This window comes from Geotrypetes seraphini, chromosome 1, assembly GCF_902459505.1.
Source record: "Geotrypetes seraphini chromosome 1, aGeoSer1.1, whole genome shotgun sequence".
Classification (NCBI taxonomy): domain Eukaryota; kingdom Metazoa; phylum Chordata; class Amphibia; order Gymnophiona; family Dermophiidae; genus Geotrypetes; species Geotrypetes seraphini.
Window position 1 is genome coordinate 76,226,828 of NC_047084.1, and position 72,089 is coordinate 76,298,916.

A 72,089-nucleotide genomic window follows, 5' to 3' on the forward strand; every position below is an offset into this window, starting at 1 on the left:
TCTAGGCATGTGCCTAGTTTGCCTATGCTTATCCTGAAAGTTTTTATGAGTGTAAGCCTTATAAGAATAATCCAATCACTTAGGTGGACAGTGCTTAAATGGTGGCATTTTATTCATTTACATATATAGACGTCCATTTGCATATGTAAATGATTTATAGAATACTATTTCTGTTTTGTGTTCACAACTGAAGCATCAGGAGTGGGACCACAGAAAACAAAAGCAAATAGGACTGGAGGAGTACAGAACCAGATCAATTTTCAGATTATGTTCGTGAGATAAAAGGCCTCTTTTACAAAGCCATGCTAGCAGCTGCCGCGTGGCAACAGCCCCAAAGCCCTTTAAATCTCTATGGGCTTTGGGGCCATTAGCACGCCCACTAGCGCGGCTTTGTAAAAGAGGCCGAAAGTGATAGGGCTGGATGGTGTATATCCAGGGGTACTGAGAGAACTTCTGGCGGCTTCACAGGCTGACCTTGTTTCTCTAGCGTCGGGAGTAGTATTGGAGAAAGTGGAAGAAGAAATAAGGAACTACAGGACAGTAAGTCTGACTTCTGTGGTAATTAAATTACTGGAAACGCTTATAAAACAGAAAATAGTTACATTTTCTAGAATTCAGTGAATAAGGATCAAAAAGGTGCCCAAACTGACCAGACAGCCACTGGAGGGATTAAAGCATGATCCCCGCTTACTCCCCAGTGGTCACCAACCCCCTCCCACCACCCAAACATGTAAAAAAAAAAGTACTTTCCAGTCTGTCTTCCAAATTCACAAGCTAATATAAATCTCTACAGCAGAGCAGCGGGGGACTCTTCAGGGTTACTGCCGTGAATGTCACATTAAAAGTCCCAGGTCAGATGTCAATATAACTGCTTACAATGGAGTGCAAGACATAGTACAGGAGTTAACTGTGTTGGGTCCGCTAGGAAACATTGATCATAACGTGATCAAATTTGAGCTGATGACACTAAACTGTTAAAGTTGTTAAAACTTGGATTGTTCAATGTTGTTAAAACTTGGATTGTGAAAAATTGCAGGCGGACCTTAGGAAATTGGAAGACTGGGTGTCCAAATGGCAGATGAAATTTAATGTGGACAAATGCAAAGTGATGAACATTGGGAAGAATAACCTGAATCACAGTTACCGAATGCTAGGGTCCACCTTGGGGATTAGCGCCTAAGAAAAGGATCTGGGTATCATCTTAGAAAATACGTTAAAACCTTCTGCCCAATATGCGGTGGCAGCCAAAAAAGCAAACAGAATGCTAGGAATTATTAAAAAAGGGATGCTTAACAAGACTAAGAATGTTATAATGCCTCTGTATGGCTCCATGGTGCGACCTCATTTGGAGTATTGCGTTCAATTCTGGTCTCCTTATCTCAAGAAAGATATAGTGGCGCAAGAAAAGGTTCAAAGAAGAGCGACCAAGATGGTAAAGGGGACGGAACTCCTCTCGTATGAGGAAAGACTAAAACGGTTACAGCTCTTCAGCTTGGAAAAGAGACGGCTGAGGGGAGATATGATTGAAGTCTACAAAATCTTGGGTGGAGTAGAATGGGTACAAGTGGATCAATTTTTCACTCCGTCAAACATTTCAAAGACTAGGGGACACTCAAAGTTACAGAGAAATACTTTTAAAACCAATAGGAGGAAATTTTTTTTCATTCAGAGAACAGTTAAGTTCTGGAGCGCATTGCCAGAGGATGTGGTAAGAGCGGATAGCATAGCTGGTTTTAAAGAAGGTTTGGACAAGTTCCTGGAGGAAAAATCCATAGTCTGTTATTGAGAAAGACAAGGGGGAAGCCACCTCTTGCCCTGGATCGGTAGCATGGAATATTGCTACTCCTTGGGTTTTGGCCAGGTACTAGTGACCTGGATTGGACACCGTCAGAATGAGCTACTGGGCTTGATGGTCTCACTCAGTAAGGCTTTTCTCATGTTCTTATATTGTATGGTGAGCCCTCCATAACCTACTGTACCTACATAAAGATGACACCTGCAGGCATAAGTACTATTGTTGTAGTATACAGGTAGGTACAGTAAGTTTTGGGTGGGTTTTGGAGGGCTCACCATACAATATAAGCAAGTTATAGTGAAATGTATACTTTGGACTGTTTATGTGACATTCAGTACAGAACCACTTAGAGTGCCCCTCTGCTGTGCTCAGCTGTCTTTGAACAGTTTGCTAAGAATGCTGGCTGCATGGATATCTAAAAAGCTTGCTTTTGTGAGTTTTTCATGTGGACGTCTTTATATTTGAGAATGACCAAAAAAGATAGACGTACTAAGGCCAAAATATCTAGATAAGTCATTAAAAAAAAAAGATAAGACATCTTGCAGTTTTGAAAATGAACATTTTCTCTAATGAATTTCAGGACATCTTTCTCAAAATGTCCAAACTCAGACTTAGATGTCCTATTGAAAATGCCCCTCCACGTGTCTTTATAAAATACTGGAGATAAACTGGCAGAAATCACAGCTTGACTGAAGAAGCGAACATGTATGCATATTTTATAAACTACAGTGATTCTATTTGCGCTCTGTTCTAACTCCACCATGGAACACAACTACATGTAGGTCATGTAAAAAGTATGTGCCACCTTGTCACTGCACAATTTCCCCCGCATAACCCTGGGATAATGTTATAAAAACCCTTTTGTGTGTGTAAAATTCCCTTTACATGTAAAAAAAATCCCTTTACAATATTACCTCATTAAAAAAAGCAGAACTTTTTATTCCTAAGAACTATATATAAAAAGAGACAAAAGTGAAAGTGCCTATGAATAAGGCCAAATTAAAAAATAAGTCTATAATTTATTAAATCCAAACAGTATTTCTGTGTAACACGATTACATCTATTTTCATCAGTCTGAACAGGACAACTTCATAACAAACCAAAAACAACTGGACCACAATGCAATAAAAAGGTTGAAAAATAAACCAAAAACATGGATAACTGCATTTCAACTCCAAAAGAACACATATTGGCCAAGAACAAATATCAATCTTTTTCAATATTATTTTATTAAGGGAGCAAGATCAAATATATTAACCATTTCCATAAAATCCATCTGAATCCAGCGTCAACTATTTCTTCTCATTTCATGACTCCCGTTTCAGTAATACAAAAGCACCCATTATTGCCAAAACAGCATACTGTGGAGAGAACACAAATGTAAATATTCTTTCTCATCTTAAAAACATCATTTGGAACTTGAGGCAAGTAAATAATACTTTGCTTAAATGAGATTGCAACACCTTCCAATAGGAAATAATTAGTAAATAAGAATTTTGTAAAGCAGTGAGTCAAAATAATATATAAGCCCTACTGCAAAAATAAGCCCTAGTCCCTGGATTCGCCGGCAGCAGCGCTTCCCCCCCCCTCCCCACACTGTGCAGCCGAACCCCCCGCTGACTCTCCCATCTTTCCATCTCTCCCTCCCATCTGAACCCCACCGACCCTCTGACCTACTACCTTCCTTCACAGAGCAGCATCGGCAGCACTCTAAACAGACTGCTTCGCAGCCTTCTCCTGCTGGGCCATTCCCTCTGCCGCATCACTGATGATGTCATCAGCAACGCAGCGCATGGAAGGCCTCGGCAGGAGAAGGCCACAAAGCAGCCTATTTAGAGTGCTGCTGACGCTGCTCTGTGGGCAGGGTTCAGATGGGAGATGGAACGATGGGATGGTCAGCGGGGGTTTGGCTGCGCAGCGGCGGTGGGGGGGAGGGCTGTTCAAGGGTTCTGCTGCAGATGCACAGAAGGGCGGGATAGAAGCTGGGCAAGGGTTCTGCTGCACAAGGGATGGGAGGGACAGAAAGATGCTGCAGAGGGAAGGCACAAGGGGATAGGTGAGAGGGGAAGGAAATATGCTGCACATGTGGGGGAGATAAAGGAAAGAGGAAGAATTGGGGTGAAGGAGAAGAAGGGAGAGCTGATCATTGTACATGAAAAAAATATGACCTACCCCGAAAATAAGCCCTAGTGCGTGTTTTAGACCAAAAATTAATATAAGACACTGTCCTATTTTCGGGGAAACATGGTAGTAACAATGGGGATAATATTCAATCCATGGTGGACAATGTTTTCAATAGTGTCATTGCCCAAATTATGCCTAGATATTCAGTGCCAGACCATGTCTGGGCACCGGCATTAAACAGCCAGATATGTGAGGCAGTCAGCACTTAACCGGGTAAGTGCCAATATTCAGCTCTTAACAGGTTATGTTAAACTGTCTGAAGACAGGACTGCTGTTTATGAAGCCCTCTTTGGTCAAGCTAACTGGTTATGTATCCAGGAAATCAGTTAGCTTAGCAGGGTTTAAAAAAAGTTTGGATAAGTTCCTAAAAGAGAAGTCCATAGGCCATTATTGAGAGGGCTTTGGGAAATCCACTGCTTATTCCTAGGATAAGCAGATTAAAATCTGTTTTACTACTTGGGATCTAGCTAGGTACTTGGGACCTGGGCTGGCCACTGTTGGAATCAGGATGTTGGGGATGATGGACCTTCATTCTATCCCAGTATGGCAATTCTTACGTTCTTACCAACTTCGCCCCTGGACCGCCCTCACAATAGTTGGTTTCCACTGTAGTGGTTAGAAGGGATATTCAGTGGTGCTATCAGAATGTCACAGTATGGCAATTCTTATGTTCTAATCCAATACTACACCTGCTGAATATTCCCCTTGGGGACTGCTCAGTGCCAATTAACTGAGCAAGAGGCTCTCTTACCTGATTAACTGGCTTTAAATATTGATCTGAATGGTCCACAGGCTGGAAGCCAAGCAACACAGCACCTTCCAAACATTGTATCATAGGCTCCAAATTCAGCTACCAGGTGTCAATCTCAGTGATGACTATGGCTCCCTCCTACCTACCCCAGGAGATGTGAACACTGCCTCTGCAGTATCCCTAGCCCCAGCTGACCTGGGTGTCAAAGGTCTATGGAAAAATAGATTAAGTACCAGCAGCCTCTATGTAATTTTTGCTACAAACTATAATGACTACCAATCTGAGGGGAAAAAAAAGGAATTACTTACCTTAAATTTTGGATAATCATTCATCACAATAGTAACCATCCCAACATAAGGTAAAAACCTGAACAGGAGAGAAAAAGGAAACACAAGATAAACTGAGCTGCACTTCCAAAATCAGATCAATTTTAAAATTTATTAAAGGAATCCTATAAATCATAGTGAGAGCTTCTAGTGAAAGGAAAGGAACGACTTAGGAGACTGGTGTTGTTCTCCCTTGAGAAGAGGAGACTGCGAGAAGATCTGATCGAGACTTTCAAAATACTGAAAGAATTCGACAAAATAGAGCAGGGGAAGCAGTTATTTACAATGTCCGATGTGACACGGACAAAAAGACATAAACTGAAGCTGAGGGGGGAACAGGTCCAGGACGAATATCAGGAAGTTCTGTTTCACGCAGTGAGTGGTGGACACCTGGAATGCTCTCCCAGAGGAAGTAATTGCCGAATCCATCGTTCTAGGATTTAAGGGTAAACTAGATGCACATCTCCTTAAGAGTGGCACAGAGTGATACGGGTAAGGGTAAGTTAAATGCACATCTCCCTTGAGAAGCATACGGTGATATGGGGACTAAAACTAGGCCAGGGTACACCTGGTGGGGCCTCCGCGTGTACAGATCACCGGACTTGATCCGGAGATGGCAATTCTTATGTTCTTATGAAGCTAAGTGAATCAAAGAACACAGACAGACAAGTAACAACTTTAGCGATGGTAGCTGAAAAAGTGGGAGTAGTTATATTTAAACTTTGTCCAGATACATAGCAGTGAAGACGGGTTCCAAAGAGAAGGAAAGACAAGGTGGGAGTGAATGGACAGAACCATGGCTAAGAGTTCAAAGAATACGGAAGGCAATAGTGTCAAGACAGAAAATAATGGCATCTCCTCACCCCCCTCCCCCGCCCCCCAAGAAGTGAAAATGACAGTGGATACCTGGCTCTATAACGGGAATGGCCATAATGCCTGAAGCAAAGAAAGCAGCAAGCAAGTGTAAGGAGTAGCCTAGTGGTCAGTGTAACGGACCTAACAATGGGACCCAGGTGTAACTCCCACTTTAATTCTTTTACTTCTGTACAAATATGTGAGCCCCCCTAGAACATGAAAGTATCTACTACACCTGAATTTATAAGACACTGTGGTGCAAAGAAATACCAAGTAACAGGCAACAACCCTAAGTCCTTAGTGGGACTCGAGCTCAACTGCCAAGGGAGAAAACAGCACTTCACACACACACAAAAGAAAGGAGCATACACACGGGGAACAGAAGCTTCTGGGAGACACTCAGTAGGACAGCTAAAAGTAGCTTTCCCTGGTATTGTCTCGAAGAACTCCTCTCGGCCCGTGCCTTTTATTGCGATTCAAAGCATGATTTTATGAACAGCTGTCAATCAACAAATCATCAATCACATGTGTCATAGATCACATTGCCTTTAATCATCATTGCAAAACATATTACTTTGCAGGAGAGACAGACCTAATCATCTGAACCATCTGGCCTGTCTTTGGTCATGGGAAAGAGCACAAAGGTTAAGCTTGGTGTATTATATAACTCGTGGTCATCTGGCTTTGCTACCCCTACTTTGTTTTTTTTTTATCCTCAAGGACACTGTGACCTACCTCAAGTTGAAATTTCTCTGTTTACACCCATATTGCTTAATACCTCCTGTGCTAACCCTCAACCTTGTGTGATTTCCTGCAGATGATCAAACTATAAGTTTTCACTTGGTGAACAGACATCTAGGCTCTTGCTTAATCTCTTCAAGGGAAGAGGGCACAGCATGCACATCTTTAAGCAGCAAAGGGATTTAATCATAATAAGTACCGGATGATTACTTAGGTTGCAGTTTTTGCTCTCTACAGAGGGTGCAGAGCTGACAGGGGTTGGGAGGGAAGGGGGCTGGGTGCAGTGCCTGGCAGAAAGGGGGCTGGGTGCAGTGCCTGACAGGGGAGGGAAGAGTGCTAGGTGCAGTGCCTGGCAAGGCACTTGAATATTAAGCCGCCCAACTTATATTCAGGTCAAACATTTTTCCTCCTTTTTGGGGGGAGAAATGGGGGTCTCAACTTATATTCAGATTGACTTATATTCAAGTACCGTATTTTTCTCTCTCTATAAGACGTACCTGACCATAAGATGCACCTACGTGTAGAGGAGGAAAATCCAAGAAAAAAATTTGGTTCGGAATTCCCTGCAAGCGAATTGCCGGTGGTCCAGCGCCTCTTCTCTTGTGGGCCTCTGTGATCTCCTGTCCTGCGTGTCTGTCATGGGCTCTGTCTCCTGCGGGTTCATGTGCAATGCTGTGCACGCAAAGTAGCAGCAGTTGAGAGATGAAGTCAGCCTAGGTGGAGCCATGGCCACTGAGTCTTCTCAGCCTCAACCAGGGCTGATTGTGCTGCTCAGAGCCTTGCTGCTTCCTCGGTGCAAACAGGCTGCGAGTCTGGAGCGCAGCCTACAAGGAAAACAAAGCGCCGCAGAAAACAAATGTTGCGCCACTTCATCTCCATAGCGACTGCGTACCTACAAACACCAACCCCCTCTGTCTGCCCGCCACCAATTGGAAGGCGGGACACCATCGCAGCCCCGCCTCTGAGAAGGAAGGGGTGGAGACGGGCGCTGGACCGCCAGCAATTAAAGAAAGGTGCGGGAGGGGATCAAAAAAGGTGTGGTGGGGTAGTCACTCCATAAGGAGCGCTGGACTGCCAGCAATTAAAGAAAGGTGCAGGGTTAAAAAAAAAAAAAATGGTGCGGGGGGTATTTGCTCCATAAGACGCATCCTTATTTCCACCCACTTTTGGGGGAAAAAAGTGCCTCTTATGGAGCAAAAAATACAGTATATATGGTATGTTTCCTGAAAGGGGCCTAATTCTTACATAGTGCCTTATGGGGTTTTCAACACCTTTAAGCATGATGGATATTGTAGTGGCGTACCGATTGGTACAGTGCATTTTTATCTATCCTGGAGGGCTCACAATTCCATATAACGGAATTAAGATGGGAAGTCCATAGCACTGACCACTAGGTTGCCCTTCTGCTCTGCAGGGATACAGTATCGGTGTGGTCATTTTTATACAAATTATATTAGATGTAATGTAATGTAATTTATTTCTTATATACCGCTAAACTCCGTTAGGATTCTAAGCGGTTTACAGAAAAATAGACAATAGGGTACATTAAAATTATAAGTAAAATAGGTACTTAGATGTTTTTCTGCTTGCTTTTTTGGGTGTTCATATTCTGGATGTTTCAGTTTGGAAAATGGCTGCTCATTTTGGACATTTTCCCTGTTCAAAAATGGCTGTGAGACAGATGTCTTTTTGGATGTTATGAGCAGGATCTCCCAATTCTGACTCAGACATTCTTTTGAAAATGACCCTCCATATATTCTTACAGAACTGCTACAAGTAACTCAATTTTCTAAAGACAAGCATGCTGTAGTCTTACAAGTGGGACTCCCTAGCTATAAACTACCTTCATCAACAACAAAAAGTGATAATGCAACAGACCTTGCAACAGGCAAGGATTACCGTATTTTCGCGGATATAACGCGCGCGTTATACGCGTTTTTACCTACCGCGCATACCCCCCGCGCGTTATATGCCTGAGCGCGGTATACAAAAATTTTTAAACATAGTTCCCACCCCGCCCGACGCCCGATTCACCCCCCCAGCAGGACCGCTCGCACCCCCATCCCGAACGACCGCTCGCACGCGCTCCCACCCGCACCCGCATCCACGATCGGAGCAAGAGGGAGCCCAAGCCCTCTTGCCCGGCCGACTCCCCGACGTCCGATACATCCCCCCCCGGCAGGACCACTCGCACCCCCACCCCGAAGGACCGCCGACTTCCCGACAATATCGGGCCAGAAGGGAGCCCAAACCCTCCTGGCCACGGCGACCCCCTAACCCCACCCCGCACTACATTACGGGCAGGAGGGATCCCAGGCCCTCCTGCCCTCGACGCAAACCCCCCTCCCCCCCAACGACCGCCCCCCCCAAGAACCTCCGACCGCCCCCCCAGCCGACCCGCGACCCCCCTGGCCGACCCCCACGACCCCCCCACCCCCCTTCCCCGTACCTTTGGTAGTTGGCCGGACAGACGGGAGCCAAACCCGCCTGTCCGGCAGGCAGCCAACGAAGGAATGAGGCCGGATTGGCCCATCCGTCCTAAAGCTCCGCCTACTGGTGGGGCCTAAGGCGCGTGGGCCAATCAGAATAGGCCCTGGAGCCTTAGGTCCCACCTGGGGGCGCGGCCTGAGGCACATGGGCCCAACCCGACCATGTGCCTCAGGCCGCGCCCCCAGGTGGGACCTAAGGCTCCAGGGCCTATTCTGATTGGCCCACGCGCCTTAGGCCCCACCAGTAGGCGGAGCTTTAGGACGGATGGGCCAATCCGGCCTCATTCCTTCGTTGGCTGCCTGCCGGACAGGCGGGTTTGGCTCCCGTCTGTCCGGCCAACTACCAAAGGTACGGGGAAGGGGGGTGGGGGGGTCGGCCAGGGGGGTCGCGGGTCGGCTGGGGGGGCGGTCGGGGGTTCTTGGGGGGGGGCGGGCGTTGGGGGGGGGGGGGGGGTTTGCGTCGAGGGCAGGAGGGCCTGGGATCCCTCCTGCCCGTAATGTAGTGCGGGGTGGGGTTAGGGGGTCGCCGTGGCCAGGAGGGTTTGGGCTCCCTTCTGGCCCAACTACACAAAGGTACGGGGAAGGCGGGTGGGGGTGTCGTGGGGGTCGGCCGGGGGGGTCGCGGGTCGGCTGGGGGACGGGCGGAGGTTCTTGGGGGGGGGTGGTCGTTGGGGGGAGGGGGTTTGCGTCGAGGGCAGGAGGGCCTGGGATCCCTCCTGCCCGTAATGTAGTGCAGGGTGGGGTTAGGGGGTCGCCGTGGCCAGGAGGGTTTGGGCTCCCTCCTGGCCCGATATTGTTGGGGAGTCGGCGGTCCTTCGGGGTGGGGGTGCGAGTGGTCCTGCCGGGGGGGGGGGGGAATGTATCGGACGTCGGGGGGGCATCAGGCTTTCAGGATGGGGACAGACCTTCAAGGGGGGACAGGACTTCAAGGGGGGACAGTGCACGGAAAGTCAGGGGGGTGAACGGAGAGTTGGGACAGCGCACGGAAAGTCAGGGCAGTGCACGGAAGTCAGGGGGGTGAACGGAGAGTCGGGACAGCGCACGGAAAGTCAGGGCAGTGCACGGAAGTCAGGGGGGGTGAAAGGAGCGTCGGGCATCATGCGCGGTATACCCGTGAGCGCGGTATACAAAAGTTTTTGTACATATCATCGTGATTTCTGCGCGCTATACCCGTGTGCGCGTTTTACACGGGTGTGCGTTATATCCGCGAAAATACGGTAATGCACAGCAATAACTAGCAAGCAAATACTTGGAACATTTTATTTATTTATTGGCAGGGAGTCTGAACAGGAAATAAATGGACCTAGAAATGTAGATTTGTATTCTACATCACAAATGAGATTCAGGAAGGACCATCTGAACAAACAGACTGTCGTGTCAGAAGTCTTGTTCCAAACTGTAATAGGATATAAATGTATGTAACAAAGTTCAGTTTGCAGCTCTGCAAATTTCTTCTATGGCAGCTGATCTCAAGTGGAACTGATGCAGTTATAACTATAATGTTATGAGCTGTGACCCAATCCTTCAGAGTCAGCTCAGCCTGGGCAAAAGTAAAGAAAATGCAGCCAATTTGAAAGAGTGTGTTTGCTGATAGGCAGCCCCCATCGTGATTTGCTTCAAAAGAAACAAAAAGCTGGAAGGATTTTCTATGGACTTTAGTTTGCTGAAGATAGAAAATCAAAGCTCTCTTGCAGGCTAGTGCATATCACCTTTGTGGGTATGAAGTTTTGGAAAAAAATGTTAGTAGAATGACTTATGGTTAAAATGGAATTCTGACATTACCATATGAAGTAGAGAATGACATGGTGACAAAATTCATCACCGTTCCTGGATAACCGCGGGAAATAATCCCATATCATTTTCTAGTGTCTATTTCAACCTCAGTCCTTCTACACCAGCATTCTTCAAAGCAAAGCTTGCGGGTCAGTGGTTGTGGCCATTCATACTCGGATTCTTCCCTCTCTCCTTAAAGAATGACATGAAGATGGAACATAAGAACATAAGAAGTTGCCTCCGCTGAGGCAGACCAGAGGTCCATCTCGCCCAGCGGTCCGCTCCCGTGGTGGCCCATCAGGCCCATTGCCTGAGCAATGGTCTCAGACTATCCCTATAACCTACTGCTACTCTTATCTGTACCCCTCAATTCCTTTATCCTCTAGGAACCTATCCAAACCTTCTTTGAAGCCTTGTAACGTGCTCCGGCCTATCACAGCCTCCGGAAGCGCGTTCCATGTGTCCACCACCCTCTGGGTGAAAAAGAACTTTCTAGCATTTGTTTTAAACCTGTCTCCTTTCAATTTTTCCGAGTGCCCCCTTGTACTTGTGGTTCCCCATAATCTGAAAAATCTATCCCTGTCTACTTTTTCTATACCCTTCAGGATCTTGAAGGTTTCTATCATGTCTCCTCTAAGTCTCCGCTTCCTGGTTTCCCGCGGTTATCCGCGGGGACGGGGACGGTGATGAATTTTGTCACTGTGTCATTCTCTAATATGAAGAAACTTAGAATGAATGTGCAGGACTACGTTAGTGTTATAAAACTTTGTAAGGTAGAGGCCAACCAAATTCCGGTTTTAGTTTTGGTTCCGTCACTGATACTACCCAAAATCCATTTCTGCCCAGCTTCAGTTTTCGCTGAAAGGTTATTTTTTTCAGTCATGTTTTGTTTTGGCTGATGGAAGCTGAAAATTTGGGTTATATGAAGTTTTGCCCCAGGTATATTTCTCCCCCGGAATTTTCATCCCTACACATTTCACAATTTTCACTCCTGGGGTCTTTCACCCCCAACATTCACTGCAGTATTAAATTGCAATATGTTTATGTTTAATAAAATTTGATAGTCTGCCAAATCTTGCAATAGTTCTAAGCGGATTATCATAATCATTAAGCATTATCATCATTACCATTTTTGCTGGCCTTGCTCATTTGAATAAGCGACTGAATATGCCACTCAACTAAATTGTTATGGCTACACCACTTTTTTTCCATTGTGCACATTTCAAATCTTTTGCTATATTGCAGTATTTTTGACACATTCATAATAAGGACAGAATTAAATTATATTTTTTCATCAAAAAGTCTAAAATCAAGTAAAAAAAAAATCATAAAAGTAAAATATACACAGTAAACACAAAACAATTAAGTAAAAAGTCAAAACAAGAGAAGCACACAAATCAAAATGAACCAGGACTAAAAAATCATAACTTTTTGTTCATAGGTTACACTGGCATATTCAAATTAACATTAACTTTCAAATGGGAGGCTGGTGCTGTTCACTTGACCCAGCATCAACTTCCCATTTGAAAATGTTCATTTGAATAAGCCATTTTAACCTGTGTTTACTGACCTAGCATTAACACTCTCTCTGCAAGTCTTTGTTCATCTGAATATGCCGCTGTAATCTTTTCTCACTTGACCCAGCATCAACCTCCCATTTGAAAGTGTTTGTTCATTTGAATATGCCATTGTAACCTGTGTTTGCTGACCTAAAACTGACCTCTCGTTTTGTGAGTGTTTGTTCACCTGAAATGCTATATAAAGAGGTTCAGCGTCACAGCAAATCATTCAACATCTACAACAATTAATTTCATTTACCTATGAATTCAGTTCTCTCTAAACTGGGAAAAAGAAGCTTGTCCATAAGAAACATATCTACCTGTTTTCTAAATGAATAGCTGATGATGTCCATGCCATCTGGGTATGTGAAAAACGGTTGACTTGCAAGGGGCATGTTTGGACCAGAGGAATCAAATGCGACATTATGAATGTCGTCAATCCCCACAACCATGCAGCATAGGCAGAAAGACCTGAAGCAGACCGACTCATCAATGAAGTAACTGCCAGGACAAAGACAATACAGGAGACACCACAGCAGATACTTACAGAAGTTGTTTCAGGGGCCCATCCCAATGTTGGAGTGCTTCTGTCAAGAAAAGATTTATTGAAGAGAACGATTCGATCAGCAAGATGACTTGGGGCATGCTAAGGCTGCCTCAAACCATTGATGAACTTGTTGTCCCCTAGGAGTTCCAGGAGATCAGTTCAAATATCTGATTTTATTCTTGTATTCTTTTTTATTTTTATTCAGGAAATGAACACAACCTTATGCTGATTTTTGGAACAAGAGACAATCTCTATTTGTTGGCATGAAGCGAAGAGTGGTTCGCTAAAAGAGCTGAAGAACATGCAGCCAGGACTCCAGCCACAAAAACTGATGACAGATTTTGAACAAGCTGCAATCCAGATATTGTCTTCCCCAGTACCGAGAACACAGGTTGCTTCTTCCACCTATCACAGGCACTTTGATGTAGAGTTCAAAATGAAGGACTGAAAGTGCAACATGAAGGCGATCACAAATTTGCCTGTTGGATCCACATGATACCAGCCCTTGCCTTTGTCCCGCCTGAGACTGTTGTGCAATCATTTGAAGAATTGCAGGAAGTTCCCAACTTTCCTCAAGAAGTGATACCAATAGCAAATTGCTTTGAAGACACCTGTATTGGCCAAATGAATTGCAGGGGACATCAAGCACCACAGCTTCCAGTTCAACTTTGGAACATGTATCAATGAACATTAAATGATCAGCATCAAACAAACAATGATATGGCACTGCAGCTTTCAAGAGACACATGGTACCCATTCTCCAAATATATACCAGTTCATCAACTGCCTGAAACATCAGCACAGTCTTCATAATTTTGAAATCCTGTCAATACAAGAAATAAAAAATATGCTGCAATTTCAGCAATGATCAAATGTATTGTGCAAGATTTTGAGAATCAGAATTTGGTTGACTATCTGAGAGGCATTGCATACAATTCTGAATTTTAGTTTGTTGTGACATGCTTTTTGGTGTTCTCTTTGACACTTTATTTTACAGTTATATTTTCACTATGGGATCCTTTTACTAAGGTGCGCTAGCGGTTTTAGGGCAATGCTAACACCTCCATAGAGCTTGTGTTAGTATTTTTCATTTAGCGCATGGTTAACATGTGCTAAAAATGCTAGCGCACTTTAGTAAAAAGAACCTTATATTTTTTTGACCGTTGATTTTTTTTTAGTGCTGGCTCATTTTAATTTGTGTGCTTTTTTTTTTTTTTTTTTACTTGTTTTGTGTTTACTATGTATTTTTTACTTTTTGATGAAAAATAAAATTATGAATAGGTCAAAATGGCATGTTTAAATTAACAAGCATTCATAAAATGAAAGGTCAATCCCCAGTTACTCCTGCTTATTTTGACTTTTCTCTCAAAATGGCTGCCAAGACTGGAGCATCGCTCCTGCCCTGAATATACTACTAGACCACCAGGTAGTCCTGGGGGAGGGCTACTCTTTGAATTCTTATTTTTTGTACTACAACTGCAAGAAAAGGAGATTACCATATTTTTTGCTCCATAAGACACACTTTTTCCCCCCAAAAAAGTGGGTGGAAATAAGGGTGCGTCTTATGGAGCGAATACCCCCGTACCTTTTTAAATCCTGCCATCCAGTGCTGTATGGCAGGAGCTTTCTGTCTCCTGCCCTTCCCTCTGCTGACTCCCGAGCTCTCATGGCAGCGTCAGAGCGGAATATGAGGAAGGCACAAGCTTTTCGCGTTCCTGCCTGGTCCTGCTCCACTCCATGTACTTTGAAGAAAACCAGGTGAACAGATTCCAAGGGACCGAACCTTGAGCCAATCCAACTGTTAGGGCAGGCTGGCCAGACAGGTGCTCTGCAGCAAGGGTGGTCCACCCAGCTAGAGACTTCAGAAACCTGAGTCTGCAGCTTTTCCCAGCATAAGAACATAAGAACCGCCATCTCCGGATCAGACCTTCGGTCCATCAAGTCCGGCAATCCGCAAACGCGGAGGCCCATAGCTGACCCAGAACTACTGGGGAGCTCTAAAGCACCCAAATCCTCAAAAAAACTTTGATTAATGCCCCAAAATAATAAATATTAAGCAGAGCATAAGGAAAACACACGCTTGCACAAGGAAAACACTGTGGAGAGGACAGTGCCCAGTGATGCAGGGAGGCAGAGTTGAAAATGTAAGATGATACCTTCTGCATCCTTCGCAGGTGAAGATGCACTACCCACAGGTTTAGAACTCATGTGCTTTTTGCACTGGAACTGGTTATTTTGGGGGAGCTTCAGAAATGGAGTCAGTACTTGGCTGGTTTAGTGGCAATATTCAGCACTTAACTGGCCAAGGAAATAGCGTAACCAGGACTACATAAAAGTCAGTCCTATCTATATGTGCCTTAAAATAGCACTTAACTAGTTATAGTTTTGCCAGCTCCGTAAACTTGAAAATTTAAATGTCAGAGCCCAGACATAGCCCATACTGAATTTCTGGGAATAATGCTCCTGAGCACTGCCAGCTGATCAACCATCAAGTGTCTATGAGCACATCTATTGAAAAGAACTTAAGAGTCCGTAGCAATATGAGATATAAAACTCTACCATATGAGTCAGATTGAGATATCTTCAAATTACAGATAATTACACAGAGTCCAGTAAGGTCACAGATCCTGAAGATAAAAGTAACAATGTACTCACATAAGATTTCTCTTGGTCCAGTGCCAGCTACTTCTTCTAACAAGCAGATTGAAGAACTGGCACTACATGAAGGACATCAAATTTGAGCCAGCAAACAGCTATGAACTCAAGGCTATCAGACTCAAATTAGTAATTTAAATGAAAAATTGGACAGTTTCAGTCAAACGCAGAAGACAGGGTAAGTGACCTGGAAGATCCATGAGCAGCTGGCACTAAGCGATATGACTGAACTGAAAAGCTGACTTTCAGATAAGCTTACTGATACAAATGCTCCCTGCTCCAATAAATTTTGAAAGCATCTTCCTTAGATATGGGCAGAGTACAAAAAACATTAGTATTTAGGTGGGAAAAGAAAAATCATCCCTGTATATCTTAGAAAGAGTTTCCTGCTTACAAGATGAAGTGTGAATCTTAAAGTGAGCCAGAGAGCTAAGAAATCTGAGGTCCAGGGACTAAATAACTTTTTGCTTTTTAAATAGAGAGTATAATGAGATGAGGCAAACTGAATTTGACAATATTAAATAGGCATATTTCAATTTCGACTAGCATATCCTGCCAAAGCTGCAAGTCCACATGCACGGCAAATGGCTAATTTGTAACAGCCTACCAGAAGCACAAAATCTCGAAAAGCTGCATAAAAATGGTACAAATGAAAAGAATCCTGCAGGTCATAGCCCTGGTGAAATAAAGAAGAATGGAACCAATAAGGAGTAAAAAAACAAAACCCCAAAACATCAACAACAAAGTATCAATGGGCTCTTCAGAATACTGTATCCTATACTATAAAGTGAGCAATAATTGTATGTTTGTAGGTTATGCAGGAAAAATTTATCTTGAAAATAGCCTTAAGGATTTTCATGAAATGGGGTGAATCTAGGGTTTTCGGGTACGAGAAAGCGATTTAGCTAGGTCTAGAGTTTGGCAAAATCCATTTGGGGGATTTTCCTGATGTTCCCATCTCCCCCTGCAGCCCATTGGTGAAACATTCCTAGCAAAGCTTAGAAACTTAGCTAGCCAATAGGCTACAGGGAAAAGCAGGACTGAAGGTTGCTAAGGCACTGTCTCTGTAGCTACTGCTCCCGCCTTCTCCTGTAGCTCATTGGTCAGACATTCCTACGTAAACTTAGCCAGCCAAAAGGCTACATGGAAAATGAGGAGTGAAAGTTGCTAAGACTGTGTCTCTATAGCTACTGCTCACACCTCCCTATACAGTCCATTTGTCAGACATTGCTAAAGAAGCTTAAAGGCAGTATCTCTGTAGCTACTAATCCCGCCTTCTCCTGCAGCCCATTGGTTAGACATTCCTAAGAAAGATTAGCCAGTCAATAAGATACAAGGAAAAGTAGGGCTGAAGGTTGCTAAAGCTCTGTGTCTGTGAGAGGCATAGGGAAGAGATAATATAAGAATTGCCGCTGCTGGGTCAGACCAGTGATCCATCATGCCCAGCAGTACGCTCACACGGCAGCCCCTAGTGCTCTAAATGAGTCCAGCCTCACCTGCGTACATTCCAGTTTAGCAGGAACTTTTCCAGCTTTATCTTGAATCCCTGGAGGGTGTTTTCCCCTATAACAGACTCCGGAAGAGTGTTCCAGTTTTCTACCACTCTCTGGGTGAAGAAGAACTTCCTTACGTTTGTATGGAATCTATCCCCTTTCAACTTTTAGAGAGTGCCCTCTCGTTCTCCCTACCTTGGAGAGGGTGAACAATCTGTTTTTATCTGCTAAGTCTATTCCCTTCAGTATTTTGAATGTTTCGATCATGTCCCCTCTCAGTCTCCAGTTTCTCCAATCTCTCACTGTACGGCAACTCCTCCAGCCCCTTAACCATTTTAGTCATTCTTCTCTGGACCCTTTCGAGTAGTATGGCAACCAGTGCTGGACGCAGTACTCCAGGTGAGGGTGCACCATGGCCCTGTACAGCGGCATAATAACCTTCTCTGATCTGTTCATGACTCCCTTCTTTATCATTCCTAGCATTCTGTTCGCCCTTTTCGCCGCTGCCGTACATTGCGCAGACAGCTTCATCAACTTGTCGATCAGAACTCCCAATTCTCTTTCCTGGGAGGTCTCTCCAAGTATCACCCCGGACATCCTGTATTCGTGCATGAGATTTTTGTCACTTTACACTTATCCACGTTGAACCTCATTTGCCATGTTGATGCCCATTTCTCAAGCTTGATTATGTCAGGTTGCAGATCTTCACAATCCCCTTGTGTCTTCATTACTCTGAATAATTTTGTATCGTCAGCAAATTTAATCACCTCACTCGTTGTACCAATGTCCAGATCGTTTATAAAGATGTTGAAGAGCACTGGTCCAAGCACGGAGCCCTGCAACACCCCACTGGTGATGCTCTTCCAGTCCGAGTATTGTTCATTTACTCCCACTCTCTGTTTTCTATGCTTCAGCCAGTTTTTAATCCACGTGAGTATTTCACCCTCGATTCCATGGCTCACAATTTTCCGAAGTAGTCGTTCATGTGGAACCTTGTTGAACGCCTTCTGAAAATCCAAATATACAATGTCGACCGGATCGCCCTTGTCTATCTGCATGTTTACTCCCTCGAAAAAGTGCATAAAGTTCGTCAAACAAGATCTGCCTTTGCTGTAACCGTGCTGGCTGGTCCTCATCAGACCGTGTCCGTCAAGGTGATCAATGATGCGGTCCTTTATCAGCACCTCTACCATCTTTCCAGGTACCGAGGTCAGACTCACCCTCTCGAACCTTTTTTGAAGGCGTAAGATCGGCGTAACATTCCCCACCTTTCAGTCTTCTGGAATCTTTCCCAATTTGATCGACAGATTGGCTATTAGTTGAAGCAGTTCAGCCATAGTCCCTTTCAGTTCCATATGGAATGTAAAAGGGAAAATACAGCTGAACTTAATGCAAGCTGGGGGAGACATGGAAAATGATACAAAGATAACTGCGGCCCATTGGTCAGACATTTCTAAGGAAGCTTAGCCAGCCAATAGGCTGCAGGGAAAATGATTGAAGGTTGCTAAGGCAGTGTCTCTGTAGCTACTGCTCACACCTCTCTGTACAGTCCATTTGTCAGACATTGCTAAAGAAGCTTAAAGGCAATATCTCTGTAGCTACTGATCCCGCCTTCCCCTGCAACCCATTGGTCAGACATTCCTAAGAAAGATTAGTCAGTCAATAAGCTACAAGGAAAAGCAGGACTGAAGGTTGCTAAGGCAGTCTCTGTAGCTACTGCTCCTGCCTTCCCCTGTAGCACAATGGTCAGACATTCTTACGTAAGCTTAGCCAGCTAAAAGGCTGCAGGGAAAATGAGGAGTGAAGGTTGTTAAGGCAGTGTCTCTGTAGGTACTGCTCACACCTCCCTGTACATTCCATTTGTCAGACATTGCTAAAAAAGCATAAAGGCAATGTCCTTTTAACTACTGCTCTCACCTAACCCTGCAGCCCATTGGTCAAACATTCCTAAGCCAAGAGGCTGCAGGAAAAAGCAGGACTGAATGATGCTAGGCACTGTCTCTGTGAGAGGCAGAGGGAAGATAGTGCATGCTGGGGGAGTCATGGAAAGTGATATAAAGATAACTACAGCCTATTGGTTGGACATTCCTAAGGAAGCTCAGTCAGCCAATAGGCTACAAGGAAGAACAGGACAGAAGATTGATAAGGCAGTCTCTGTAGCTACTGCTCTCCCCCCCCCTGCAATCCATTGGTCTAAGGAAGCTTAGCCACCCAATAGGCTACAGGGAAAAGCAGGACAAAAGGTTGCTAAGTCAGTGTCTCTGTAGCTAATGCTCCCGCCTCCCCTTGCAATCTATTGGTCAGGCATTGCTAAGGAAACTTAGCCACCCAATAGAATGCAGGGTAAAACAGGACTGAAAGTTTATAAGGCACTGTTTCTGTAGCTACTGCTCCCGTCTCTCCCTCCAGTGCGTTAGTCAGACATTTGTAAGGAAATTTAGCTACACAACTAGCTGCAGGGAAAAGCAAGACTGAAGGTTGCTAAGGCACTGTCTCTATCTACTGCTCCCGCCTCCCCTACAGCTCACTACTCTACTTCTCTGAGCGAAGCTTGGTCTTTCAGGTACTTTGCTCCTGGAATTACACACAGTATTTCTCAAGCCAGTCTTGGGAGTTCCTCCTAGTCTTAGTTTTCAGGATATCCATGATGTATATATGAGATAGATTTGTATGAAATGCAGGCATTACGTGCCAAGCTCTCTCATGAATATTCATACTACTACTACTTTTTCTAGAGCGCTACCAGACGTACGCAGCGCTGTACAGTCACGAACAAGACAGTCCCTGCTCAAAAGAGCTTACAGTCTAAACAGATAAGACAAAGAGGATGTTATGGTAGGGGATACAGTTAGGGGGGGTGATTAATCATTATGGATATTCTGAAAACCAGAGTGGCTAGATTGTACTCCTGAACTGGCTTGAGAACAAATGTTATAGAAAACTTATGTGCAAAAGGGATTGAAACTTTGATCGTAAGATGCAGAAAGTCTGAGGAATGAAACCACTCCAATTTAGCACTAAAATAAATAATTACAATGCTTTGGCTGATTTTGGCTGGTTTTTCTTCAGGTGGGTCCAGAAACAGGTTTAGCAGTGGCCTCCCCTACAGTTCAGGATGCGGGCCTTTCATGTTTTAAAGCATGCAGAGGCGCTAGTGGACTTACTGCTCATCCCACTATGTCCAGGTTTTGGGGAGAAGCATTTTGTTTGTGACCTCCCTTGCATTTTCTTTTCCCTTCTTGGAATCTTAACATCATTCTGCAGGGCCTTGGATATGCCAGATGGGAGGGATAACCGTATGTGAGATGGAATCAAGTAGATTGGTGGGAATAGGGTCGGTGAGGCATGTAGTAAGCTTGGCTGAGGACAGAAATGCAGTTTCTTCCTCTGTGATTTCAGAGAAGGAAGAAAAGTCGATGGTAGTTGAAGGAGAGTCAAGAGGGTAGGACCAGGCAAGGGGAGGATGTGCATGTGCTTCCTGAGTTGTTTTAGTGAAAGTAGAAGGGATGGTGTGAGCTTGAAGGTCAGGAGAGTAGATGATGGAAAAGGGAGAAGGATGTATCTTTGCAGTGAATTCAAGGGTGATCTTGTGAACCTTACCATGGAAGTCAACATCTGGGGAGAAAGAGATGGAGGGGTTGGGGGAGCGCTTTAGAAGGGAGTTCAGGGTGGCAAAGAGATGGTAGGGGTTGGAAGAAAGGGAGGGGGTTAGTTGGATGAAGTTGTCTTGCTTGCCAGAAGATGTGGTAAGAGTGGTTAACGTAGCTGGTTTTAAAAAAAGGTTTGGACAAGTTCCTGGAGGAAAAGTCCATAGTATGCTATTGAGACAGACATTGGGGAAGCCACTGCTTGCCCTAGATCAATAGAATGAAATGTTGCTACTATTTGGGTTTTTACCAGGTACTTGTGACCTGTATTTGCCACTGTAAAGAAAGGATACTGGGCTAGATGGATCATTGGTCTGACCCAGTAAGGCTATTCTTATGTTCTTATGACTACAAAATTAAAGCTGATCCACTCTTACCCTCTGGCTCTCCCTACAACATCCTTCTTTTCTAGCCAGTTTTGACCATCTTTGTATAATCCACGATCATCAACGTCATTATTATCTCCTTTGGTCAGAAATTTAACATCCCCATTCTCTCTGAAAGAAAGCACAAGCACAAACAGAAATTTGTTAACAGTGCATTTCAAAATCAGTTATTAACAGAGTAAGTTATATTTTCTACAGCCTTATTAGAGATCATGTTTACATCAGTTCAGATTTTGAGACTTCTGTATTCTAACCTAAGTTAAACAAATTGTGCAAACCTGGGCAATGATACCAACTTTCACTTTTGGAACAATCTAGAAATTTGTTGGTGAAAAATATTACTATAACTTGATTAAGGAGTCTACAGACACATAAATCTTTGCGAGCAGTCCCTATGTACCCAGGGCCAGATTAAAGGGTAGGCCCAGTAGGCATGTACCTCGGGCCAAAAAAAATCAGGGAGGCCCAGGGCCGGCGTTAGGGGCGGAGCAAACAGGGCAGGGGGCCCCCGACTGCCTGGTGAGGTCAGCTTCCCTCCCTTCTACTCCCTCGCTGTCCTCTTGCCCACCGCGCGCAAGCGAACTAAATCCAGGCCTGAGGAGACGGGAAGCCGGTGAACTGTACCCATGCGGGGGTCCCTAACACTGCACACACTGGCTTCCCTTCTCCCTCCCCCTCATGACGTAATGAGAAGGGAAGCCAACGTGTGTAGTGTTATAGCGAACTGAACCTAGGTGGGGGGGCCCTAACACTGCGAGCGCCAGCTTCCCATCTTCTCTGAAACAGGAATGACGTAGGGGGCGGGGTGGGGTAGGGGGCCCAGTAGACTTTGTGTGCCTAGGGGCCCTTGACAAATTAATCCTGCCCTGTGTGAATCTCTTACACTGTTTGCACTAGTGAAGAGCAGATACCAACAATACAAAAAACATGCACAAGAGTCAGATGAGTACAGGACAAACAGCAATAATTTGAACCCTCTTAGAGAGGGAGGGGAGGGAGACGAGAAGGAAAAAAGGGGGGAGAGGGAGTGCTTGAATTAAGGGAAAGAAATTGGGCTACTTGATGATTTTAGTGGCCACTAGGTGCATTACTATGTGGGAGACTTGGTTCAAATCTCAAGCCTGGTTTCTGTTCTTTGGGCCAGCTGGGGTTTGTGATGCTGCAGAGGTAGATTTTGCAGCCATTAAGGGAAGGAAGCATCAACCATCATACACACAGGGGCATAAGTGCAGTGAGCACTTATCACAGCTTTTAATGTGCACAAACACTGGCCAACACTCACTTTGGTGCCTCAAATGTTAGATCTGTTTCTGGGTATATTTGACCTGCAGATTCCAAAAAAATGGCACCAGTTTTCTCCTATCAGCTTTAGTTTTTGAGGTACAGAACATGTGCCATATACCACTCTTCACTCTGCTCACCCATTAAAAATAAGGATATTTTAATGTAGTGTTTAAATTAATATCTTTTAAGCATGAAGAAAACATATTACAAATTATACCAAAAGCACAAGTTTATGATACAAACTTTCCAGTCATTTGACACACAAGAAGCTCCTTTTGTAAGACTTCCAAGAGTGGGATCTGTCAGGACAATGACAAGGCAGGGAAGATGAAAGTAGGATTAACTGGAAACAATTCACAGGTACAAAAAAATCTCACAAAAGAGTATCTAACATGAGAAAGGAGTACAAAGGGTCTCAGAAACCCGCTTGATTTAAAACACAAATGTGTGATATCAAGACTGAAAGGTGATTTTCACTGGTATCATTTTTTGGAATCAGCGGGTCAAATATACCCAAAAACAGGTCTAACATTTGAGGCACCAAAATGAGTCTCAATCATTGACCCTTATTTCCACCTCCTCCTAGTGCTCAATTAAAATCTTACTGTACTTAATACTTTATTATTTTTCACTTTTTAATTGTTTCAACAGTGAGAAATCATCACTTATCTTTCTTATGCAGAGTTTCTGGCCTGCCCCGACAGGACCCGTTTCACCACTAAGTGGCTTTGTCAAGGGTTCTCAGGACGCTTTATTTAGGCATCCCTCCTTATTTTGAGGCTAGGGTTTTAGCAGCGATCGAGAGGCATGCACAGATCATCCTTGTTGGTTGTAGATGCGATGTAGGTGTGCAAGCTCTTAGCACAAGCGAGGTCAAAGGGGGAGGAGTGGCTGCAGTTTGTTGCTGGCCCTACGAGTGGACATATTTAAAAGGAATCAGAACATGCTTTAAACCTGCGGGTTAAAACCACGGGCTCGCAATGGATCATGGGGAGGTAGAGCTTTTGGTGCTGTCTTCTTTCGCTTTAGCTCCCCATAACTCTGGCAGCCAAAGTCACTTTCCTGGGGACCTGCTCGCTTTCACCCTCTCCCTGCAGATGCCACTGCTCTGAGTCCAAGGAGAAGGGAGAGGAAGCCCTGCCATTACCAGAGAGGGGAGGGAGGGAGTGAGGAGAGAAGAACAGGCAGGCAGGGCAGGGTTTGCTGGACCTTCACTGGTTGTTTTGTAACCTTGATACTGGGATTTCAGGGCGGCAGAGAGCAGGACAGTAGTGACTGGTCCTCAGCAGTCACTTCATTTCGGATCGGCAACCCCAATCGATGTTTCTTCTTCTGCTTAGTGAATTGCTGCCTTCCTACTTATCCATGCCATTTCCTCTCATTTGCATGTGTGAATAGGATCGGGTGGGAGATTGATCGGCCAGGTTAGTAAATCGGGTTGGGAATAAGGAAATGCTCGCAAACTGGTCGGGACACGATCGTTGAGTTTAGTGAATCTAACTCTAAGTGACTGTGCAGATAATGGACTTTAACACTCAAGTTATAGCCAAGCCTGTTGAAATGAAAGACCATATTCTCTACTTTCTCTACTAATTGTGTGTAATTGTCTGCCTTCTTGTTGCCAAGAAAGTTTTTCACAAGAACAGGCACATGATTCTATTTCATTCATTGATTCTATGAAATGTGGGTCATTTATAAGTTGTCTGATCTGTGGACCATCGAAAATTCCTGCCTTCAGTTTTTCCATGGTAAGTCCAGGTAACATATGCGCTATGAATCAATGCATGAACCATCTTTATTCAAAATCTTTACAAATTGTTTCATCAGACCTAGCTTTATATGTAGTGGTGGCAGTATGATTCTCTCTCATGCTACCAAAGGTTCACTGATTACATTTTGTCTTCCAACCATCATATATTCCCTCGGAGACAATTTTTTTTTTGCCCAATGTTCATGTTTGACTCTACAATCCCAAAGGCATATTTACTATCTAATAACCATATTGAAGAAACTAGAGCTGATGCGGTCTATCCAATGAAATTTTCTGAATCAGCACCCCAAACCCCAGGAACAGGTCAAAAACCCAAGGTAGCAAGATTTTTTTTTTGTTGTTGTTGGCCTGTGTAACATGCAAGTGTTTACTGCAGCTTGTGGTAGGATCAAGGCAGAAATTGAGCGTGGCTGCTCTTCAGCAATTGCACAGTATGTTACCACATAGGGCTAGATTCACTAAGCAAACCGATCATGTACCGATCGGTTTGCAACCCCTTTGCGACCCGATTGTTCCCTGACCCGATTCACTAACCTTCCTCCTGATCCGATCAGCACCCGATCCGATCAGCGCATGCAAATGAGGGAAATGGCATGCAAATTTTGGAAGGCAGCGATTCACTAAACAATTTCTACAAAATCGATTGGGCTTACCGATCAGAAAAGGAGCGACTGCTGTAGACCAGTCGCTTCTATCCTGGCCGACTCTCCTGCCCTTTAAAACCATGGGCTCGCAATGCTTTTAGCGAATATATAAAAAAATACAATATTTATGGCCAATCAGGGACTTCCTTAGACTCCTCCCTAAGGAAGTTCCTGGTTGGCTAAGAAGCCCAGGGCACCCCAGCCAATCAGGGCCTTAGGCCCCTCCCTGTGTATCACATGATGCACTGGGGCATGACCTAAGGCCGGTATTGCGTCGCAGCCGGCAAAGCAGCAGGACTTTGCGCTTCCTCCTGCTCCTGAAGATCAGATCACTGGAGGCCTAAGGAGCAACTGCTCCTGAAGATCAGATCACTGGAGGCCTAAGGAGCAGGAGGGACTGGGCACCCCTCCTGCTCCCAACATTTTTAAAGGTACGGAGATGGAGGTGGGTCCGGCCGGGAACCCGGAGGGGGCATCCCTTGAGTGGCAGGAGGGCATCGGCATCCCTCCTGCCATTTGTTTTTGGGGGTGGGGAAAATAGTAGCGATGGCAGGAGGGTGTGGGAAACCTCCTGCCATAATTTTAAAAGCGGTGTCAGATTTTTTGGTTCGGGGAGGGAGGGGGGAAGGGGCACTTGTCAGGAGAGGGAGGAGAGGTTTAATTTTTTTTAAATCTGGCTGATATTTTGCGTGTGTAAAACACACAAAATATCTGCCTGATTAAAAAAATTTAAAAAGCTGGCAGAAGCCCTGACAGCAGTGACAGGAGGCTGCTTCTCCTGTCACTACTGTCAGGGCTCTAGCGATCCGTGCAATCGGTTGGGGGTGTGCCTCCGATCCGTGCAATCAGTTGGGGGTGAGCCATTTGCATGCAGATGGTTGGTGAATCGGTCGGCCTGCCTCCAATCGCCCAATGATCGGACATAGATTGGAAGGTTAGTGAATCTAGCCCATAGTAGCTGTATGACTGCCAATAGTGCAGCTGTACTTAATGTCACCTCAAGAGCCTTCAACAGGTGACCTTAAATGCAGACACACTACCTACAGGTATAACAGCTGCTGCCCCATGCAAATAAAACCATTAATAAAAAACAATCTTGTAGTCAAGGATCCACCCCTCTTCCCTCACAATCAAGATCCCAGAAGCTATATTGGAAGGAGGGACTTGGCTGGAAGAAGGTCTGGGAGCAGCCCTGCGTGCGATGTTGCATCCTCTTCCACAAAGCTTGTAAGAGGCTGGTAGGTCTGCCCTGAGAGGAGCAAAGAAGCCAAGCCAGGTGAGTCACAGGGGTTTTTTTTTGCCGGTTTTGACCCCAATCAGGAACGAGTGAGGGAGAGAAGGAGGGAGGCTATTGGGCCCACAAAAGGGAGGGAGGAATGGAAGGAAGATGCTGGATTCATGAGGGGGGCTCCTGGACCTGCGATGGCGAGGAAGGGGCTGCTGGCCAAGAGAGGTGGGAAGGGAGGCGACTCGCGGCAGATCCATTATGGGGACAAGTCCATTTACCACTCCGTGGGGTGATGAAAAGCCTTGTTCTTGTACCTGCGGCAAAGGGCTGATTTCCTCCCCCCCCCCCAGTTCCCGTGGATTAGCTATGGGAAACAGTCCCTGTGTCATTCTCTACTTAGTAATTATTTAATCTGCATCTTTTTCTACCTTCCAACCAACCCAACTAGTTAATTTTCTTTTAAATGACAGTTAACTATTTTAGAGCAAAGCACGTCTACTTTACTTAGCCAGAAGTAATAACAGAAAATACTACATAGAAGACAGGTACCAATAAATGAATATAAATCATTTACTTTTCATGAACTTTGATAACTCTGTGAACTATTGGAATATCTCTCCCTTCCACTTTGAAGACTACAATTTCCCCAACTCTGATAGGGTCTTCCTCGAAATTTGTAAGGAACAAAAGGTCTCCCCTGTGAAATGCTGGCTCCATGCTGCCACTATAAAACAGAATACAAAGAAACAAAGGTTTATTCAGTTTCCAGTTGGTTGTAAACAAAGCAAATGAGCAGAACATAAAAGATGAAGAGAGTCCAAAATCATCATATCATTACTTGGACATTAACATAATTGAATAAGGATTCTAAATATCCTTTATGCTTGTAAATTATGAAAAGTACAAACTGAATTTTGTATACTTTATTCCACAACACTAATCCCCCCTTTTATGAAGCCGCGTTAAGTGTTTTTTTTATCGCCGGCTGCAGCAGTAAAAGCTCCGATGTCCATAGGAAAATATGCTAACGCAGCTTCATAAAAGTGTGTGTGTTTGGGGGGGTTTAAAAAGGTAAGCAAAACTATCTGTAAAATTTATATATTAAACCATATTTTCTATTTTTAGATTACCAGTACACTCTTTCATAAAAAGCCTGCCGTTCTCTTCTCTCCTAACACCTATAAAGTAAACTGTTAGAATGATACTATTGAATAGGTTGACATGCACTTTTAATGGGGGCAAGGGAAAGCCTGGGTAAGCATATAGGGGAAATTCAAGAAATGGTGCTGAAACTTAGGCACTGGGATGATGTGTATCAAGTGTGAATTTTGTAATTGTATTGTGTTGATTGTATTGTACAGTCGACTTCGCTTAAGTGTAAGGCCTACAGACTGCCATGTGCGCTTAAACGGAGTACCACTTTTTAGTCATGAAAAATCAAATGCAATAAAACTTTTATTCAGCAAAAAAACACACCAAATACAATTTAACACGGTTCAGTTATAGAAACAGCACTGTTCCGTCTAATGCAATACAGTATAAACTTTTTTTTAAACCAACATTCTACTGAAATAATCAGTCACTGTTTTCTGCACACAGATTCCACGATTCAGGCTGTGTATCTGACTACTGATGCTGTAAAACTGGCCATATTCATGACATCCATTTATCTCCAGATAACAACGCGTCTGAGAAGGAAACAATCTCTGCAGGTGTTTCATTGGTCATGATGACCGCAGCAGTATCTCCGTCCTTATCAGACTCTTGGTTGTCTGCAGTGTCCTTTAAGGCTGCACAGATATTGGAATTTGTGCTGTCAGATGATGTGGGCACATCGTTGTCAACGGCGACATACAGCTCAAATTCTTGTAGCGAGAGTCCATAACACAAAAACGCTCAAAATGTAGCAAATTTCCTCAAATTTTGCATGAATTCAAACTAGGAGACCCTCAGGACCCCATTCCAACAGTGGTATATAAGAAATAAAATTATTATTATTATTTTCATGGCAAAAAAATCAGAAATTAGAGAGAAACAGGGAGAAGTTGAAAAAAAGATTGCTGAAAATCCAAGATGGCCGCTGGACCCAAATTCACGCCAAAAATGCGCTAAAAATGGCACTTCCCAAAATTAAATTTTTTTTTCAGGTGAGGGAACACAGAGGATCACTAGAAAATACTCAAAACCCCTCAAAATTAAATTTTAGAAATCGTTGTTGGAGCCTGTCAGCACCTCTGTACACACAAACAAATGCTGGTCACAGAAACTGAAGCTGCTCTCTAATCCCTATTAAGAGCCAGAATGAGAATTCACTGCCACACTGCTGGAAAAGCTTTCGTGAGGCTGATCTTTGAGCTGCCGGTCAGACTCCACTGTCTGACTATGCCTCCACCATTGTAGACCACTGACTGCGCATGGAGACGGGCGGAGGTGTGAAAATGCAGCCTGCATGCTGCGGAACGCCACTGAGCCCCCTGTGCTGAACAGTCTATGCTCAATCTCCCCCCTGCGGAACACCACTGAGCCCCCTGTGCTGAACAGTCTATGCTCAATCTCCCCCCTCCTCGCTTAACAGGGAGTGAGATAAACTCAGGGACGGCCCTGACATCCAAGGAAGACTAGCAGACAGGCTGACAGGTACCCCCGAAGGGATTGGCCTGTCAGCTACAGACTGAAGCCTGTGAATTCTCAAGCAGGCAGCACTTCAAATGTCCGTAGAATACGAAAGGACTGCGAAAGGGAACAAAACTATGTCAAATTAAAAATAATAAATTGGAGAGAGCAGAACACCCTGCAACTACATGCAGAAGAGAAAGACTGATGGGAAGAGCTAAGCTAGCCTGTGATGTACCCTAGAGGCGGAGTGAAAAACTTATAGTTCTCTTCTGCAACCCATGTGAGTAAAGGGAAATAACTCTACGGTCAAGAATGTCTCACCTATTGCACTGGATTACATGATTATTTGAAATTTCCTCAAGGACCTACTCGTCAGAGATACGAGAAATGCCCTCTATGTATTCCTGTCCCAAGGTCAAAATGTATTGCATGAGTCTACTAAAAAAGCTATTACTCCAAAACCCTCTGCATATCATCATTATTAAACTATCTTCCTCCTTCAACTTAGTCTGTAACTTCCAAACTAATGTATACCCCATATATATTCAACTAAACTCTCATTGTGCATGCTTTAAGACAATCTAACTATATGTGAAACTAACATATCTCTGGAATTGCTAATGTAGGATGAACTATTTGTATGTTAAAAATCCTTGTTCTACGTTTGCTAATTTAGGATGAACAATTGTATTAGACAAATATCATTGTAGCCCGTACTGCCTTAGCTTTTTGTATCTTGTTTTTGTTTAATTATTTTATTGTATATTACACTTCCCCCTCCCATTCGCGGTTTTGGCAATCACGATTTCACATATTCGCAATTTTTTGGGGAGGGGGAAACCTCCCCACAGTTTAGCCTTCCTCCCTGCGTCCCGGCCTTACCTGGTGGTCTAGCGGGCTTTTGGGGCAGGAGCGATCTTCCTACACTCCTGCCCCATGTAGATCGCCAATAGGAAATGGCTGTGGGAAGTTCCCGTCGTAGTCTCGAGAGACTACAGGAACTCATGGCAGCTATTTCCTATTGGCGATCTGCACGGGGCAGGAGCGTAGGAAGATCGCTCCTGCCCCGAAAGCCCGCTAGACCACCAGGTAAGGCCGGGATGCCTGGGGGGAAGGCAGGAGGGAGGCGGGGGTGGGTCAGAGCCGGACCAGAAGATATTTGTGGTATTTCACCATTCGCAGTCCGGCTCTGCCCCTATCCCCCACGAATCCAGAGGGATTAAGTGTACCTTGTAACTCATTCTGAGCTCTCTGGGAAGGATGGGATATAAAGCAAATAACCCCCTCTTTTGCAAAGCCGTGCTACCATTTTTAGCGCCGGCCGCTATGGTAACAGCTCCGATGCTCATAGAATTCCTATGAGTGTCCGAGTTGTTACCGCTGCGGCTGGCGCTAAAAATGCTAGCACGGCTTTGTAAAGGAGGGGTGTGTGTTAATAAATTAAACAAATAAATAAATAATGTTTTATATTTCTACACATTTAAGCAAACTAACATTGCATTCATACTATTTGGATCAATACTGTAATCTGAAAATATACCCCTCCTTTTAAAAAACCGTAGCGTGGTTTTTAGCACCAGCTATGGATTACTCCGGAGCCTATCACCTCTTAACGTCATCTCATTCCAGAGCTTTCTTTCATACAAAAGAGACTTGACTCATGCGCATTTACATCACGCAGGTATTTAAATGTCTCTATTATATATCCCCTCTCCCGCCTTTCCTCTAAAGTAATCTTTAAGTCTGTCCCCATATGGCTTATCACGAAGACCACACACCTTTTTAGTAGCCTTCCTCTGGACCAACTCCATCCTTTTTATTTCTTTTTGAAAGTGCGGTCTCCAGAATTGTACACAATAATCTACATGAGTCTCAAAGGGTCTTATGCAGGGGCACCTTTTCAACCTGTTTGGCCACCTTAAGATCATCACATACAATCACACCCAAGTTCCGCTCTTGTCATGCGCATAAGTTCTTCACCCCCTAAACTGTACCTTTTCCTTCTGGTTTTTGCAGCCCAAATGCATAACCTTGCATTTCTTAGCATTAAATTTTAGCTGCCAAATTTCAGACCATTCTTCAAGCTTCGCTAGGTCTTTCTTCATGTTATTCACACCATCAGGGGTGTCTACTCTATTGCAGATTTTGGCATCATCCACAAAGAGGCAAATCTTACCTGACAACCCTTCAGCAATATTGCTTATAAAAATGTTAAAAAGAACAGGCCCAAGAACAGAACCTTGAGGCACACCACTGGTAACATCCCTTTCCTCAGAGCAATTTCCATTAACCACTATTCTCTGTTGTCTTCCACTTAACCAGTTTCTGATCCAGCCTGCCACTTTGGGGCTAAAATCTAAATACATCACATCTAGCGCACTCCCTCTACTCAATTCTCTGGTCACCCAGTCAAAGAAATTGATCAGATTTTCTGACAAGACCTACCTCTAGTGAATCCATCTTGCCTCTTGTCCTGTAATCCACCAGATTCCAGAAACTTCACCATTCTCTGTCAATGCTAAAACCTGTCAACCTTGTCATCAGCTCCACATGACATCTGAAGATTGCAGACTTTGGACTTGTGAGAGTGTTCTCCAATGAAGGCGACCGTCTGTATAGCCAACAGGTGACCACTAGATGGTACCGAGCCCCTGAGCTTCTGTATGGTGCTTGGAAGTATGATGAAGGTGTGGACCTTTGGGCGGTAGGTTGCATCTTTAGGGAGCTACTCAATAATTCGCCCTTCTTCCCTGGAGAGAATGATATTGAACAATTGTGCTGCGGATCCTGGGCACCCCCAATGAGAATATCTGGCTGGAAATCACAGAACTCCCTGATTACAAGATCTCCTTCAAGGAGAACCCACCCACACCACTGGAACATATTGTACCAGATGCATCTCCTCCAGCCCTGGACCTGCTCAATTGCACTTCCTAGTGTACCCATCCAAATAGAGGATCTGGATACAGAGAGCCACTGCCTGTCCATCATTCGGAGGTTCCCATCCCCCAGTGCAGTGGGAAGAAAACCTGGCAAGGTCTGCAGCATCAGCACGAATACCGCATTGATCAGCCCCTGGAAGAATCTGTGGTTGATCCTGAATTGATCATGTCATGCGAATTGATATGTCATGCGATGAGGGGAAAAGCCCCACCCTCCAATGTAGGTGGTGTTGTGTGGAATTTATCAGAATGAGAGCGAGAGCTGGAAAACTGTCTATGTGTCCCAGTAATAATTTTCTCCTGTTTTATCAGATATGTTTTTATTAAATTTATTGTAAACCGCCTAGACATAATGATAGGCAGTATATCAAATAAATAATAAACTTAAAACTTGAATGCTGACACGGAGTTGCCGGTGTCCATGTAACTGGAGGAAGCCAGGGAAGAAGTCCCAACCTCAGAGAGTCTTTGTATCAGCCCATGGAGGTGGAAATGGGCTCTGACCTGCCAAGCCAGGAGCAGCAGGACATGGACACAAACCAACAGACCCAAGGTATATGAAAAGCTTCTAATTAATACTTTGCTGCTGAATACAGTTGTTTTTCTTTATTACTGGGGAAAAAAAGACTGGAATTCTGTGTTTGCTACAAGGATTTTGAGGAATTATTTAAAGATGGTATGTTTTGTTTTGGTTTTCTTTTTCCTTTTGTTTTCTTGTGAAGAAATGACTGCCAGCACAAGCCCAGAGAGAGTGGGGAGCTTTGTTATATTGTGGCGGGAATGAGGGCTTATTAACTTAAGAAACTCAAGGTACAACTATACAATGGGAGGGATGTTACTGAATAAGAGTACCCAGGAAAGGGACTTGGGGGTAATGGTGGACATGACAATGAAGCCGTCGGCACAGTGTGCAGCGGCCGCTAAGAGAGCGAATAGAATGCTTGGTATAATCAAAAAGGGTATTACAGCCAGAACGAAAGAAGTTATCCTGCCGCTGTATCGGGCGATGGTGCGCCCGTATTTGAAGTACTGCGACCAATATTGGTCGCCGTACCTTAAGAAGGATATGGCGTTAGTCGAGAGGGTTCAGAGGAGAGCGACACGTCTGATAAAAGGTATGGAAAACCTGTCATATTCTGAGAGATTGGAGAAGCTGGGTCTCTTTTCCCTGGAGAAGAGGAGACTTAGAGGAGATATGATAGAGACTTATAAGATCATGAAGGGTATAGAGAGAGTAAAGAGGGACAGATTCTTCAAACTTTCTAATAACAAAAGAACAAGAGGGCATTCGGAAAAGCTGATAGGAGACAGATTCAAAACAAATGCTAGGAAGTTCTTCTTTACCCAACGTGTGGTGGACACCTGGAATGCGCTTCCAGAGGACGTAATAGTGCAGAGTACGGTACTGGGGTTCCAGAAAGGATTGGATAAATTCCTACTGGAAATGGGGATAGAGGGGTATAGATAGAAGATTACTACACAGGTCCTGGACCTGTTGGGCCACCGCGTGAGCGGACTGCTGGGCACGATGGACCTCGGGTCTGACCCAGCAGAGGCATTTCTTATGTTTCTTATGTTTACCAGCACACAATTCACAACTTTCCGTCCAGTGCAAACACATGCTGAAGAGCCAGTGTTGAACACAATGGTGCAGGCTGTGGTGTGAAGGAGAAACTCTGAAAGGTTATTTTGAGAGGCCAAATATATGAATGGTGAAAGAACTGTGAAAGGCAGGACTGTATTACCTGAAATCAGTGGCGTAGTAAAGGGGCGAGGGAGGGCGGTCCACCTTGAGCGCCAGGTGGGGACACTGGCACCCCTCCTCCTCCCATTCCTCCCCTCTATGCACGCCTCCCCTATCCTTCCCCCGTACATCTAGTTGAAGTTGTTCACAGCAGTCAACAACGTGCTCTTCGTGACCCTGTCGGTTCTCCTGCCGACGCCACTTCCACGTGCCACACATAGGAAGTGACGTCAGAGGGAGAGCTGACGGGGAGCATTCTAACACAGAAATATTTTTCTTTTCTTTTGAGGAAATGTTTTACTGCTGACAAGCTGAATACTTCTGTTTGTGACTGTGCTTCTAATAAAGTTTGGTCCTTTACAAGTTCCAAAGGGATGGTCCGTGCGAGTGTTTAAAAGCAAGGACACTCCAGTCTCCAGCTGTACTAAGGGTTGGTGTGAATTCCTGTCACATGCCACTCGAGGACCTGCTTGCTTAGGGGGTGGCAGTGACGATACATACATACAAAACATGACACAGTTCCAATATACGCCTAAAAATACCACAACTCATTCAGTTAAAAGACTTCATAAACAAAGTTGTTTTCAATCTCTTCTTGAATTTCTGAATATCCTCGAGCACTCTCAATGGTCCTGTCAGAGAATGAACCATTTAACACATGAAAAGAGTGAAATCAATACTGGGGATGTATTGTATGATTATATCCATTCCAGAATAAACCATTTGCCAAAGTAAAATCACATTTTTACTGTACTGTCTTATGAAAAAACTAGTATAGAAATTTATAATCATCCTGATTCACATGAGCATTTGATATTGCACAATTAAGACATACCTCAGTACTACGACAATAGGACTCTCACTTCCAGTGATCACTATCAGACCTTTCCATATCATAAGCGCTGAAGACACTATCATGGCAAAATTTAGAACCTGGTAGTATAACTGAAAAACCAAACAAAACCAAACATTGAGATACTGCGCTATAAATAATAGAAGTACTAGGTAGAAAAGTACTAGCATACGAGGAAGCATGACAAAGTTGGTATTAGAGAATAGAAAGTAAATGTCAGGCAACTGGATCTCTGCTCCAGTTCATACCAAATCACAATTCATCAATAATTTTTTGTCTCAACCTCCTCCTCCCCCCCCCCAACATACATAAAACTTCTGCTGAAAATCAGTGGAGTAGTTTCTAAAATTCAACATTCATACAGAGCAGCAGTGTCAAAGTCCCTCCTGGAGGGCCGCAATCCAGTTGGGTTTTCAGTATTTCCCCGATGAATATGCATGAGATCTATTAGCATACAATGAAAGCAGTGCAAGCAAATAGATCTCATGCATATTCATTGGGAAAATCCTGAAAACCCGACTGGATTGCAGCCCTCGAGGAGGGACTTTGACACATCCCAGATACAGAGGGATGGACAGAGATGGATGTTTTTCCAATAACAGGTGCTCTTATTACACTAGGGGAAAAAAAAAGCATGCTTTAAAAAAATACCAATTATACCTATATAAATTATGGAACACAAGGATGAAACTAACCACTCATGTCACATTGGGTACATAATATTTTTAATGATATAAACAAAACTAAAAACAAGACATGAGAAACCAAGGTGGCAAGGGAGCCCCTTCTGGTGATTCAGACAGGTCGTGACCTGTTTGGGCCGCCGCGGGAGCGGACTGCCGGGCAGGATGGACCTATGGTCTGACCCGGCGGAGGCACTGCTTATGTTCTTATGTTCTTATTTAAGAAGGGTTTTTAATGCAATTCGTCTAAAGCTTGTTCCCATAGGCAGAAGCAGACACACAGGTAAATGTCTAACTCAAGCCTACCAAACCAAGCGAGCATTCAGGATATCTATAATATACAGATAGCTGTGTACACAGCATCCAACGTTAACGAGCGATATTTTGAAAACTGAGTAGGTGTAATAGGGTGAGGGAGGAGGGTTAAAGACCTATTTCAGCACAACTAAGGGCTCCTTTTACTAAGCTGGGATAGCGGTTTTAGCGCGCGCTGCATTGAGCTGGCGTTAGTTCTAGTCACATAGCGCGGGTTTAGCGTGCGCTAAAAACGCTACCGCAGCTTAGTAAAAGGAGCCCTAAGTACTAGCTCTCTTTCAGATCAGGAACCTGTAAGTGTACGAGAGTATGCAGACTTCCAAGACTAATAGTTTCAAAGCAGCACTGGGCCCAAAGACACAAACAGGAAGCCAGAAGTACATGGCTACAGTAGCAGACTGTGCTGCTTTTAAAAATTGCTCAGTTTTTGTACAGTATAATGTCAAGCCCATTTTTATCTGAAGGGCCAGTGAGGATTTGTCCAAGAACTGAAACTACACCAACTCTGGCACCAAGCAGTAAAAAAACCAATCACAGTGCAATCTTTCTTCCACTAGGGCCCTTTTACCAAACTGCACTAAAAGATAGCCTCTGCACACGCTAACGCAGGCCTTGCCTGTGTGTTGAAGCCATTGTTATCACAGCAGAAAAATGGCTAAAAATCCTATTTTCTGTATTAGTGGCTTTGCGCTAATTTTCTTTTTTTTTAAAAATATTTTATTTATAAATTTTTCATTCTTACAATAAATTAATTTTACATGAACTTCAATTAATACATGAAAAATTGTGATTACAAGTAATTCATCTTATCACATAAAATATAACCCTTCCCTTTCTTCATTTCTTAAATCCATATAATATACATTCCCACCCTTCCCCAATCTAATATATCCATTACTAATGTGCTATGAAACCTGATCATTGGAATATTGCGTCAATGGTTCCCAAATTTTCTTAAAATTATGAATATTTCCCTGTTGTAATGCTATTGTTTTTTCCATTTTGTATATATGACAGACTGAATTCCACCAAAATGTAAAATTTAATTTGGTGTAGTCCTTCCAATTTTGAGTTATTTGTTGCATGGCGACCCCTGTCAATATTAATAATAGTTTGTTATTGTTTGCTGAAATCGGACTCTGAGTTCTCATTGCTGTACCAAATAGTATAGTATCATATGAGAGTCCTACATGATTTTCTAGTAGTTCATTAATTTGGGGCCAAATTAGTTTCCAAAATGCATTTATACAGGGACAATTTGCACTAATTTTCTATTAACACATGGCCATTATTGTTTGAGCCCCTATCGCCTCCTATTTTGTAGGCAGCTAGGGCCCACACTAATTAATTAGTGCTTGGCAAAGTACCTACACTAATTACTCTCTGCCCCAGCACTAAAACATAAAACTTAATTCAAGCAGCATAAGGATAAAGCCTGCGATGCTGTTCAACTCCTTGCAACAAGGCCTCAAGAAAACATTAAGGGCCAAATTCTATAAACGGTGTCCCAATTGTAGGTGACGGCAAGCGTTCTACCGCTGTCTAACTAGCCAATCGGGATGCACATTTTCTAAAAAAAAATAAAAAACAACCCGAGAGTAGGCGTCCGTTGCAGGTGCAGGGAGGCGCCTAGGGATGCTTAAGCTTGCTCAAGGCTGGGAGTGGTTTTGCTCGGAAGCGGCCTTAAGCAAGCTTAAGCAGCCATATGTTTCTCCCTAGGGCCACGATAGGCACCTGAAATGTAGGCCTCTGAAATGCTGACCTACATTTTAAATACACGCGGCCGATAAACTGAGTGCAGCAAGGAAATCTCCCTGCCGTGATCTGATGCCAACTCCCTCCAACCACCACCCCCAAACACCTCCCCTCCACTGTCTGCGGCAGAAAGGATGCCCACTCCCCCGAAAATGACCCCCTACCCAATGAAACCCTGACCCCCCACCCCTCAAAGCCCACCAAGACCCTTTATAAGCAAGACCGACAGGAGGAATGCCTACTCCCTCCGGCCAGCAGGCCCACCTCTTCAGAACGGTAGGCCTTCCCCTTTCCAGTGCATCCTGGGATACACTAGGAAGGGGCCTAAGGGCCAGATTTGCCTCCTTCCCAGTGCAGATCCCTAAGGACACGCCAAATAGGGGTGGGGGGGCATGTGTTTGGGGGGGCAGCAGGAGGGCGTAGGCATCCCTCCTGCTGGGTATGTTGGGGGGGGGTTGCCGGCAGGAAGGAGTGGGCATCCCTCTTGTAGGGGATTGTTTCAGTGTTTGCCGCAGGAGGAGTTGGGCATCCCTCCTGCCGCAGACAGTGTGTGTGTGGGGGGGTGGGGGGTTCAGGAGCGGCGGCAGGAAACAGTGGGCATCCCTCCTGCTCAGCTGGCTGGCTTGCAGTGGGGTTCAGCGGTTCCCTGCTGCTCAGCTGATCACAGAAGAGAGATTCCCTTGCCGTGATTAGCTCAAAGGCAATGCGATTCTTTAAACAGTGCCTGTGAAATGGCTGCTGGTTATGTGGGGTTAGGCGCCTGCCTGTTAGGACAGACGCGATTTTGTATAGGATGCCTGTGCGCGATTCTCAAAAGTCGCTTAGGCAACTGCTGAGACTGAGCATTCTATATGGAAGCGGCACCTGCCACAGCAAGCGCCTGTAAAACAGGTGCCTGCCATGTGTCAATCACCAGCAGGTGCCACGTCTTTTTTTTAAAACACAGGTGCCTTAAATGTAGGTCAGTATTTTAAAGAACTACAATTAAGGCACCGGTCTCACGCCTACAGATGTCCAAGGCCACTTCTGGCGCAAACCACACCCACGTTGGCCTTAGGTGGTCCCTATGCCCCTCCGTAGGCGCAAGACAGGCGCTTAAGAATGGTGCCTGCATTAAAAAAAAATCATGCATCCCGATTGGTTCGTTAGATGGCAGTAAAACGCCTACCACTGCCTAACTTCAGGACACTGTTTGGAAAATTCGGCCCTAAATGGCTGAGTGTTTGGAACCCAACAACCACAAAACTATCTAATAGACTGGTATCATATTAGCACCATCACACCCAGTCTTTAATCAAATCAACAGTGACTTTTTAACTTGTATTTCTTTTTTTTCTTTTTTGCATTTTTACTATTTTCTTGGATCTTCAGTCAGCTGTCATAATATATTACTCCTGTTATCACAGTCCTCATCTTCATTGATCCATTCTCCAAATTTTTTTTCAATCTTCTCTTGATTTCTTTCTTTATTTAATTTTCTATACCGTTCTCCCAGGAGAGCTCAGAATAGTTTACATGAGATTATTCAGGTACTCAAGCATTTTCCCTGTCTGTCCTGGTGGGTTCACAATCTATCTAATGTATCTGGGGCAATGAGGGGATTAAGTGACTTGCCCAGGGTCACAAGGAGCAGTGTGGGTTTAAACCCACAATCCCAGGGTGCTGAGGCTGTAGCTTTAACCACTGCACTACACTCTTCTCAAATCAATGCTTTCAACCCTCCCAACATGAATTCACCTTTCAAAAACTCTTCAAGGTCAAGGGGGTTATCCTCTCTAATTAACATTACATAAGCATGCAAAAATTTATCTCCCTACCAAAGGCTCCATAGAAGCTGACTTTCAATTGGACACTGGCACGAAGTAGAAATCAGCTGATGAGTTCTAAGTTAGCAGCAAAAGAGATGCCACAGCCATGCTGTTCCAATTGCTTCTATAGAGTCTTTGGTAAGGAGATTTATTTTTGTGTGCTTGTGTGATGTTAATTTACAAAGACAAGTAAACATTTGAGGATATTGTGAACAATGCTATTTTACCATTACAACTGATAGCCACCTTGACCCTGAAGAAGAGTTTTTGGAAATGTGAATTCATGTCAGGAGGGGTGAAGCATTGATCTAAAAGATAAGCTGCTGTTGTTTAGATATAAAATATGAAAAATTAGATAAACAAGAGAAGATTGAAAAAAATTTAGTGTATTGATCAATAAAGATAAGGGCTGCGATAACAGGAGTAATATATCCTGACAGTTGTCTGAAGATCCAAGAAAATAGTAAAAATGCAAAAAAAATAAAAATAATATATATATATACACAAGTTAAAGAGTCACTGTTGATTTGATCAGTACCAGCAAACCCAGGGGTCCGTTTACTAAGGCGCGCTAACCGATTTAGCGTGCGCTAAATGCTAAGGCACTCATTATATTATATGGGCGCCTTAGCATTTAACGCATGCTAATCGTTAGCGCGCACTAAATCGGTTAGCGCGCCTTAGTAAACGGACCCCTGGGTTTGATGGTGCTGATGATGTATGAGTGTTTGGAATCCGTTGGTAGATGACTATGCCAAAGTGTTTAGCTATTAGCAAAGTATGTTAAATTTCAAGTTTATTAGGATTTGATATACCGCTTATCAAGGTTATCTAAGCGGTTTTTACAATCAGGTACTCAAGCATTTTCCCTATCTGTCCCGGTGGGCTCACAATCTATCTAACGTACCTGGGGCTATAGAGGACTGAGTGACTTGCCCGGAGTCACAAGGAGCAGCGCGGGGTTTGAACCCACAACCCCAGGGTGCTGAGGCTGTAGATCCAACCACTGCGCCACACACTCCTCTGAATTTCTGTTATTTCCTACAATAAAGTGCAGATACTGAAGGTTCATTTAATAAAATACTGCTAGATTTTTTTTTTTTTTTTGCAAAAAATGTCTTTTTATCATTATTTGATGATATGAGAATGTTTTCCTATTCTTTTGTGGTTGTAACACTGTATTAGTGGGGTTCAAAGGAATCCAATCCCACATTATAATAAGCATATTGGAGACTATATTGTTCTTTCTGTACTGATTTATTGCTCTTTTTCAATAAAACAACCTTGACAGAACTCCCCTCCCTCTTTACTAAGCCACAGTAGAGGTTTCTATCGCAGCCTGGAGCGCTAAATGCTCCAACGCGGCTTCGATGTTCATAAAATTCTTAGGAGCGCTACAAGCTGCGGTAGAAACCTCTATCGTGGCTTAGTAAAAAAGGGGGGGGGAAATATATTTTGATCAATGTATCATTGATGAGTGTGAAAACATGAGTTATAGATATAATACCAATAAATTTGCTCCATTAAGCAATAGCAAATTTTAAGAAAAACAGAGCTTTATGTAATCAGTGGCTTTGAGGGCCACAGGATGGGCTTAAAAATTTTTTTTAAATTATTTTCTGATCAGGCACAATCAAATTCATGGGCAAACTTCAATTCACACTGGTTTTCCAACTTTAGGTTTTTCTGGAGAACCCTACCGAAACACCATAGGCATGCGGGTTCAAAACAAAGCCTCTGATCCCTAGCAGTAATCTCACAATACTACCACTAGTGGTTAAAGGCTAGTTGGGGTGGGGGAAGGAGTGATTCATGGATGTGCTTGCCCCCCACGCCAACTAGCCACCAAGAAAATGGGAAGGAATTAAACGCAGATAGTGGGGAAGGTGTCCTGGGGCTGGAAGGTTTTTGTAGCTGCACTGGTCACAATACATTCATCACTGACAACACAGATGCACTTACCATATCCTCTTCAAGATACAGCTATGTGAACTCACATTATCTATAGTTTCCACACCATGTGTCCCCTTATGTGGTAAGCACTTAGCATATGAATTAGGACACAGTGAATGTTCAGTTGTGCTTTAACTATTCTATGTTCCCTCTAAGACAGTGGTCTCAAACTGAAACCCTTTGCAGGGCTACATTTTGGATTTATAGGTACTTGGGGAGCCTCAGAAAAAATAGTTAATGTCTTATTAAAGAAACTAGTCTTATAGCCCGTTACATCCGTCTTGGGGGAGAGAGAGATACGCATGGTAAGCGCGCATGCGCACTCCTACCTGCGGGGATCTACAGCGCACGTAAAACGGAACACGCTGGTAAGAGTGCGCATGCGCGCTTAGGCTTTTATTATATTAGATGACAATTTTGCATGAGATAAAACTCTTTATATTTTCAAGTTTCAAGTTTATTAGGTTTTTATATACCACCTATCAAGGTTATCTAAGTGGTTTTACAATCAGGTACTCAAGCATTTTTCCCTATCTGTCCCGGTAGGCTCACAATCTATCTAATGTACCTATTTATAAATCTTTCCTTTTGGCTAAGTCTTAATAATAATATTGTAATTTATAGCTAAAGAGACATATGATCAAGAAACTGTTTTATTTTACTTTTGTGATTATGATAAACATACCGAGGGCCTCAAAATAGTACCTGGCGTGGTCCCCGGGCCACAAGTTTGAGACCACTGCTCTAAGAGGAACATGTGAGCAATTGCTCATACATTCTAGGAGTATCGCTCGCAGATTTTACATGGTTGCTCACAAAAAACCCTGCAAATCTGGAAAATTGTTGTTTTTTTAAAACTTGGGCCTAAATTCTGTCACCAGGGCCTAAAGTTAGGCACCTATTTCTGAGGTGCCCAACTAGATAGGCGCCTATCTAAATTGAAGAACAAGCTCAATTAAGCTTTTTAATCAGCACTGATTGAAACATAGGCGCCTATCAAGAAAGCGCAATTCTGTAACAAGGCGCCTCTAAAAATTTAAGCGGCCTTCAAAAAAATAGGCGATGTGGCTACGTGTTAGGCACCTTCTTACAGAATCACTGCTCTTAAGCATTGTGCCTAGAGCTGGCCTATTTATTGGGCGCCTCCAAAATAGGTGCCGCTCAGCGCCATTAACTAAACAGCACCCAATTTTTCTTGAATCACGCTGAACAGTGCCTAAGTAGGCACCTAACTTTTGGGCGCTTCTTATAGAATTTGCCCTTTGTTGCTTACCTAAAAAAAGAAGTTTGTTGTAACTTGTCATTCACATGAGAAAAAAATTTGCATACACCTTGCCAATCCTTAGAGGGAATATTGTACCACACGCTAATTCATAGGATAACTACTTGTCCCATTTTAGTAAGCCTTCGAGCTCTAGCATATTTCATGTCCTCAAACTCCATTTCAGCTGCTCTTACCCAACCTGGGAAAGCATTCCCTACTTCCACTACTCTTCAGTTTGCCCCTCAAAGTCTCTTATTAAGACCCTTTGCTGTAGAACAAGCTTTCACTTGAAATAGCTTTGTTCTTATGATAGGCAGCACCTGAAAAATATTACTAAAAGCATATCTCCCCTCTATTGCCAATCCTCCATAGCTTATATGGCTAGATTTCTTTCATAAAACTGCACATTTACATATCTTCCAATTCAAAGCAGTGAGACTTTCTGAATATAAGTGGTTAACATGTATGAATATTTTAAGCAAGATGAGAACTTTACACACTAAAAATATAAAAACACTTGATCAGATTAAGCGTAGGGAAAGAGAAGCAACAAAATAGATAATTTTATTTCATATTTCATGTCAACTAATACCACATCACTTCAAACCAGAAATACAACAGGAATAGTTGTGCATATTTCTAGCACAGACATTATTTTACATTACATTACCATTTGTATTCTAACAAAGCCCTTTTGAGTTGGGATAAAAGCCGACACATTGGGGATAATTTTATAAAGGAACACAAATGTAGATCAGCTTTCTACAAATATAAGCAGGGGAATACGTACACAAAGTCCCCCTTTAATCAAGTCGCGTTAAGGTTCTTTTTTATCGTGAGTCACTGAGGTAAAAGCTCCGACGCTCATAGGAATTCTATGAGTGGCGGAGCTTTTACTCCTGCGACCTGCTATAAAAACCCTAACACAGCTTGATAAAAGGAGGCCAAAATCAGGCATTACCAACAAATAGTACACACATTTATGCGATATACATGTAGGTGTTCCTCGGGACAGAGTTACGGTGGAAAAAATGAAAGAAACCTCAAAGAATGAAGATTCAATACAAAAAACAGGTTTCTGAAACACAACTTAAAAGTTACGCATGCGTTGAGAGGAAAAGGTCTCAGAAATCCTGCGCTTTCAATGAATAATCATTAGAATAGCAAATGCAGGTGTCATTTTTGGAAGTTAACGTTAAAGCCATTACCGTCGGGCTAAAACTACGTTGCATATTGTACATCGCACAATGGCACTTTAGAAGAATTTTTAAGATAAGTGCACTTTATTGCTGATGGTTATTTATTAAGTACAGTTTAAAACTAAAACATAACAAAAAAACGATTTAAATTAATGAGTGAGAGGTTTTTGGTCGATGAACGATAATCCAACCTGCATTTGCTATTCTAATGATTATTCATTAAAAGCACAGGATTTCCGAGACCTTTTCCTCTCAACGCATGCATAACTTTTAAGTTGTGTTACAGTGGAATCAGTACACAAGCAAGCTCACCAATTATTCCTGACTCCATCAAAAATAAACAGCAGGGAAAAAATTTCAGCAGGGGTCCAAAGGATGTATCCAAAGCATTGCAAAGATAAAAACTAGACTCCCCTAAGGGCTCCTATGCTAGCGGTTTTAGCGCGCGCTACATTGCCACACGTGCTACACGCTAACACCTCCAAAGAGCTGGCATTAGTATTTTTTGTGTAGCACGGGGTTAGCGCGCGCTAAAAACGCTAGCGCAGCTTAGTAAAAGGAGCCCTAAATTTCTGGCAATCTTTAAGCTTAGATGGCAAAAAATATGCTCAGAGACCTGGAGACTGCACCCGGAGAATTCTCCCCATATACAGCCTCTCCATCCAATCATAGCATATTTAATATAGTATTAAGTTGAAAAACAGTTCTAGACCTTTAAAAATCAAATGCAGGTCAAAAACCAGATAAAACACTTATCTCATCTTGAAGGTTCCGACGTGAACGTTTCGTCCCTGCGTCAAGGAACCTTATTGCTGAATGAATGAAACTGCTCAAAGCAATAATTGGACTCGGGTCTCTCAAAAATGTCAGCTTGACTTCAAAAGCGACGTTACTCACATCTAAGCTTAAAGATTGCCAGAAATTTAGGGGCGTCTATTATTATCTTTGCAATACCAATTACTGTATTTCCAGCACAAGATATGCATAAATTTACATGCGACCCGGAGCAGTTGTAAATTTGCACAAGAATATGCATGTACAATACATGGAATGAATTTAGAAGTCTAAATGCACATACACATATATGTAACAGGCATACCATAAATACACATTTTTTTTTTACATTTTTCAATAGCTGCCCTTTTATAAAATTACACCCCACCATTTACAGATAAGTGGGATGAAGGAGGCAGTTAAAACTGAACAAGTGTAAGGTGGTGCAGAGAAGATAGGGTATTTTAATTGTTTTAATATTTTGTTGTATTTATGTTATTATATTTACTGTATTAAGCATACACTATTTAGAGGTTAATAGGCACATGATCAATAAGGGTGATTTTATAGTACATTTAAAATTAAGGGCTCCTTTTATGAAGGTGCGCTAGCGGTTTTATCGCACGCACTCTGTAATTTTAATTATTTGTACATCGCCTAGAATTTGGAATAGGCGATTAATCAAATTTGATAATAAACTTGAAACTTGATTAACGCACGGTATAGCGCATGCTAGCCAAAAATCTACCGCCTACTCAAAAGGAGGCGGTAGTGGCTAGCGCGTGCGGCAATTTAGCGCGCGCTATTCCGCACGTTAAGGCCCTAGCGCACCTTCGTAAAAGGAGCCCTAAATAAAATATCAAAGGTCAAAGTTCAGTCATTACACAGAGTACAAAACTGAAAACAATTAAAGTACTTCAATTATAACACAATGCAATTTTATAAACAAGTGAAGTAGAATCCAGGTAAAATAAGGTCCTTTTGGCCAGGTTTCTAATGTCTCCGTGTGTGTGTGTGGGGGGGGGAATGTTTCTTTCTGGTTGCCCCCTGCTCTAATCTGTTATCATTCATTATGGAAAACAAATGCCTCAAGAATGCGGTGCAGTGCACAACCACTCCCCCTCCAGTCTCAAAAAGAACACTGACGCCACTCTGCTTGCATGGACAGTCCTAAAGCCACAAAAAGAGCATATCCCACCAGGACTACCACATGTCTCTCTGTCCCCTCCCTCAACAAAGTACTAGTTAGCATAGGCTATTGTGAGCCCATCCGAGACAGAGAGGGAAGTTTTTCTTAATGTGCCTTAAATTGAGATTATTTATATTATTTGTAATCCGCTCAGAACTGTAGATGTAGCGTAATAAAAATATTTTAATAAACAATAAAGCTATACATGCTGCAGGTAGAACTCACTGTTAAAAGTGGTCTGTTTGCTTCATGTCTCAACAAACAATAAAACATCCTTGCACCTTTCTGCAAATGAAATGTCTAGCGATGCGGAAGGGCGGGGAAGAGAGGTTGGAGGCAGGAGAAGAAAGAGAGGCAGATGCTGAATTATGGGGGGAGGGAGATGGGTCTGAGGTAAAAGTTGATGCTGGAAGGAGGCTTAGCCTGGAAGAGGATAAGGGTGACAGAAGGGTCTTGGTGATAACACAGAAACTGGGAATAGGGGTTAGAGAAGGGATCTAATCCTGGGCCTGAGAGAAGAAACAGAGAGTTGGGAGCTGAGAGCAAAGTTTGCAAACCCCCCCGTCCCCCGAATTAGAAGGCATTCTCCACTGCCTCTATAGGGAAATATCCTTGAGGGGGGTTCTCTCTCTCATCATACAGGGGTCCTTTATACCAAGCTGCAGTAAAAATTGGCCTCAACACACCCTTACAAAGGTCTTTCTTGCATGTTAAGGCTATTCTTACCATGGCGATAATAAAACACTTTTTTTCTATCATTTTTATTAATAGCCTTACGCTGTTAACATTAGTTTGCAGCCATTTAAAAAAATTACCACAGGAGCATTTACTACCACTTATTTAGGACGTGGTAAGGGTTCCTACGTTAACCATGCGCGTTAACACCTGCGTTAACACCTGCTTTCCACCCCCAACAAACCCCCTCTAAAAAAATAACTACAAAAAAAAATTCTGCGGAGTTAGCACATGCCAAAACCAACATGGAACTCTAGTTAGTTACACGTTAGGCTATTCTTGGTGTGTTAAGTGCACATCAGCTTAGTAAAACAACCCCATAGTCACTTAATACATATTTTTCCTCTAATGGAGCAGTTCTTTATGATTTAAACACGTTTGCTGGAGAAATAATCATTTTTTAAAAATTCTTCTTACACAACTACAAAAATCCATGCAGTCTAGTTAGCTAAAATGTAAGTTTAATAAATATTTTCTCTAGTTAACTTTTACAAAGCAGAGTGTTAGTAAAATTGTATCAGCAGAACCAAAATAGATTTCAAAGCCTCCAACCCTGCCTCACCCCTCCTGCTCCACAACTTATGTGGAGGACAATTCACGCCTGCATTTAGCGTGACTGAAGTGCATACGTGCAGAATCAATGCCACTTATGAGTACGCCTGTCCAAAGTGCTATTCTGTAAGCTCAGGCTTAAGTGGCTCAGCATGGATTTGAAAAGTTTCAGGTTCCTTCAAATCTGATATATCACCTGGGATGGGCTCTTCAGGGCAGTTTACATTAGAATAGAAAAGAAAAGAACTACATAATTCATAAGGAAGGAAGAATGGAAAGAAAGAGAAGGAGGGGCAGAAATATAGTTTATAGAACTTATCTGGCTGCTGCCTCACCCAGTCGTGTCCAAAGTAGGTAGTAAAGGCCAGGTTGATAGGTCAGTGACCAAAAGTGTCTTAAAAAAATGGGGGGTAGGGCATATGGGAGTACTATCAACCATCAACACATACTGCTTATGAATACTATCAATATGCATGTTGATTGACAATGTAGGCATGTCTTCCTATGCCTGCCACTGACTTAGCATAAATGGGTGTGCCTTCTTTTAGGTATAGCAATGTGGGTTTGCTTTGCACTAATATTCTGAAAAAGCAGGAAGCCAATTCACAGAATGGCTGCCTTTAGAGTTGATAGACACACGATCAATAAGTGTAATCTGTTTGTTCCTGATTTTGTGTATGTATTCCCTTGCTTAATTTGCCTCTAGAAATACAAGTCTCGCACTTCACTGCAGGTATAAATGAACATTTCTCCTTTCAAACGAATCCTTTTACTAAAGTGTGCTAAATGCACTGTATACCTATGGGCTACTTAGCACTTAACGAATACTAATTTGTTAGTGTATGCTAAATCCATTAGCACACCTTAGCAAAAGGACCCCAAAATGAGGCATTGGTGCTGGCTTAGCCATTAGGCAAACTCTGCTGTTGCCTAGGGTGGTCAGAGCTTCTGGAGGATAGTAAAGAGCAGTTGCAATCAAGGCAATTCAATAAGATATGAAACCCCACTAACTCTAAAAATCAAAAGAATATAACTTTACTTGGAGGCAGGGTTAGAAATGACAGTATACAGATGGGGTACACAACTTTTGGAAATCACCCTTATTTTGTTTGTTTTTTTGTGTGTGTATATATATATATATATATATATATATACACACACACACACAAGTATTTTTTGATACACACGGAACAAACTTCAGTACTGAAAAGTATGATGCTTGATGATGCATTCTTACAGGATTATTCTGGAAAGTATATATATTGGAATGATCATGATTGGTTCTGTTTAATTATCAAAGGTTTATAGGAAAGAGGGCAAGACTGAGGGCTCCTTTCATCAAGCCACGCTAGCAGTTTAATGCACATTAAACCGCTAGCCGCTACTGCCTCCTCTTGAGCAGGCGGTAGTTTTTGGCCAGCGCGTGATGAAACGTCATGCACGGCTTGATAAAAGGAGCCCTGAGTTACGCCTAGGATATCTAATACCATTGCACCAGTCTTGCAAAGCATGCAACGCACAGGACCACTTAGGCCTAGATTCACTAAGGGCACGGATCGGATCCAATCCGTGTCCGGGGGGGGGAGGCTAATACAAGAATCGTCCTCATGCCCCCAACCGCCTGCCTGGATCGCACTATAGCGATCCCAACGCATGCGCAGACCATCTGTAGATGGTCTACACATGCACTGGCCCTTCGTGCCCGGCAGAGCTAAATTTTACTTATTTTAACTTTGCGCAGCCCGTGGTTTTAACCCGCTTTAAACCCGCGGGTTAAAACCACGGCCTTGCACAGCGGGGAAGGGCAGGAGAGGCGGGGCAGAGAGCAGGATATGCAATCAGAAACCATTGAACCAATGGTCCCCAGCAGTCGCTTGTTTGCAGCTCGGCCAGCCCAGTTTTTTTCTTGTGAATCACTGCCTGCCTACATTTGAATGCCGTTCCCCCTCATTCGCATGCACGGATTGGAGGATGATCGGGACAGAGGTTAGTGAATCGGGTCGGAGGAAAATCGGGTGGCAAAGGGGTCGCTAAGTGGTCGGAACTTGATCAGTGGGCTTAGCTGATAGCATTGAGAGGGGTCAAAAAAAGCCTCCTCTCCCCCATATTTTTAAATAGACCGATTTTGTGCTGTGACCTTTTTAGCGGTCTTAACGGGGAGGGGGGAGATTTAATCCATTTACCTACAGCACAAAATACGGGTTTTCTTATCAAAGGCGAAAGCACCTCATTTGAGGGACACACCTGCCGCTTGTTCATCCGCCGTAAATCTCCGAACAAGTCCATCGCCGCAGCCAAACCCACTGCAGCCCAGAGCGGGCCTCAGCACCATCGAACGAGAACAGCTCAACCTCGGCCCCGCGCGCTCCGCTACGCCGCTGCCAGGCGATTCAGACGGGCGCGTCATCTGCACGCCGACGTCGGACGTCTGGAGTGTCGCGTCAGCGTGGCTCGATTGGGCCACGGCTGTCCGTCGGATTCAGGACTCGGATAACTTTATTGGCATGACAGTTTTTCCACGTGTATCCCAAATTAAAACATATAAAAAATAACAGAAGACATTATTTGATCTGCACTTAAATGTTTACTGGTATTGCATATTCTTGTGCTTTCTTTGGAAAGCCCTGTTTTCTCTTCTTGTAACTTGTTTTAAATGAAAATTCAATAAATTTGCTGAACTGAACCCCCCCCCCCCCACCCGAAAAACAGAATAACAATACTAGCAGTGAGATAAAGCTGCAGGGCGCGCAAAGTGTCATGATGGAGGACAGAAAATGATTTTACATTTGTTCTGGTGTTGCATGGTACGGTTTCGAATCATTTTCAGTCCTTCTTTGTTTGCTGGTCTGCTGAACAGAAGTCTGTGCCTACCGGGTTATGTGTTTTATGCTGATTGGGGTTGGCGAGTTGGAGGGGCGGTGACGAGGGAAGGAGAGGCAGTCGTTCAGGCTTCATGTGCTCCGACGTTCACTTTGCAGCGCGGAGCTGTAAATGGGACGTCCAGTACTGACATCATAGGACGACACTGGAAAGGAGTTCTTTTTATGAGCGTGCCTTGCCTTCTCCGTAACGACAGTGCGCTTTGCTTCCAAGCCCAGATTGTTCATACTTTCAAAACTTGTACTTGGGACCCATCTGTCGGATTTTCTGGATATCCAGAGGGAATTTTGCATATTGCAATGAGTACAAATTTGGTTGTATGCATATTCATTGTGGATTTTCCTCAATGAATGTCTGGCCATTCGGGGGTTTCAGGACATCCAGATTGAATATGTGCGTGACTGTCTCCGTTGTATGCAAATATCTCATGCATATTCAGTCTGGATATCCTGAAAATTCAAGTAGCCAGGCAATCTACTTGGAATGAGTTGAAAACCACTCTGCTAGTTGTCTGATGTTAGTCCATTGCAGTCTGTTGACAGACAACTAGGTTGCTTACTGAATCTTGTGGGCAGTTTAGAGTTATATGAAAAGTCAGTATAGGCAGTTTGGCTCGTATTCTATAAATGGCACCTTAAGTTAGGCACAGGTAGATGCCCTACCGGTGCCTAACTTAAGTGCAAATCATGATTTAAAAAAAGCCAGCACCTGCATCACAGCTACAGAGGCGTTTTATGATACCTAACACCACTGTAGGCATGGCTAATGCTGGAAGTGGCATTAGGCATTGTAAAGCACCTCCGTAGCCATGATTCACTTGAAAGATAGGCACCGGAAATATAGGCCTTGAAAACCCTGGCCTACATTTCTGGCTCCTACTTTTCACGAAGCTGCAATTCTAAAACGTCGCCATTGCATGACTGACAAATGATCAGCAGCCATTTCTTAGCCGGATAACAACAACGGTACCATTTATAGAATCTGGGCCTCTGTTCGTAGAATTTATTTTTGTGCAGCAGCAAGATTAATGAAAAATCAGTTACCTGTAGCAGATATTCTCAAAGGATAGCAGAACATGTATCCTGATGCATGGGTTACATCTGTAAGTCTTACATTACTAAATGCTGCTTGTTAGCATGTGAGATGATCTAACTAGAGTGTCAGCAAAGGACTCTGGGATATTATATTAAGTAATCTGATCCTGGGAGTATCAGTGCAGATAGACTAAAGGCTCCTGGCTATTCAGTCCCAGAAAATACATTAGAATGCCACTAAATGACTTCTAAAATACCAGTACTTGAGATTAACAAAGAACCTTTGGCATAGTACTGGGAATATCCATCACTGCGCTGGAGCTTCAACAGATGCGCTAAAGACAGATTCTTAAGGGAATCTTGTTAATTGAGAGCCATTGTTTCAAACATTTTCCAAATTATGAACAGAAGAAAGATACTGGAAAATATGTTAAGATGAGTACTTAACAGCAATAGATATTATTTTTAGAACAAGACTCAAGCCTATAAAGGCAGGCTAACCCCCCCCCACTCCTCCCCCCTGCTTCCTCTGTTCTCCCTCTCAGGGGCAAAATCTCAAAACTAAAATCTTTTAATATGTTCACTAGACCAGTTCCAGCCGGTTTAACGTGCATGTATTTTAGCAGTGGATTATCAAAACGGCTTACCAATGTCTTTTCTGAGTTTTCTAAAAGTCTCCGATATTACCATGCAAATGTAGTACAACAGGGTTGTTAATATTAAAATGATCACTCTGAGCGATTCTCTAATCATCGAGTGATTCTCTAACCTCTTTGTGTCACATTTGCAGCCAAAATTTACCGACAGGTCTGAGCTGTCATTGCCTTACTTTCGATGCACCGGGGAGGGGAATGCCCGCCATCTAAGTAAAGGGGAGAGAGCGGGGATTGTCGGAGGCACGGGCATGTGTGTGTGTGTGGGGGGGGGGATGGCGGTGGGACTGTTGCATCGGGTATTAAATCATCTTCATTCTGCTTTGGGTAACATTACATTATTGATATCTTTGGATCTTCTCAGTGCTTTTGATATGGTTGATTATTCTATTCTGCTTTTGCGACTTCTGCATATTGGAATTACTGATTCTGTTTACTCTTGGTTTAAATCATTTTTAAGTGATTGTTATTTCCATGTTTCTTTTTCAAATGAACAATCAAATGATTTTTCTATTACCTGTGTTGTACCCAGGGTTCAGTTCTTGCTCCCCCTTCTTTTTAATATTTTTCTTAGTCCATTGGCTCTTATAATTCAGGAGCAAGGTATTTAATTTTTTTCTATGCTGATGACATTTTACTAGTTTATGAGACAACTTCTTCATCACCAGCCATCTCCCCATTAACTTTAGTATTAGAGAAGATTTTGATTTTATTAAGAACATAAGCAATGCCTCTGCTGGGCCAGACCTGAGGTCCAGGACCTGTGCAGTAATCCTCTATCCATACCCCTCTATCCCCTTTTCCAGCAGGAATTTGTCCAATCCTTTCTTGAACCCCAGTACCGTACTCTGCCCTATTACACCCTCTGGAAGCGCATTCCAGGTGTCCACCACCCGTTGGGTAAAGAAGAACTTCCTAGCATTCGTTTTGAATCTGTCCCCTTTCAACTTTTCCGAATGCCCTCTTGTTCTTTTATTTTTCAAAAGTTTGAAGAATCTGTCCCTCTCTACTCTCTCTATGCCCTTCAAGATCTTATAAGTCTCTATCATATCCCCTCTAAGTCTCTTCTTCTCCAGGGAAAGGAGCTCCAGTTTTTCCAATCTCTCAGCGTATGAAAGGTTTTCCATACCTTTTATCAGACGTGTCGCTCTCCTCTGAACCCTCTCGAGTAACGCCATATCCTTCTTAAGGTACAGCGACCAATATTGGACGCTGTACTCCAGATGCAGACGCACCATCGCCCGATACAATGGCAGGATAACTTCTTTCATTCTGGTAGTAATACCCTTCTTGATTATACCTAGCATTCTATTCACTCTCTTAGCGGCCGCTGCACACTGTGCCGTCGGCTTCATTTTCATGTCCACCATTACCCCCAAGTCCCTTTCTTGGGTACTCTCATTTAATAACATCTCTCCAATCGTATAGTTGTACCTCGGGTTTCTGCTTCCCACATGTAATACTTTACATTTCTCAACGTTGAACTTCATCTGCCATCTCGTTGCCCATTCCCCTAGTTTGTTCAAGTCCCTTTGCAATTCTTCGCAGTCCTCTTTAGTCCGAGCTCCACTAAATAGTTTGGTGACGTCCGCAAATTTTATTATCTCACACTTCGTCCCTGTTTCTAGATCATTTATGAATATATTAAATAGCAGCGGCCTGAGCCCTGAGCCCTGCGGGACACCACTCGTGACCCTCCTCCAGTCCAAGTAGTGGCCCTTTACTCCTACCCTCTGTTTCCTGCCCACCAACCAGTTTCTGATCCATCTATGTACGTCTCCTTCCACCCCATGGTTCTTCATTTCTGAAGCAGGCGTTCATGGGGTACCTTGTCAAAGGCTTTTTGGAAATCTAGATATATGATGTCTATGGGGTCTCCTCTGTCCATCTGTTTGTTAATTCCTTCGAAGAAGTGCAATAAGTTCGTTAGGCACGATCTCCCCTTTCAGAAACCATGTTGGCTGGTTATAAGAAGTTCGTTTCTTTCAAGATGTTTTTTTTTATCAGTGCTTCCGCCATTTTCATAATAAACTTCTTAATTTGTCAAAATGGTTGACTTGATGGATTACTGGACGTCAGCAGTGACACGTCAGAGGGAATCACTGGCAGGAGAAAGCCGCAAAGCAATTTTCTTAGAGTGCTGCAGTGCTGTTTAGAGTGCCATGATGGGAGGGAGGGAGAAATAGGAGGGTTGGGTCAGGGGGAGGGGAGAGTAGCAGTCTGCCCTGGGTGCTCAGCCTGGCATCATGAACGTCTTTGGCTAGCAACATCATTTACAATTCGCTGCTGTTGCTGGCTTCAGGCCTTTCTCTCTACCGGGTCCTGCCTACTTCCTGTTTCCATGAAGGCAGGACTCAACAGAGAAGAAGGCGAATTGTGAATGCTACCAGGCCTTGGGTGACAGAAGGATACCAGGCCTTGGGTGACAGAAGGAGGAAAGGGAGCAGAGGGAGAGAGACTTGCTGCACCCAACTGGAGGGAGAAAGAGAGGGAGAAGGAAGATGAGGTATGGAATGAAAGGAGATGTCAGGGCTTGGAAGGAAGGGAGGGAGGAAGAGATGCCAGGGCATGGAGGGAAGTAGGAAGTTATGACAGACCAAGGAAAAAGGAAGGGGGAAAGGGAGGAGGAGATGTCAGAGCATGGAGGGGGAGGGGGAGATGGAAGAAAAGGAAAGGAGAGAAACATAGAAACATAGAAAGTGACGGCAGATAAGGGCCAAGGCCCATCAAGTCTGCCCACACCAATGACCCTCCCCTACCTCCCTTTGCGAAGAGAACTCACCATTCGATCCCATTTAGCTTTAAAATCAGGCACACTGCTGGCCTCAATCACCTGTATCGGAAGACCATTCCATCGATCCACCACCCTCTCGGTGAAGAAGTATTTCCTGGTGTCGCCATGCAATGTCCCTCCCCTGATTTTCCATGGATGCCCTCGTGTTGATGTGGAGATGCCAGAGAATCAGGGAAGGGAAGATACCAAACCGTGCGGTGGGAAGGAAAGAAAGGAGAAGAGAGGGATGCCAGAGCATAGGGGATGGGGTGGAAATATCTGAGAATCTTGGAGAAAGTGAGAGCCAGAAGGCCTTGAGCATGCGCAGATGCTCAAGGCCCAGGCAAGAGGCAGGATCTTCGTGCATTGGCACGTCCTGTGGACTGTGTGCCGATGCCGGTGCCAGATGGGGTAAGGCTTCTGTTTGGGCGGGCAGTCAGAGGATGCTGGTTCGTGCGGGGGGGGTGGGGGTGGGCGATGCCAGTTCCCGGGGGGGGAGCCATGATGCCGGTTCTCGGGGGGGGGGGGGAACGAATCAAGAGAGTTTCCCTTACTTCCTATGGGGAAACTCGCTTTGATATATGAGCAATTTGGTTTACGAGTATGCTTCTGGAACAAATTATGCTCGTAAACCAAGGTTCCACTGTATTTCTATTTTTAGTTTGTGATTACTTATTCCATACTGGGTGAGGGTGTCTTTGTGTTCTTTGTGTATGAAAGACATGGTTTTTTGATAGCATTGACTAGCCTTGTTTGGCGAAATGCATCGGGCATGGTTCTTGGGAGCACCTTTAATAAACCTGATTTGAATCTCCTTATTTTCTGCTGATCTTCTTTTGTTTCATGTTGGATTCTTTGGTGGACTGCTTGCCTTGTTGTTTCGTTACATATTAACATACATGGAGTGGAACATACTAGAGGAGTTACAGATTTGGTTGTTTATACCTACATATGGGTTACAGTTGATTGACGTAGAGTGAGGCAGTTGAGAGACGTTGTAAACTTGTTTATTAATATAGACTTATATTTTAGATAGTACCGTATTACTGCTTTACAATATAGTTGAACACTTTTACAGTATATACGTATTGAAAGGGTTCAGAGTTAATGTCCTGGGTAAGTAGGTGGGAACGGAAGGAAGGGGGATTTGTTCAGAGATGTTTGGGGGTTGCATAGAAGAAAAACTGTGCACTTGTATGCTAATCTTTGTTTGTTTTGAATTTAAAAAAAAGAAATAGAAGTGAATAAGAAAGCAGATAAATGGGGCGGGGTGTGGGTGGGGCAGGGGAGCCCCAGTATACTTGTATGCCTAGGGGCCCTCAAAGAATTAATCCTGCCCTGTCTACAGTCTCTCTTCAGTGCATTTGCTCCTGAAGAAGGAGGCTTGTGCCTCCAAAACAGAGCTCTGTAGAGCCTTTGAACACACAGCACGTTCTTGACTTGTAAACCAACAACACTTTTGGAGATAAGTACAACTTTGTTTAATTAATGAGTTATCTATGACTTTACCTCAATGCATAAGGGGATGTCTATTAGGGGGTTGGACCTCTCCCTGATGTTATGATTTGAATAATTACAAGAGAACACTCACTTGGAGAAGATCATATTATATTATTTTGATTTTTCATTGCTATGTTGATTTATATGCACATACAGCACAAGGTCCAAGGATGTTTCATGCTTGATTTACCCTGCTGGATTATTATGAGCTTACAACTCGGGGAACAGGATTTTCTTGGATATGAGTTGTGAATACTGAGGACCTATCTCACATGCTTTAATTTAGAGTGATTAGTTATATAGAATGATAAGTTTATGATCTGCTGGTGGGTCTATTTTTTGAAAGAATAATTTTTTGTGTTTAGATCCTATCATTTTTTCTATACAGGGTTCTGTGGTTTTTTTTTTTTAAAGATTGGCAGCTCCTGTGGCATTATTTCCTCTTGAGAATTTTCTTTTTGTAGCTTATGCCTATAAGTTGTAGGCATACAGACCCCCATAACCAATTTTGCAGTCCCTCTTTCATTGAGTACAGCCCTGACCTGGCAATCGATTTATCCCTTAGCCCAAGAGGTCCAGAGACCCCTCCACAACCTGGGGCTCTTGTTGTACAACAGCTGCATCCAACGGAGGAGCCCAGGATGTTGCCCAGAGATGTGAGCAAGGATGCACAATCGAAATCCAGCAGAATTAATTCTATACTAAATCCCCCAGTGTTGGATTTGTTGGTTTGGAGCAGGGCCCCAAAGGTGACCAGAGACTGGAAGACTCTACCCAAGGAGAATCATCAGATTTCTATATTGAATGTGGTGAGTTCTCCACAGCCACTGGAAAAACCTGTGGTGGTAACACATGAGGATCTTAGGTCAGCAGTTGAAAATCTGCATAAAGTTTACACTTCATTTGTAACAGTTTCTTTATCTTCTATGAATAAGCTGCAAGAAGTTGAAGGTAAACTGAATTTGCAGGCTTCTAAAATGGATACTTTGGAAAAATCTACAGCTGAGTTGAAATCAACAATGTCTACTACTGGCCATGATAAGAGTGTACTGGTAAGAAAGATTGAGAACTTGGAGAATTATTATCGGCGTCTTAACCTAAGATTTCTTAATTTTCCTTAGGCTGATATTCAGTCTGCAAAAGACTTAGGGGCAAATTCTATAAGAAGTGGCCAAAAGTTAGGCGCCGAAGTAGGCACCGTTCAGTTCGATTCAAATAAAATTGGGTGCTGTTTAGTGAATCACGCTGAGCGGCACCTATTTTGGAGGTGCCCAATGAATAGGCCAGCTCTAGGCACAACTAAAAGTTAGGCAGCCATGTGAGCGCTTAAGCACGCTTAAGAGCAGCGATTCTGTAACAAGGCGCCTAACATGAAGCCACACCCACGCCTAACATGCATAGCGCCTATTTTTTTTTTAAGGCTGCCTAAATTTTTAGAGGCGCCTTATTACAGAATCGCTCTTTCTTGATAGGCACCTAAGCTTCAATTATTGCTGATTAAAAAGCTTAATTGAGCTTGTTATTCAATTTAGATAGGCGCTTATCTAGTTGGGTGCTTCCAAAATAGGTGCTTAACATTAGGCGCTGGTTTCAGAATTTGGGCCTTATTTATCAATTTTCTGATTACAATTTCAGGATATCTTGGAACAATACAAAAAATATACTATTTGCCTCAAAGGAACAGGTCTGAGGAAAGATCTGTTTCATGAGATGTTTTGGCCATATTGGAATCTCCTAAATAAAATACAGAAACACATTGTTAGTTTCATTTGTGTTTCTACAGGACAAAGAGGCAATATTGAAATTATTCCACTGGGCTAGAGACACAAGTTTCCATGGAGGAAAGATTTCTGTCTTCTTAGGTGTGTCTAAGGGCTCCTTTTATCAAGGTGCGGTAGGCGGTTAACATGCGGAATACCACGCGTTCAACCGCCTGCCGCGCTAGTCGCTAACGCCTCCATTGACGAGGCATTAGTTTTTAGGCTTGCCGCGGGGGTTAGCACGTGATGAAATGTCCGACGCGCTAACCTCCGTAGCACGCCTTGATAAAAGGAGCCCTCAGTGAACTCAATTAAGAAGAAGATAATATGTTGAATTAAAGCAGGTTGCTACTACTTTAGATGCTATTTTTCAAATGAGATTCCCATGCAAATATATAATTTCCTTACAAAATAATTGTTATGTTTTCTATGAGGCACTCAATTAAGATTTTTTTTTTTTTCTGGATGTTAAAGGTACATCTCTTTGAAATAATGGTTTGCTGACTAAACACCCGTGTTAATTTTGGATCCTAATATTTGTTAGAGTTAATGCTCCTAGTTCCTCTTTTTTTTCCTTTTACCGTACTTTGTTCTTTGTCTTATTGCTTTTTACCATTCCTTCTTTTGCATATATTTATACATTATTGGAGAGCTCAGTAAATGGGATTTTTTTGTACAGAATTAAAAGCAGTCTTCCAGCTATGTTTCTGCTTTTGAATTTACTATGCCTATCTAATGCTATTAACATTTAAGCCTGCCAGTAGGAGACCCTTTAATTGTCTGTGTGCATGGGGAGAGAAAGTTTTGAAAAAATTGAGGTTATTTTATCTAAAGACTCTACATAACTTATTTGTGCACCAGCCTCTGGGGTATCTCTCAGCCTCATCATCTGAGAAATCCATTACACCTGTAACAGGTGTTTCCCATAGACTGCAGGATTGAGAAGGCACAAAATCCTATCCACATCCCTAAGAGTTGTATTTTTCCCTTTCTACAACTTTGGAACTAACTCAGGAGATGAGTAGACCTTTTCGCTTGAGAAAGACCACACATGCTCAGAACTTTACACTATTTCTGAACTCTGGGAGAACCGTTTTGTCCAGTTGCCAATGGATAAGATTACCCCACTTGTATGCCTTATTACTTGCTAATAGATAAGCAACGTTGCTTTATAGCAGGGGTGTCAAAGTCCCTCCTCGAGGGCCGCAATCCAGTCGGGTTTTCAGGATTTCCCCCAATGAATATGCATGAGATCTATTAGCATACAATGAAAGCAGTTCATGCAAATAGATCTCATGCATATTCATTGGGGAAATCCTGAAAACCAGATTGGATTGCGGCCCTCGAGGACCGACTTTGACACCTGTGCTTTATAGTAAGCATTCTGGAATGAAAAAATTACAATGAATACTGTGATCTGACATAAACAAACAGATGTTTGTAACCATAACTGAGGGTACTTTTTATTTCTTATCAATGGGAAACTATTCTAAACATTGTTAGCTGGCTATGATATGTTCAATAGTATCACATGCCACCCTAAATTTGATTGAAGAAATTAGATGTTTACTAATAGTACAGAATACAGTGATTAAAATAATTTTCCATGCAAAAAAGTTTGACCACGTATTCCCTCTACTAATGCTTCCAGGGGAGCACAGAATCACCTTCAAAATTTTATTATTGACATTCAAAACTCATTCTAGTAACCTCCCAGAATTCATTAACAGACTTCTCATTCCCTATACCCCTCACAGATCACTTTGTTCTGTCTCACAGAACTTGCTTACCGTTCCTTCACTAAGGCACATTAATACTATGCATTCCAATATCTTCTCAGAACCACGCCGTCCCTCTGGAATTCCATACCAAAATATTTAAGAGAAGAGATGACCCTAAACCCTAAGGGTGCTCATAAAAAAAAAAAGTCCTAAAAGGGGCCTAAATTGGTACTTGGACAATCAGAAAGCCAAATCGTCCAAGTACGAATAATTGAAGCTGGTTTTAGACATATCTAAAACCAGCTTAGGCCTTTCCCCTGCCTCTAAACACCTAGAGTGGAAAGAGGCATTTTTAGAGGAGGGGAAAGGGCAGGAGGTGGGCTGACCTAGACTTAGTCGTACAGCAAGTATAACCAAAACCTTTAACAGGTTGCCTAGTTGGAACTTATACATTTTGACTAAGACCAAGTCAAAACAGGTATAAGTTCCGAAAAGGGGCCGCTGAGCTGATCGCGGCTGCCGCGATCAGCTCAGCGGCCCTGGCAACCTGCACCCACCACCGCAACAATTGCGGCAGGAGAGATGCCTCATCTTCCCTGCCGCGATCGCGATCCTCCCCCCGATCTGCCGCAAATCCAGCTTTTAGGCAAAGGACTGGCCTCTCCTTTGTCTAAAAGGTCTTCTTTTGGGCGTTTGGGACTTAGGCTAGTTTTTGGTTGATAATATTTTGTAAGTTTCGACGTAGTGGTGGTCTGAGCGTTTAAACTGCTGAACGTAGAGGTAGGCCAGTCTCAAAAAAACCTCATTTTGGATGGGTTTTTTTTTTTTTTTTTGAGACAGGACATTTTCCCTGGTGCTACTTTCAGCATTTAGGGCCTTAGGCGAAAGGGGTCTTAGATGGGGTTTTTTTTATTATGCCCCTATAACTGTCCTTCTAAGGACTAAACAATAACTAATTTTTGCCTTCCTTCCCGCCTCCCTTTTGTTTCTCCCTTCAACTGTTCTTTCCTTTCAAGATTGTAGTTCCTCTCTTTTTTCCTATCGTTCCAGTTTGTCTTTCTAATTTCCCCAGTAAGGTCTGCTTTTATTAATTCAGTTTGTTTTTAATGTTTAAAGCATAGTATGTTTAAAATTGCTGAGGTTTTTTACTCCCCTTTACCTATTGTTATTTCCTTTATTCTACCCCAAACAAAAATTGTAACTTTTATCTTTTCCTTCCCAACTGTATGTTTGTTCAAGTTAAATGTTTTTTGTTAAATTGTGAATCCCTTTCTACTTTATTATATTTTTGTTATGTACATCGCTTAGTGATTATAATAGGCGATTAATCAAATTTTGTTAATAAACTTGATAAACTTGATAAACTTTATATGTATTTTATGTAACGTCTGATTTTATTAATTTAGTAATACTACTTATGTTTTATGTAACTCTCTTTTATTAATGTACACCACCTAGAAGCCTGATTAGGTGGTATATCAAATTTTTTTGGAAACTTGGAAGTGAGAAAAAAAACAACCAACCTTAATATACAGGGTGTAATATTCAACCTATGTTCGTAAGTAGCTTATAAGCCTCTCGCAACCACAGGCTGAACTAACCCTGGATATTCAATGCCAGGGCATGCATAGCTCAGTTTTGAATATCTGGGCATGTGTGCTTACCTAGAAGTTAACCTGGCACTAGCCAATTTTCAGACTGGTGCCAGGTTAACTATGTATAAAGTTAGGACAGTCTTTTTGCTATCTTGGTTTTATGCACTTTCTTACCCAGATAGCAGACTGAGGCCCCCCTTTTATCAAGCTGCATAAAGGTTTTATATTGCTGACCACTGTGGTAAAAGCTCCGATGCTCATAAGAATTCTATGAGCGTCAGAGATTTTACTGCTGCGGCCGGCGATAAAAAACCCTAACGTAGCTTGATAAAAGGGGCTCTGAATAACCAATAACCAGCTAAGTAGCAGCTCTGCCCAAGCTCTGCTCCCAGACTGCTCTTAACCTGGCTGATTAGGGATTGGTCAGTTAGCTGGGACCAGGGCAGGATTAACCAATAGGCCAAGTAGGCACGTACCTAGGGCCCGAAATGGTCAGGGGGCCCCGATGAAGGAGAGCATTAACATTGTTTTTTCTAAACGGCGATAGGCCCTTCCAGCATTGATTGGCAACACAGGCCCCCCCAATCGGCAACATGGGCCCCACCCCGATCGGCAACGCAGCACCCCCCCCCCCCATCGACGGAAAGTAAGACAAGCAAGCAACGTGGGTAAAAAAGGCAACGGGAACTGTAATTGTGCAAGCGGTGCTGCTTGCCCAAAGCTTTCCTCTGCCACAGCTTCCTGTTTCCGCCTAGGGGCATGGTGGAGTGGGGTTGGGCAGGGGGGCCCAGTGTACTTGTGTGCCTAGGGGCCCTCGACGAATTAATCCTGCCCTGGCTGGGACATTCAGTAGCACTCCCCAATTAAGTGCCATTGAATATTGGCAGCTGGCCAGCTCAGTAGGGTTTAACCAGGCAGGAGCCTCTCCTGCCCGGTTCAACTCTTTTGAATATCAACACCATATCTGACATTAACAAGATTTTTTTTCACAAGCCCAATTTTTATGGTAAGAGGAAAGAAATCAAAATAAAAACAATTTTTGCTCCTGTTTGATGTACCACATGAAGCCTATCCATAGATTCCAGATTAAAACATCCTAATTTTTTTTTCAGTTCATGAGTTTTATTAAATTTTTGGCAACAAAACATACAGATACAAAGTCATCGTTACAAAATATACAGTACATATCAGAAGAGAGAAAAATGCACTACAACACCTCTGTAATAACCCAATAGATAAGTAGTAAAGAAGATAAATGAAATAAACTAAACTAAATTAAACCTTAAGTTTGTATACCGCATCATCTCCACAGAAGTAGAGCTCGACACCGTTTACAGGAATTACAAAAGAAAGGAACTCCAATGGGAAGAAGAAGAGCTTGGTAAAAAGGGAAGAAAGAGGGGACTAAGTGAAGAGGAGAGGGAGGGAGTGGTTATATTTTAGAGAAAAGCCAAGTTTTCAAATGTTTTCTAAAGTGTTGGAGGGAGGTCGCACTCCGGAGAGGGGCAGATAAGCTGTTCCACAGCTCGGTGATCTTGAAGAGGAGGGATGTTCCAAGTTTTCCTGTATGGGATATGCCTTTTAAAGAGGGGAATGATAGTATGAATTTTTGAGAGGATCTGGTGGAGTTAGGATTCGCGGAGAGCCAAGATAGTAGAAACAGGGGAGGAAGGATGCCTTGTAGAGACTTGAAGGTTAGGCAGGCGCATTTGTAGTGAACCCTGAGGAGAACTGGGAGCCAGTGAAGCTTAGATAGAAGCGGGGAGACGTAGTCGAATTTGCTTTTTGCGAAAATTAATTTAGCCGCGGTATTCTGAATTCGCTGGAGTCTGAGAAGACTTTTCTTTGTTAGGCTTAAGTAGATGGAGTTGCAGTAATCCAGTCTAGATAGAATAATGGATTGAACGAGGACAGCGAAGTGTTGTTGGTGGAAGCAGGATCTGACTTTCCTTAGCATGTCAAGGTTGAAAAAGCATTTTTTTACTAAGGAGTTGAGGTGATCGTTGAAGGACAGTGTAGAGTCAATGATGATTCCCAGAACTTTGCTTCAGTGCTCAAGCTGCAGTTTGGTGGCAGCTAGGCTTCAATGCTAAAAAATGCAAGATAATGCACTTGGGCAGGAGAAACCCACATAGAACTTATGTACTAAATGGTGAGACCTTGGTTAGGACCACGGCGGAACGCGATCTAGGAGTGATCATTAGCGAGGACATGAAGGTTGCCAATCAAGTGGAGAAGGCTTCCTCCAGGGCAAGACAAATGATGGGGTGTATCCGTAGAGGTTTCGTCAGCAGGAGACCTGAAGTTATGATGCCGTTGTACAGAGCCATGGTGAGGCCTCACTTAGAGTACTGTGTTCAGTTTTGGAGCCCACACTACCGGAAGGACGTGCTGAGGATCGAGTCGATTCAGCGAACGGCCACCAGGATGGTCATGGGGCTCAAGGATCTCACGTATGAAGAAAGACTAAAGAAGTTGCGGCTGTACTCACTTGAGGAAAGAAGAGAACGGGGAGATATGATTGAAACGTATAAGTACATCACGGGACGCATCGAGTCGGAAGATGATATATTCTGGCTCATGGGACCCTCAACCACCAGAGGGCATCCGCTGAAAATCAGGGGAGGGAAATTTCATGGCGATCCCAGGAAGTACTTCTTCACCGAAAGAGTGGTGGATCATTGGAACAGACTCCCACCCCAGGTGATAAAGGCCAGCAGCGTGACGGATTTAAAAAAAAAAATGGGATACTCATGTGGGATCTTTAAGGGAGTAAATTCAGGAGGGGGGATACTTGGAATGGGCAGACTTGCTGGGCTATAGCCCTTTTCTGCCGCTTTTTTCTATGTTTCTATGATAGTGGGATGAGGGTGGTCAGCTGATCTAATTTTGGGCTAGCCAAAGAAGTTTTGTTTTGGTCTCATTAAGTTTCATTTGAACGGTGAGAGCCCAGGATTGGAGGTTCGTTATACAAGAAGAGATGTTATCAGAGAGGTTGGTGAGGTTGGAGTCAGTCTCGAGGAGGACAAGAATGTCGTCGGCGTAAGTGTAGAGTGTCTCAAAGGGGGAAAGTTTGAGGAGTTTCAGGGAGGACATATAAACATTGAAGAGAATCGGGGATAGAGGTGAACCTTGAGGAACTCCGCAAATCGGTTTCCAAGGGGAGGATGAGGTACCGTTTATGTTAACGAAGTAGGAGCGAGAATGTAGGAATTTTGAGAACCAATCTAAGACTGTGGAGTTTATGCCAGTTTCAGAAAGTTGGAGGATTAGTATGTCATGATGGACAATGTCGAAGGCTGCAGAAAGATCAAATTGAAGAAGGACAGCGAACTTGTTGCAAGAGTGAAGATGTTGGACTTTTGAAATTAAAGAGGCCAGAAGGGATTCGGTGCTAAAGTTGGGTCTGAAGCCATGTTGGTAGGGTAGTAGAATGGAGAATCTCTCGAGATAGGATGAGAGTTGGGTAGCTATGATGGACTCCAGCATCTTGGTCAGGAGAGGAATGTTAGCTATTGGGCGATAGCTGGACGGTGTGGAGGGGTTTAGATCAGCTTATTTCAAAAGAGGGGATAAGGCAATGTCTCCCATTTCTGCAGAAAATAGGCCTGAGAGTAGAGCGGAATTTATAAGTTTGGTGAGAGATGAGATGGCTTGTGTGGGAATATTTTCGTATAAGTAGGAGGGGAAAGGATCCAAGGTACAGTTGCAGGATTTTAACTTGAGGCAGAGTTTGGAGACCTGGGAATCGGAGACGAGATCGAAGGCGGTCCAGGATCTATCGGCTGGGATATGGTTGGCATCGGTTAGATTGGGGTTGGAGGCGGCGAGCACCAGGGAGTTGTAAGAGGGTGTTGGAGGGAAGGAGCATCGTAAGGTAGTGACTTTCTCATTGAAGAATTTTGCTAGTTCTTCGGCAGATGGAGAGGAGGGGGATATGGTGGAATCGTGTTTGGAGGATATGGAACGCCAAATGTTGAACAGTGTATTACTTTGGTTGTTGGATCTGGAGATTTTGTTGCCGTAGTAGTTTTTCCTTGATTTTTTAAATTCAGTATTGTAGAACTTAATATTCGCCCTCCAGGACTGTCTGTCGGTGGGGGATTTAGATTTTTTCCATTTGCGTTCCAGTATTCGACAGTTCTGTTTCAGATGTCTGTGGTATGGAAGGTACCAGGGGACCTTGTGGGAGTAGGAGACAGTTTTAGTGGATAGTGGAGCAAGGGAGCGGTAGGTGGTTTCAGAGAGGGTGATCCAATTGAGCCAGTTGGATTCAGGGCTTGGAGGATTGGGAGTGGTGGAAAATAGGTTGAGGAATTTGTTCCAGAACAGGTCGCTCACAATTTTTTTTCGGAAGGTAATGGGATTGGGGGTGCGTAGTGGTGGTTCGAGGTGTGACATGAAAATGGGGAGGCAGAAAGCCCCTAGGAAATGGTTGGACCAAGGGACAGGTTCCCAGTGAGTGTCGTCAACCGAAGTTTTGTAATCGGTGAGGTCGAGGAAGCTGATGATGTCTAACGTATGCCCCTTTTCATGGGTTGGGGAGAGAGCCGGGAAGCCTAAAGAGATGAGGAAGTTATTGAGATCGATAACATCCTTGTTGGTGGTGTCGTTTATGTGAAGGTTAATATCTCCAATGATTAGTAGTCTTTGAAATTTGAGGAATGCGTTAGTAATGGTCTCAAGGACGAGATCAGAGGATTTATTCCAGGGGGATGGAGGACGATATAATAGAAGGATGCCCAGTGGGTGAGGATGGAGTTCATCATTGACAGAGGCTAGCATGTATTCTAAAGAGGCGTGGCTGCCCTTTTCTAATAGCTGGACGTCGAAGAATGATTTGTGAAGGAGTGCCAGGCCACCTCCTTTTCGATTAATTCTGGGGGAGAAGAGGCCTTGGTAACCGTGAGAACAAAGTTCGTTTTGAGAGAATATGTCGTCTTTTGTGATCCATGACTCCGTGATGAATAGGAATCCGGGGTTAAGAAAGAAAGAAGGAAAAAGTAAGACTAAGAAAAAAGAATAAGCAAAACATGAAGACCTGAGAATAACTTCAAAAAGGACTGGTAATATCTGTGTATCAGTATTATATCTTGTAGTAGTACTACTTCCAGAAATCAGCAAAATATGTCTGAGCCATGTAGTTTCTCGATACACTACAAAATATCATTGGTCAAAGAACCCATTGAAATAGAAAATCAGCAAGTAGCAGAATACGGGGAATTAGCAAATTTCAACAGGGGGGCCCACAGTCTTTCAAACTTTTTCAACGAAGAAGTCCTTTCAGCTGCAATGCGCTCGTATTTAACGATCATGCAAACTGTGTTCCATCACACAACATGCTCCACCGCCTCCAAGTTTTTCCAGTTTGAGAGGATGAGCTTTATTGCTATAAGGATTAAGATATGCATCAGGTTGTCTGAATCCCTTGTTATTGATATTGAAGATCTGTATCTTCCAAAAACAATGGTGGCATATGACAATGGCATGACACCTGGAGCAGAGAGCAGATATCTTCCCATACTCTACTCCAAAAGCACATAAGCAACGGACAATCAAATAGCATATGACGAAGCGTACCTCTTGAAGTACCACAGGACCAACAGCTGTCACTCTTAGCAGAGCTGAATTTGGATAACCAGCAGGCCCTATGAAGCAAGAAAAAAGATGTTTGGAGGAAAGACACAGCTCTGCATACAGAGGATGTACAAATCCACAATTCCTGCCACTCACACTCTGTCAGGTCTAATTGTAGTTTGGTAATCCAACAGGATTCCACCTCCTGGGGCCCTAGAGATTTTTTAAGCCATATAACTTTATACCATTGAGATGCCTCTTTCCTTGTACAAGCGATAGTGCAACAGAGAGTTAGAATGTCCATCTAGCATCTAGCAATGCATCTAGCAATGGGTTAGATTTGAGTAGTCCTTGTATGACATGTTTAAGTTGAATCCACTGAAAATATCGATTGGAGGACAGTCCAAAGTTGCTACATAAACTGTCAAATGATATCCATCCATCAGCGTCTCTTAGGTGTTGTATTTGCCAAATGCCAGCCTTTTGCCACTGATGCCAATCAATCATATTTTTTTGGATTCTGATCAGATTATTTCTTCAAATCGGGGAGTGTAGAGTGTTAAGCCAAGTACAGTCTAGCAGACCTTTAATTAGTTTAACGACCGTTCTCATAGTTGACAGAATGTGATCTTTGCCAAGATCTTTATTAGGTGGTTCCATGAATGGTAAACTCTGCAGTGAATAAGGATGATGCCAATTCATTTCAAAGGGAAGCCAAATATTGATGCCCAATGGCGGAGTTTCGCACAGAATCCATTGAGAGCCCTGACATAGTAGGAAGGTGCAATGATAATCAAAATAATCAGGGAAGTTGACTCCTCCAGCCTTCCTGCAGCTTTTTAACTTTTTGAGTGCGATCCGGGGAGTACTATTATTCCATAAATATTTAGATAATGCTGTATCAATTTTTTTGTACAATGACGGATGCAGTAACACAGGTAGCATGCTTAAGGTATACAGTGCTCCCCCGCGAATTCACAGTCGGCGGTTCGCGGTCCCGGTTATTCGCGGTATTTTCCAACTGCGAACTGCTGACCAGGAGAAGACAACTGGTTAGACAGGAGAGGGCAGCCGGAGCACCAGCGAGTGAAGGAAATCACTCACTGTATGCTCCAACCGCCTCTTCCTGTACTAAAGTCGGGCCTCACCAATCAGGAGCTGCTTTGACATGCAGCTTCTGATTGCAGCTGCTCTCTCCTGCATCTCCCATTGCCCTCTCCAGTCTCCCCCACGAAAAACCATATTCGCGGTTTTTCAAGATTCACGGGGGTTCCTGGAACGGAACCCCCGTGAATATTGGGGGAGTACTGTATATAATTTTGGGAGTTAGAACCATTTTGATAGACTCCAATCGCCCCCAACAAGATAGTCGTAATGGAGTCCATCTACAAACTTTTTATTTAATGAGCTATAATATGTGATTAGTGCAATGCTCCACAGTAGAATCAAAGGTGTTACCAAAATTAATACCTAGGTATTTTAACTTGTTCATTGAAATTTATATTGTTTAACCTCAAATTGATGTACCAAAGAGTTTAAGGGCATGAGCTCTGTCTTAGTATTGTTGAGTTTGTAGCCTGATATATTGGAATATGCTTTTATAGTTGATAACAGTTCAGGCAAGGAGTCCGGGGTGGTGTATATGAGCACATCATCCGCGTAAGCGGAAAACTTAACCTCAGTGCAGCCACACTGAGCTCCTTTGATGTTTGCATTATTACGTATAGAGTGAAGAAACGGCTCAAGTGCTAGGTTGAAAAGAAGCGGTGATAATGGGCATCCTTGCCTAGTGCCTCTTGTAGGATGGAATGTTGCAGATGGCACAACGAGTGAGGTGATTAAATTTGCAGACGATACTAAGTTATTCAGAGTAGTGAAGATGCAGGAGGATTGTGAAGATCTGCAACATGACATAAACACGCTTGACGCATAGGCCGCAACATGGCAAATGAGATTCAATGTGGATGCGTGTCGGTAACAAAAATCTTATACACGAATACAGGTACTTGGAGAGACCCCCCCAAGAAAGAGACTTGGGAGTACTGGTTGACAACTCGATGAAGCAGTCCGCACAATGCGCGGCAGTGGTAAAAAGGGCGAGCAGAATGCTAGGAATGATTAAGAAAGGGATAACGAACAGATCGGAGAAGGCGATCAAGCCGCTGTACTGGGCCATGGTAAGCCCTCACCTGGAATACTGTGTCCAGCACTGGTCGCCGTACATGAAGGACACGGTACTACTCGAAAGGGTCCAGAGAAGAGCGACTAAAATGGTTAAGGGGCTGGAAGAGTTGCCGTACTGCGAGAGATTAGAGAAACTGGGCCTCTTCTCCCTTGAAAAGAGGAGACTGAGAGGGGACATAATCGAAACATTCAAGATACTGAAGGAAATAGACTTAGTAGATAAAGACAGATTGTTCACCCTCTCCAACGTAGGGAGAACGAGAGGGCACTCTCTAAAGTTAAAAGGGGATAGATTCCGTACAAACGTAAGGAAATTCTTCTTTACCCAGAGAGTGGTGGAAAACTGGAACATTCTTCCGGAGGCTGTTATAGGGTACAACACCCTCCAGGGATTCAAGACAAAGTTAGACAAGTTCCTGCTGAACCAGAACGTAAACAGGTAGGGCTGGTCTCAGTTAGGGCACTGGTCTTTAAGTTAGGGGCCGCCGCGTGAGCGGACTGCTGTGCACAATGGACCACTGGTCTGACCCAGCAGCGGCAATTCTTATGTTCTTATGCATTGCCATTTATTCTAACATTAGTAGTAGGAGCCATGTAAAGCATTTTAATCATAGCCAGGAAGGAATCATCAAATCTAAAGCACTTTAAAGCAGAGAAAAGATATTGCCATTCAACACGATCAAATGCTTTTTCAGCATCTAAGGCCAGCACCAAGAGGGGAGACTTGATGTTGTTTGCCAGGTGAATTACATTCGCAAACATTCTTGAATTATCACTGGATAATCGTCCTGTCAGAAATCCATTTTGTTCCATCCCAATCAATTTAGGAAGTGCCTTTTGAAGGCGAGTAGCGAGGATTTTTGCATAAATTTTAGCATCGACATTAGTAAGTGATAGTGGTTGGTAGCTGGAAATAAGGAGTGGATCCTTGTCCGGTTTAGGCAAGACTATAAAACTGGCTTCTGTGAATGTACCCCTGACCTGGCCTAATTGAATGTAGTAGTTATAAAGAGAGAGAAGTTGTGGGATCAAGAGGTCTTGGAATGCAGCACAAAACTCGGATGTTAGCCCATCTGGTCCTGGAGCTTTTCTTTTAGCTATCATTTTCAAAACTGTCTTAATATCCCTGTCCATAATAAAACATCCTAATTTAAAACAATTTGAGTATCTAAGGGTTGTGTGTGTCTGTGTTTCAATTTGGGTATTTAAGGGGGGGCGGGGGTGTCTGTTTCAATTTGGGTATCTAAGGGGGGGTGTATGTGTGAGTTTAAATTTTGGGTATCTAAGGTTTTTGTGTATGTGTGTATGTTTGTCATTGCATCACAAACTGTGGCATGGCACACTAATTTGCCTCCTGAGATTCCAAGTGATCCACGGCACACTGAGAAGGAAGAGAAGAGCCAACCAGCAGACTTGCCTACAGGACGTGGTACTTCATGTCTACCAGCAGCATCTTCCTGCTGCCGTCGTGTAGCTCATCCTCTCTCCGCACCAGCGGACCAGCAGCAGCAGCTCAATGTGCTTTTTTAACTTGGCCACACAGCTGCCGCTAGCATTAATTTAGATGCGGTTTCATCAGGCAGCCTCAGGGCCTTTAATAGGCAGAGGAGATCAAAGAAAGAAATCTAACACAAAAGTGTAGTTAATATTCGAGGCTTTGAGAAGCGTTTTGACCGCTTACTGAAATTGTAAGGTGACAGCCAAAAGTCTTGTCTCTCTACAAGTGGCTGGCCATTTTATTGGGATAATGATATCATCAATTAATTCATTATTAAACATACATAGTTGGTACATCTTCCAATTACAATCCATTTACAAATTGCATACTTCAACAATATTCTTTTGGTTCTATTCAAGTCACATAGTTTCTGGTTAATTATACTTCATTAGTACTTGTCCTTGACAACAGGTAATGAATGACTTAACTCATTACATGCTATTGGTTTCACCTCTGTCAGCAATAGAAGGAAGTGAACAACATGCTAACTGAGGACATGCAGAGTTTGCAGACATACTCTATTCTATTGCAAACATCTAGTTTATGAAAACTCTAACATTTGCTAGACAATACACTTCTGTAGGCTACAATCACATGATTATAGTCACATGATTTCACCTAACTCTACAAGCGACAAATATGTTAGTGTGACTTTTAGCTTATTTTCAGGGAACTGTTATGTTATGGCTCCAGCATTTTGTTCCAGACAATATACCAAAATATTGTTCAATTAAGAAAAATATGTACTGTGCTGTCTATACTATGCTGTGTCACAAGTTTCTGAAGCATTTCTATTATTCAGCTACATCTTTTTATAAAATATTAGTGTCTTTTAAGGTCTTAACTAAAATTGTATCTAATACATATTGGTTATGGGCCCCCCTTATATCCTGCATAATACAATTATCACTATCAGGTGGGCCAGCCTAGCAAAGGTCCCGAGGCTGCCTGATGAAACCGCATCTAAATTAATGCTAGCGGCAGCTGTGTGGCCAAGTTAAAAGTGCACAGTGAGCTGCCGTTAGAGACAGTGAGCTGCCTGCTGCCATCGTGTATCTCCAGGGACTCCTGCCTTCCTCATCTTCTCTCCATATCCCCGTCCCAGCAGCGGCGGCTCAGTGTGTTTTTAACTTGGCCACACAGCTGCCACTAGCATTAATTTAGATGCAGTTCATCAGGCAGCCTCGGGGCCTTTGCTAGGTGGGCGGGCCAGCCTAGCAAAGGCCCTGAGGCTGCCTGATGAAACCACATCTAAATTAATGCTAGCGGCAGCTGTGTGGCCAAGTTAAAAGCACACAGTGAGCTGCCGCTAGAGACAGAAGAAGTACTGCTGGACAGGGGAGGAGGGAAAGGAAAGGTAGAAGGGGTACTCATGGACATGGAGAAAGGAAGAGGTGCTGCTGGACCTGGAAGAAGGGGAGGGAAAGGAAAGAAGCTACACACTGGAGGGGGAGGGGGAGATGGTGGATGGGAGAGAGCATATTAGCTGTGAGTGGGGTTAGGGGGAAGGAAGGAAGGAAAATTGTTACAGGAGGAGTGAGTGATGAGAGAGGGAGAATGGACATAAGGTAGAGAAGAGGGCGAAATGGTGCATGGTGAGAGAACATGGGTTGGGGAGTGGGAAAGAAGGATGTCACTTGAGGGAAGAGGGAAGGAGAGAGAAAGTCTGCAGGAGGCAGAAAAGGTTGGACTCATGGAGAGGGTGAGATGGATGGGGAGTACAGAAAGGAGGGAAGAAGAAATGTCACACTCAGAGGGGAAGGGGGAAAGGGCAGTGAGTGAAAAGTTGGACTCATGGAGGGAGAGAGAGAGATGTTGGCTAGGGGAATGGAGGAGAAGAAGCATACATAAGGAAGAGAGAAAGAAATGTTGGACTGGGAGGAGGGCCAGGAAAAAAGGAAGGGAAGAGAGGTGGACTGCAGGGGGCAGAAAGTAGGAAGGGAGAGAAAAATGTTACATGTAGGGGGGGAGGAGAGATGACTAAAGGAATGGAAGGGAAGGAGGGGAGTCTAGTAGCACTATACAAATAATAATAGTAGTAGTAGTAGTAGTAGAAAGATATGCTAGATTATAGGAAGGAGAGGAGAGAAATGCCAGACTGGGAATGGGGGAAAAGAAGATGTCGGACCACTAGAAGAAGGGAGGGAAGAAGAAAGATGTTGGATTACTGGGAAGGAAGGAGGGAAGGAGAGAGATGTCAGACCATGGAAACGTGGAGAGAAGGAGAGACTATGTAGGTGATCTTGTTTCCTGCTTAGATTTGTGGACAGGTGAGTTATAAATAATTTTTAATAAATAAAAATAAATAATAAATAAGGGAAAGTAAGACATGGAAAAGTACATTTTGAGAAGAAAGGAGAAAAATTGAAGAACTGAATACAGAGTTAATGCCAAAGATGGATAC

The 72,089-nt window shown here is 43.4% G+C and overlaps 1 protein-coding gene across 2 annotated transcripts; it reads right to left on the bottom strand.

Moving 5' to 3' along the window:
* Positions 1-2,794: 2,794 nt before the first annotated feature.
* Positions 2,795-48,959, bottom strand: SEC11C (SEC11 homolog C, signal peptidase complex subunit). 2 transcript variants are annotated; one of them, XM_033933559.1, is made up of 6 exons: positions 48,737-48,959; positions 34,266-34,375; positions 26,703-26,852; positions 21,193-21,312; positions 5,039-5,096; positions 2,795-3,156 (listed from the first exon to the last, which is right to left on the bottom strand). In XM_033933559.1, the coding sequence occupies exons 1-6, from the start codon at positions 48,794-48,796 to the stop codon at positions 3,103-3,105; spliced, it is 552 nt and encodes a 183-aa protein (XP_033789450.1). In that variant the 5' UTR covers positions 48,797-48,959; the 3' UTR covers positions 2,795-3,102. The 2 variants fall into 2 exon arrangements, with proteins under 2 accessions (XP_033789450.1, XP_033789457.1); XM_033933566.1 differs by having other exon boundaries at positions 3,004-3,156; positions 48,755-48,951.
* Between the last annotated feature and the right edge of the window lie 23,130 nt (positions 48,960-72,089).

Coding starts and splice junctions, on each gene's coding strand:
- SEC11C (XM_033933559.1), bottom strand. CDS start 48,796: ATGGACTTGTTCGGAGATTTACGGCGGATGAACAAGCGGCAGGTGTGT. Junction 34,376..48,736: donor AGGTGTGTCCCTCAAATGAG/GTGCTTTCGCCT, acceptor TTGGTTTTTCAG/TTATACTACCAGGTTCTAAA. Junction 5,097..21,192: donor GTTGTAGGGAGAGCCAGAGG/GTAAGAGTGGAT, acceptor TCTCCTGTTCAG/GTTTTTACCTTATGTTGGGA.